The sequence below is a fragment of the Malaclemys terrapin genome, chromosome 7, assembly GCF_027887155.1.
Source record: "Malaclemys terrapin pileata isolate rMalTer1 chromosome 7, rMalTer1.hap1, whole genome shotgun sequence".
NCBI lineage: Eukaryota > Metazoa > Chordata > Testudines > Emydidae > Malaclemys > Malaclemys terrapin.
In genome coordinates this window covers 102,808,912-102,881,000 of record NC_071511.1, presented here as the reverse complement: position 1 = coordinate 102,881,000, position 72,089 = coordinate 102,808,912, and the positions used below count along the sequence as shown (strand labels likewise).

Below are 72,089 nucleotides of genomic sequence, written 5' to 3'. Positions count from 1 at the left end.
GATGTTCAACCTTCTCCTCAAGATTGACATTCACTAAGACTCCATTCACATATCCCTCCCATTCTCCTGCTGGCTGCTCTTGTGGAACTCTGCTTGGATGGATTCAACAGCAGAGGGTGCAAACAAAATTTAATAGTAACTCTCAGGCTTGGTCTACACTAAACCCCCAAATCGAACTAAGGTACGCAACTTCAGCTACGTGAATAACGTAGCTGAAGTTCGAAGTACCTTAGTTCGAACTTACCTCGGTCCACACGCGGCAGGCAGGCTCCCCCGTCGACTCCGCGGTACTCCTCTCACCGAGCTGGAGTACCGCAGTCGACGGCGAGCACTTCCGGGTTCGACTTATCGCGTCCAGACAAGACGCGATAAGTCGAACCCAGAAGTTCGATTGCCAGCCGCCTAACTAGCGGCTGGGTATAGACGTACCCTCAGAGTAATAAATTTTTAGGGACTTCCCTGTAAGCTTGGTGTGTGGATGTCCAATGCATGGTAAATCTCCTGAGGGATCTGGTAGGAAATGACACTGTAGAGACAGCACTTCCTCTTTTGCCCATCTGTGACCCTAAGAGCACCCTAATGCTAGATGGCTAGGGCCTCCCTCGTATGTAACAGTACATTTCTCACACTGTTGTTGTGATACAGGAGAACCTCAGAGTTACCAACACCTCGAATGGAGGTGGTTTGTAACTCTGAAATGTTCATAAGTCTGAACAAAATAGTATGGTTGATCTTTCAAAAGTTTACAACTGAATATTGACTTGAAACTTTACTATGCAAAAGAAAAATGCTGCTTTTAGCCATCTTAATTTAAATGAAACAAGCACAGAAACAGTTTCTTTACCTTGTAAAATATTTTTTTTAAACTTTGCCTTTATTCTTTTTTTAGTAGTTTACATTTAACATAGTACTGTATGTATTTGCCTTTTTTGTGTCTCTCTGTCGCTGCCTGACTGTATACTTCGGGTCGAAATGAGGTGTGTGGTTGACCAGTCAGTTTGTAACTCTGGTGTTCGTAACTCTGAAGTTCTACTATATTTATTTAAAAGGTGTCTTGTGGACATTCATATCACTGTGAAATGTTACAATGCTGTTTTTAAAACTATGAGTACTCTCTTATATTTTTCATAGTCTGTAAACAGACAAAGGAGACAAAACAGTTTCCCCCACCCCCAGACAAAGAAGAAAGGCAAACACCTCTGGCTCAACTGCAAATCAAGCCAGGTGTGACCAGAGACAAGGACAACTGGGCTACTCATTTGCAATGCAGATTCCATCAAGATCATTTGCATTGTAAATCAGAGGGGACTGCAAAATTAAGATGGCACAGGCTCCCTGGTGGACACAGAAAGCTGAGTCTCTAGGAGGGCTTCCTGACCCCGAAGACAAAGATAAACTTTGGAGACATAAGGAACTGCTGAAAGACTTTGGGGTGTCCATCAGCTGAGAGAACAAAGAAGCCAGCGCTTTGTATTTATGAAAGATGGATCCTGCTAAACAGGCTGGAAAATGCTGACAACTTGGTGTGAGTTAAAAAAACTGTTAGACAAAGCTATACTTTGCTAGAATTAAGTTTTAGACACTAGAGAGCATGATGTTTTTGTTAGTAACCCTTTCATATCTCTTTCACTCTTGCTTGAAATCACTTAAACCTATACTCTTTCTTAAGAAACATATTCTTAGTTTTACTACACACCATCTGTGTTTGGGTAATACGGTGGTATTGGGTATAACTCCAGCTGATCTAACGAGCTGTTGTGTGTACTGGTTCTTTGGAGGGAGCGAACTCGGTGTTACCTCTGTGAATATCCAGTAAGAGGGAAATGGTTTTGGGAAGACTTGAACTGCAAGGGTTGTTGGGGTCACCCTGCAAGGAGTAACTGGGCTGGCCAGGGGAGACCATGGTGCTGTGAGCATGTTGCAGGTGTCAGGACTCTGAGCCAAAGCTGCATAGCACAGAGGCACCCAAGGTTACAGGGCAGGAGGTGACAGAATGCCTTACTGGCCTGTGTGAACCCCCAAAGCATTACACCATCGCTGGTATATTCAGCACAATAGCTAAAAATAGTAAGCAGGTACCTACTAAAAATCTGAATAAAATGTTCAGGGACTCTACTTTTCTTAGCTATCTTAATGAGAAATACCAGTGGAAAAGAGGAGATTAGGTATTATTTTTACTTTAAAAAGCATTCAGTTACTTCAGTAAACTGCTTTTTAGAGAGAATTTGAAAAATATGTTTGCAATCTCTATATTTTCAACCTGATGCTGGAAACATATTAGTTTGTACTCTGCTAGCATACCTCGGAAAAACTAAATCAATCTGCCTTTTTTATTTACATGCTTTATTCCTGAGAAATGTAATTGCGATTTTTATTAACTTTATGTTTTATGGATCTAATATTTAAGAACAAGTCTATCTTTTATGTCACAGTAAGAAGGTTAATATACTTACAGATTCTCCTGCAATACATCTTGGGCACGGCTGGGCAGTACCTTTGCTTCCATGATTTTGAAAAATCTAACAAAAACATACACAAAACTCTCAAAAAAAGCAATTATTTGCAATTTTATTATAAAATGTATTTTAAACATGTTCTACTAATAAATAGTTATTGTTGGTGATGTAAACATACCATTGAATTTGGCTTTTCCTTAGGAGTCTGAGGAATAAATTGTTCTGTGGTACCTTTCTGTTTAGAATCCAGCTCCATAGTCCAGTAATCCATAGCACATTCATTTAATTGGTGGCAAAAATCACTCTCATTTGGAACGGTCTCTAAACTCTTGCATACTCGTTTCTAAAAGAATAAAAAACAATATTTACCTGTCCTCATAAAACACAGTCCACTGCAATTAAAAAAAAAATACTGAAAACCTGTAACAGATAAAAATCTTGAGTTCAATTCTCAAATGTGCAAAATTTCCATAGCCCGATTATATTGAAGGGCTTTACAGAATAAGATGAGGATGGGTAAAAATTTCAAAAGCATCTAAGTCCCATTTTCAAAAATGACTTAGGCATTCCAGATCCTAAGTCCCATTGACTTTCAATGAGACTTAGGCTCCAGAATCTCTAAGTCACCTTTAAAAATAGGATTTAGGCTTCTAAATAACTTAGCTTTGAAAATTTCCACCAATATCTTTTTGAACCAACTTTGTTTATAGGAATAGCAACATTTTAATATGTGGTATCATGGTATAATATTCTACATTTTCCTCTTTGTACCCCAGTGTTGATCAGTGTTACATATTGGCCCACTAGCATAGATTGCTTTGCAGATCCCAATACTGTCTATTGACAGAGTCAATCTTCACAATGAATGTCAAGTGAAATATTCTTTCTCTCCCAGTAGCATAAGAACTTCATAGGCAGGAGATGACTTGGCAGCAAACTAACCAGGCTCCTGAAGCATGGAAACTAAATTTAAAATTTGAATATGTATAAAAAAATCCTGTTATGTAAAAATAAAATGGATCAATATGCCAGGAACCTCAGTGGAGAACAGTTGAAACAAGAAAACTACTGAGGAATAAAGCATATTTGTAAGGGAAGTAAATCAAAAAGTAAAATATGTATTGTACTAAGAAAGTGCATAATATAATAACATAGTCTGAGAAGTTCCTCTAAAGACAGGCTTCCCTCCACTGGGAAAACATCCTCTTCCCTTTTGTTGTTGTAGAATTTGTCCTTTATTAAAAGCTATGGTATACCAGTACAGCAACATAACTAACAAGATGTATGAGATGAAGGATAAAAGGAAAAAGTGATTTACTGCTATGCATCATAAGAAATTTGGCTTATCAAAAATAAATTCCAGGTATTGTTTTTTGGATTTAAGATACTTAATATCAGTGAGAGAAATTTAGCATACAGAGTAGTTGGCTGACAAAATCTTATACTGATGCCAAGACAACTTGAAGTTTCTAGAGAGGTTGGCTGCAGAGAAGGCTAAACTATACTCAAATTCTATGACAGCATAGCATCATCCCAGGGAAGAAGAATAATAAACCAATAAATCAATTCTGACTGTGGACAGAACCCAGTTAATGCAAGATCTATTAAGTTTACAATTAATAAGGCCCAACAGGTCAGTTGTTCAGAAAGCCTAGTTTCTACTAAGCAAGATTACATCAGAATGACCCTTTATTTACCAGGAATGGTAAACTCAATCTAATGATCACTTTATGCACTATATCCAATGTGGGTCCAGGGCTCAAGACAAGAAACACAAGTCACATTCGATCCTAAGAAAGACAGAAAAGAACAAATCAGTCATTATTCCTTGACTTTAGCAAAGCTTTTGATACGGTCTCCCACAGTATTCTTGCCGCCAAGTTAAAGAAGTATGGGCTGGATGAATGGACTGTAAGGTGGATAGAAAGCTGGCTAGATCGTCGGGCTCAACGGGTAGTGATCAATGGCTCCATGTCTAGTTGGCAGCCGGTTTCAAGCGGAGTGCCCCAAGGGTCGGTCCTGGGGCCGGTTTTGTTTAATATCTTTATGAATGATCTGGAGGATGGTGTGGACTGCACTCTCAGCAAGTTTGCAGATGACACTAAACTAGGAGGTGTGGTTGATACACTAGAGGGTAGGGATTGGATATAGAGGGACCTAGACAAATTAGAGGATTGGGCCAAAAAAAACCTGATGAGGTTCAACAAGGACAAGTGCAGAGTCCTGCACTTAGGACGGAAGAATCCCATGCACTGCTACAGACTAGGGACCGAATGGCTAGGTAGCAGTTCTGCAGAAAAGGACCTAGGGGTCACAGTGGACGAGAAGCGGGATATGAGTCAACAGTGTGCTTTTGTTGCCAAGAAGGCGAACGGCATTTTGGGCTGTATAAGTAGGGGCATTGCCAGCAGATCGAGGAACGTGATCGTTCCCCTTTATTCGACATTGGTGAGGCCTCATCTGGAATACTGTGTCCAGTTTTGGGCCCCACACTACAAGAAGGATGTGGAAAGATTGGAAAGAGTCCAACGGAGGGCAACAAAAATGATTAGGGGTCTGGAGCACATGACTTATGAGGAGAGGCTGAGGGAACTGGGATTGTTTAGTCTCCAGAAGAGAAGAATGAGGGGGGATTTGATAGCAGCCTTCAACTACCTGAAGGGGGGTTCCAAAGAGGATGGAGCTCGGCTGTTCTCAGTGGTGGCAGATGACAGAACAAGGAGCAATGGTCTCAAGTTGCAGTGCGGGAGGTCCAGGTTGGATATCAGGAAAAACTATTTCACTAGGAGGGTGGTGAAACACTGGAATGCGTTACCTAGGGAGGTGGTGGAGTCTCCTTCCTTGGAGGTTTTTAAGGCCCGGCTTGACAAAGCCCTGGCTGGGATGATTTAGTTGGGAATTGGTTCTGCTTTGAGCAGGGGGTTGGACTAGATGACCTCTTGAGGTCCCTTCCAACCCTGATATTCTATGATTCTATGATTCTATAGAGAAGATACACACCAACCTATCTTTTTAGGAGCAAAGTATGTGTGAGTGTTTGGAGGAGAAAGGGGAAGGTTTCCAGATAAATCTCTCTTCCCCTTGAGTACTGGTGAAGTTGCCACAAGTTTATTTCCTCTCTTTGTAGAATACACTGATCATGAAAGGGTGATACAGATGGTGCAAGAACTAATATGAAAAATTAACTGAGCTAAACACAATTGCAGATGGTTTTGAGAGACTGTCAACTGCTTTCTTATAATTTTAAATATATACACACACACACACCGAAAGATTTATAACATCTTCTTAGAAGCTTCAATGTCAAGTGCTTATTCCTATTGTCATTTGTTCTCTCTTTGCCAAACATTTTTCTCCTGTATATACTAATAACTACACTAGCAGTTGTTTTGTTTTATCTTTTGTTTATATATCTCAGCCTGTGTCCCAGCTGGATGACAGCAAGTATGTACAAAACAAACTCCCAACGTGCAGTCTTAGGACTGGTCCACACTAACCCCCCAGTTCGAACTAAGATACGCAACTTCAGCTACGTGAATAACGTAGCTGAAGTCGAAGTATCTTAGTTCGAACTACAAGGTACTTACCGCGGATCCATACGCGGCAGGCAGGCTCCCCCGTTGACTCCACGTACTCCTCTCGCGGAGCAGGAGTACTGGTGTCAACGGCGAGCACTTCCGGGATCGATTTATCGCGTCTAGACAAGACACGATAAATAGATCCCAGAAGATCGATTGCTTACCGCAAAAAATTAGAGCTCTATCTTAAGTCAAGCTCCTATAATATACAGGAAGAATTACCCAAACATAGAAAAGGGAACCATATAGACGAATAATGTGCAAAGGCGTGTGAGGGAGGCTAAGATGAGACAAGAGGGAGAGAAGAGAGGACACAAGGAATCTTCCCCCTGCACAGGAACCTAGCAACTAGCTTTTTGCACTTAGAGTAAAAAGAATGAAGAAGGCTAGTATCCGAAGTGGTGCTAGCCTTTCCAGAGAGGACAGCATTATGGCACCTTTCCTCCTCTGCAGCAGAACGCCCACCATGCCCTTTGAAAGGATGTCAGTGTCTGAGTTTCCTCTGGGCTCCCCAGGGTACTGACTGCCACAAGAATGATGCCTCCAGAAGATCCTGCTAGAACCGTGTAGATGCACACTACACCCTTTGTAGGCAGCAATTTAATAGCCACAGTCAGGCCCAAAGATTCCATGTTAGAAGGAACCTAAAAGGGAAGAGTTTCACTGTTTAAAAACAAAGTGTAGAGCTATGTACAATGCTCAGCAAATTATAAAACAAGACCAGTTTCCCAGCATTAATACTACTGGTAATCTTAAGGCTTTTACTATTAGTTTAAGTCTAAAACAGAAACTAGTTTCCACTTCCTTGGCTTATAGAACACCTGTGCTGCAATCATGAGTAGCTACTAATTTGCTCCTTTAGAGGAAAATTCTCCTTTTGGATTGTGACTAGTAATTTGCTCTCTAGATGCAAGGATCTCTCACAGGAAAGAGAGAGCAGAATAGGCAAGTTGGGATCTGGCATGTGGATCTGAAAGGATAATTTTATCTCCTCTCTGAAAAATGGTCTCTCTAATTTATTTGTCACTTCACATGGACAAACTACAATGCCCGAGCCAGGACAAGTCATTATCTGGCTGTGTAACCTCAAAAAGGAACAAAGAGAAGTTCTTTCTTTCTTATGCATTCTACTCACTTATAGTCAGACAGGGTTTGAAAGCAAGAGTTCACTAACAGACTTTTATTTTCTTACCTGTAAATGGTATTTCTCTGATGGACAAGGTTAGCCTCTAACTAGATAGGTTTTTGCTCATGTCACACTCAAACTGGCATGATCAACCAATGGAGTAAGAGCATATGAGCACCAACACAAGTTGTCCTGAGGCTCCTGTTAATTTCCCCAAAGTGAATGCCCTGGCACTCACTATAAAGAAAAATGCTTACAAGCTAGGAGGTGAGAGACACCTTCTTGGAATGAATTTGGTTAGAGAAATGAACTCATTCAAGCTTAAAACTTTTATTCTGAGAATGCAACAATAAACTCCTAACAGACTCTCCTCGTGAGACATTTCAGAAGTAGGACAGTAGCAAGTGAATATTGTTAGTATTGCCAACTGGTAATAAGGAAGAATACCAACTAAAGTGCAGCTATTTCTTCATCAATACCGTTTAGGTTGTGCCTACACTGCCACTTTCAGCGCTAAAACTTTTGTCATTCAGGGGTGTGAAACCCCTCTTCCCCAAGCAACAAAAGTTTTAGCGCTGAAAAGTGCCAGTATAGACAACGCTTTATCGCCAGGAGCCGATAAAGCTCATTCGGGGTGGGTTTTTCTATTGCCGGGAGAGCTCTCCCCTGGCAATAAAGCATTTACACCGCCCATGTCACAGCGCTGCCACGGCAGCGATGCCACATAGGCAGTCTAGACATACCCTTAGAAATAAGTAAAACTGTCTACAGACTGCCCTCACCCACTCAGAGAATAACTATACAGGATACAACATTCCCTTTTAAAACAGATGGGACATCACAAGCTGCAAAGCCAGAACAAATACTGAGGAAAGCTGTGTCAGTAGACGCATGTATGTCTGCCACATAAGGGCTAATAAATAATAGTATATATGTAGAACCACTTAATAGCATATCAGGTCTGTGCTGGCCATGGGCAACATGGCTGCAAGAAGTATATCATCCTATGGACATTTTCAGAGAGCATGTATCTAAATGGTCTGTGTGCCTGTTCAGTGTATGTTTTATTGAATGGAAGGTTTCGCACATCGAAATACGTTAGCACTGTGGAAGCAACTGTGTTCATGTACATCATAGTCATGTGTAGGTTAATACACTATGACTCTTGGCTTATGACAGATGTTAACCTGGGACTGGGGGATGTGCAGTCATTGGTTCCCATCCTGTGGGTTTAACAACCACTTCTGTAACACATACGGGATGGTTCATGGTTTGTGGGTGCAGCTGTGAATGATGGTTGAGTGGGGGTTGAGTAGTTACAAGTCTAGCCAATACTTGTATCAATTGTTCTCCCCAGGGTCTTGATTCATAAAGACGGCAAGCCTCAAAATGATATGAGCACTTATGTGGGGACATGTGCTAGTGAGGTAGCAGCTGGTAATTTGGAAGATGACTTTTGGTTTACAGCAGTGATACTCAGACTGAGGCTCGTGAGTTGCAAGTGGCTCTTTAATGTATCTCCTGTGGCTCTATGCAGGATTGATATTAAAACACTGTGTGAGTTAATTATTAACCAATTGGGATGCTTTTACTATGTTATTAACCACCAATTGTAGCTGATAAAATAATGTTTGGTCAGTCATTTTGCTGTGAGAATAATATATATATATATCTGAATTCACACTACTGTGGTCCTTTGGGAAATGCTGATTGCTAATTTGGCTCCTGAACCACTGAGGTCTGAGTATTACTGTTCTACAGTATGCCCTGTTGCATTCCTCCAACTGTAGGGTGCTATGTATCTGCATCAACATGCTTCGTCTGGGTGGCAAACTATGTCCTTTTTCTTAACTGCTAAAGATTATCCTCTCATGTTTAGGCTGATGAGCAGTCATGGATCCTGATATTCATTTGCAATACAAATTAACTTAGCTAACTATTCCTAACTTTCACTACCAAAAAGAAGAGGAGAATAAGAACCATAGCATGTTCCTCCCTCCACGAGAAGTGTTGTTTAAAGCAATATTACATGCTGGCTGCTTGGTAGGAATGTGCTACAGGTCGGCAAAATTTTGTATACTGCTCTAATACTAATAGCATGCCTTCCCAGTGATACATGGGTGCTTGACGTAACACATGGATTTCTAGTACAAGAGGCAATAATTGGTTATGATGTATCATTTCCATTGTGCAGTTGACTAGCATCCTGTGAGAACTATGGGACCTAATTGCCTAGTTGTCTTCATGGCTGACCTGTGTGCTGCCCTCCCATTCTACAGGGCTCAGGTGGTTTATTTGCTGGATATTTATGAGCTAGTGTTATGGGCAACATATGGGCTCTAGGAAGGCGCTATGAGCCACTATTTTGATTCAACTGGTACAGTTTTCCCTGCTCCAGGCCCATGTCTTGGGTGATTTACAATCAATATTAAATGGTGCAATGTCTACTTGGCTCAGTCAGGATTACAGAGGGAGGGACGGCCAGTTCTTAACCAACATCTAGGTCTGGTGATTTATTGATAGCTTTTTACTTTTTTGGATTCACCACAGAATGGTTATCAATGTTCATGAATATCCCTTAGCGGAGTTGTGTGATACCGACTGCTGCCTGTGACTGCACACGCTGGGACATGAGCAGAGGTTCAGAACTCCTCCAATCAGCAAATATCAGTTTGTTAGCCCTGTTTCTCTCCTTAATGATGATTTTCTCACAGTGAGCCTATTATGTTGCTGTTGGACTTGGGATCATAATGACTTAGATAATTTTTGCCTCCAGCTTCATTTTATGTTTGCTTCTTCATTGAATAGGTTCCACTAACCTGAAGTGGTGGATGGGTAGCCTGTATGGTCATGACAGATTTTACCAGTTTTCTTATTGAAAAGGTCAGCAAGATCTTGCATATATAGAGGAAATGTACTTTCTAACTATGAAAATAATTAAGCACTGGAACAGGCTTTCAAGGGCGGTTGTGGAATCTTCATCATTAGGTGTTCGTCCAACCAAACCATCAGTGTACTTGTGGAAGTAAACACGCAATTCTATTTCAATTTTAACTTTAATTTTGCTAACAACAAATAAATACTTCAATACTTTAGCTAGGGCTAAATTCTGCATGAAAGCATTGGTGTGGAAGGTTATGCAGGGTTGGGCCTCTAGAGAGTTCAGTAATATTTCAGTACTAACGCTAGGGGGCCAACAGCCAAAACTCCAGCCAAATAAACTCAAATTACAATAGTTAATGGCATATAGTTCAGAAAGTTCACCGCTTATTATCCTTCTAACCTAAGACACTACATTTTTAATTGTTAGTAACTTCTTAGTTTACACAAAACCTATCCAAAGCCTATTACATTTGGAGGAAAGCCTCAAATTAACCTTACTGGATCACTCAAACCGTATAGTGCTTTTACTTAAACAATGAAAAACTTCATTTACAACAAAATGAATAAGACTTTTCCATTGTTCCTCCTGCAAGTGTCTTGAGAGCAAAATATCCACAATCCTTTAATCATATCAATATCTACTCAAGGTTAAGCAACAACTAACAATTAGAACATGACTGTATTATAACACAAATACTCATTTAATTTCTAGAGAACATACCCATTACTGTACATGTACTATCACAAAAACTTTCTTTGTTGGGCTTTTCTTGAGTTAAGGACTCAAACCTGCAGTTTTTACACAGACAAATTGCTTCTTGTTGATTTGTGCTCCAATCCTGCAAATATGCAGATATGGAATTTGATCACATGAAGCTATGTGAGTAAAGTTAAAAGCACAAGTGTCTGTGGGACTAGAGCTGTAACTATGAAATTTGCTTCAGCAAAGATTGCAAGAATGGGCACAACATATAGTTAATATTGGATATAGCAACTTAAACTACATGCAGCATCTTCAGTAGGGTCATCCCTCAGTGGCTGGCAAGGGCCAAATGTATGCCAAAGGCCCAACACAACGGATCAAAACTTGCAGGAAACTTAAAAGTCCATGGTGGACTAATCCCTTTAGTGTAAGTAACTCGTTTTCGTAGCTAAAAGAGGTCAATATCATTATCCACATTTTACAGCTGGGGAAACTGAGTCAGGGTAGGGGAAGTGATTTGCCCAAGGGGAAGCTGATACATCTGACACCACTACCTTTCATCAATAAAAGTGAGGGGGGCTTCCAATCTGCGTGGATGCCGGCGAGCTCTCTGGAAAGGACAAGGAGGGACAGTGCCCAGCACAACTGGGAGTAGTGTAAACGGAAGGGGGGAAGTGCGGGGTTTGCAGCTACTAGGAGCTTACAGCGCTAGCTCAGTCTCTGGGGCTCCAGGCAGGAGTTAGCGGCTACAAGCGCCGCTCGGGAATCTGCCGGGTAGCAGCAGAGCGCTGCGGGCCTGGCAACGTGCCCGCGGAGCCAGGAGTGCTCCGCAGTCGCGCCGGGGACACGGCCCGCCGCCGGAAACCGCGGAGCCCTCGGCGCGGTGGCGACTCGTACGCACCGCCCTACTCCCTCCGGGTGCGGAACTTACGCGCTCCGGTTCTCCCGGCTCCTGCGGGAGCAGCGCCCCCCGCCGCCGCCGCGTGTGCAGCGCCAGCAGCTCCATGCGGCCCAGCGCCAGCCGCTGGTCTCCCTAGCCCGGCGCTCGGTCCGCAGCCAGTGCGCAAAACCCCGGTCTAGCGCGCGGTCTAGGCCCGGGCCGGCAGCGAGTCCCCCTGGGGCGGGCGGCTGGGCGGAGACAGGGCGGGTCGGCCCCGCCTCCCGGGCTAGGGGAACGTCTCGGTGCAGAACGAGCACAGGCACAGGCCGTGCACAGACAACCAGCTGGTCAAGCACAGGCGCTGGGACACCGCTATGCACGTACACGGACGGACAAACAAACACACTGCAACCCACAGCAGCTGCCCCGCTAGGCAGTATAGTCCTTGCTTTCCGGGGCAGGCTGTGCAGGGGAAACCATTATAAGTTTTTCACTCAACCCTTCTCCAAAACATTTTCTTCTCAAAGTGCATTGCCATTGAACGAATGTGTGTGTGTGTGTGTATGTGTGTATATGCCTGTGACCTAGCTCCACGGCCACCGGCATCAGCGATATAAAGTTACTTTTAAAATAACCTGAGAAATACTTTCTTGCTTTGTTAAATTACACAAGTGTTGTCCAAGACTGCATTTCTGTAACATGTACCAGTATAGCAACAGGCTGTTGAAGTGCCACTAGCTACCAGCATTTTAACCACGATGTTGAGGGGGGTCTACACTACTGTCCCTGCTGCTGCTATGTCTGGTGGAGCTGCAACATGATTTGGGACTCATGCTGTTGTAGTATTTTTTCCAGATACTGCCCTGTTTCCCTCCTCCCGTGTTAACCCGCAACCTGGAACCTCCCATTCCCTTCCAGCCTGCCATGTGTATCTGACTGTCCCATCTGCACAGGAGGGATACAATCCACACCTGAGAGGGGGACCTTCCACATTCTGATCAGGAGGTATGATGTGGCCTGTTAACATTAATTCTCTCCTTACTGAGATTTCTTTAAAAAGAGGAATATTTAGGAATTTGCATTATGTAGTTAAAGCACGGCAAAAAACTTGGTGAATATTACAAAAATAAAATGATAAACCTTGGAGCTTGGGACAGAGAACAAAAGACTTTTTAGTCAGAAATCACGGTGAAAGCAGCCTATGCTGTCTCCTAGGACTTTAACCTTCAGCGTATGCCTTGTATTTTATAACACACAAGGTTGTTACAGCACTGTGTAACCTCTAAGCTTATGTTACGGTGAATGCAGCTTCTTATTTTATCCTAAAAGAATTGAGATCTGTAGTTTTACTTTACCAAGAGTTCAACAGCATGCATGTTTTACCAAGAATCATAGTTCTGATCTGGTGACATTTCATCTCCTACTGTATGTTTGTTTGTTTTTCTTCCTGAAAGGAGGTGATATAGTGTTGTTTTGAATGTAAGCACTTCAAACTGATCTGCTGAACCCTGAAACTAAAGTCTAATGGGAGTCTTTCCATTGACTTAAATGGAAGAAGCATCAGGCCCATTGTTCTTTTATTTTCAAAATCATTGGTGTTCCTACAACTCAAAATGCTTTTGTTTCAGTGAGCCTTTTCACAGTTGGTTTGTAATGTAGGCCTGGCCTTTTAGGCATTATTAAAATATAGAACAAGTAGAGGTATTTCATTTTTAAAAGTACATTTTAACGCACATATCAATATTAATACACATCTGCATTATGCCCTATATGATACAAAACAAGTTAAAGTGGCAAAATCCTTGGCAACAACTCCATGTTCTTACATATAATTATGTGTTTGCTTATAGTAATGAATTACAATGGACACAAATCAGCAAAAATTATCTACTTTGTCACCTCATATACATGAAATCCAATTTGTTCCCATTGAAGTCAAAGGGAGTTTTCACATTGTCTTCAGAGATAGGAGGATTGGGCACTGAAGTAGACCCAGCTTACTGTGCCAGAACAGATACTCCCAGTTAGGCTAATTAAGGAGCAGGACTGCACCTGAGGCTATAAAGGGTCAGAGAGAGACACAATGAGAAGGGACTGGCTAAGAGAGAGAAAACTGCAGGCAGTAGCACAGGCGTGGGCAAACTATGGCCCACAGGCCACATCTGGCCCATCAGACCTTTTAATATGGCCCTCGAGTTCCTGTCGGGGAGCGGGGTAAGGGGCTTGCCCTGTGCCGTGCGGCTCCCAGAAGCACCAGAATGTCCCCTCTCCGGCTCCTACACGTAGGGGCAGCCAGGAGGCTCCGCGCGCTGTCCCCGCCCCAAGCACAAGCTCTGCAGCTCCCACTGGCCAGGAACCATGGCCAATGGGAGCTGTGGGAGTGGCGCCTGCAGACAGGGCAGCATGCAGAGCCACCTGGAGCCTGCACCCCTGACCTCCTCCCGCACTCCAACCCCTTGCCTCAGCCCTGATACCCCTCCTGCCCTCCGAACCCCTCGGCCCCAGCCCGGAGCACCCTCCTACACCTCAAACCCTTCATTCCCAGCCACACCCCAGAGCCTGCACCCCCAGCCAGAGCCCTCACCACTCCACACACACCCCAATCCCCTGCCCCAGCCCGGAGCCCCCTCCTGCACTCTGAACCCCTCAGCCCTAGCTCGGAGCCCCCTCCCCCACACCCCGACCTTGTGTCCTAGCCCAGAGCCCCCTCCTGCACCCCAAACCTCTTATTTCTGGCCTCACCCTCGAACCCACACCTCCAGCCCAGAGCCCGTATCCCCTCCCACACCCCAACCTCCTGCCTCAGCCCAGAGCCCCCTCCCATACTCCAAACCCCTCTGCTTCACCTCCAGCCTGCAGCCCCCTCCCACACCCTGAACCTCTCATTTCTGGCCCCACCCTGGAACCCACACCTCCAGCCCCGAGCCCGTATCCCCTCCCACACCCCAACCCCAGCCTCAGCCCAGAGCCCCCTCCCATACTCCAAACCCCTCTGCTCCACCTCCAGCCTGCAGCCCCCTCCCGCACCCCGAACCTCTCATTTCTGGCCCCACCCCAGAGCCCGCACCCCCAGCCGGGGCCCTCACTCCCCCCACCCCAACCCCCAATTTTGTGAGCATTCGTGGCCCGCCATACAATTTCCATACCCAGATGTGGCCCTCAGGCCAAAAAGTTTGCCCTCTACTGCAGTAGCAGGACTGCCAAAGTCCCCTGAGAGAGGAGGCAGTGAGAGCCCAAAATGTAAAGGGTGAGCTGAGGAACTGGTTTGTTTAAGTTTGGACAATAAGACTGCCTAAAAGAGACTGTGGGTATGGCAGCAAGTCCTTAGCAAGCTGGGGAGTAACCCTGTCTTGTGACACACTTCCCCTCCCAGGGGACTCTGGCAGTCCTGAACTCCTGCTTTCAGCAGTTTACTAGCTTGCTTCCTCTTTCAGCCAATTCCCCCTCACTGGTGCTATGTCTGTACTAGAAATGCTACAGTGACATATACTTACAGTGACGGAAGGGATTCTTCTGTTGCTGTAATAAATCCACCTCTCCAAATGGTGGTAACTAGAATTCTTCTGTCAACCTAGTGCTGTCTATGCTGCGGCTTAGGTCAGCTTAACTCTGTCTCCAAGGGGTGTGAAATTTTCACATCCCCGAGTGACATAGCTAAGGCCTTGGCTACACTCACGGATTCACAGTGCTGCCGCGGCAGCGCTGTGAAGCGCGAGTGTAATCGCGCCGCCAGCGCTGCGAGAGCTCTCTCGCAGCGCTGCAAGTACTCCACCTCTCCGAGGGGAATAGCTTGCAGTGCTGCGAGCGAGCATGCAGCACTGCAGGCACTGATTACACTGGCGCTTTACAGCGCTGCACTTGCTGCGCTCAGGGGGGGTGTTTTTTCACACCCCTGAGCGCAGCAAGTGCAGCGCTGTGAATTGCCAGTGTAGCCAAGGCCTAAGTTTCAGGTGTAGACTAGCTCTGGGTCTCTCTCTGACCTTTTATAGCCCCAGGTACAGCCTGCCCCCTTAACTGACACAACTGGGAGCACTTGTTCTGGCAAAGGTTGTTGGATCTACCTCAGTTTCAGGGGCCAGCCACCCTGTGACAGGCCTAGTGTGATCATTTTTTATTCGTAACAAAAAGAACTATAAGTATATATGTGGTTTAATTTAGCCTAACTTTAAGAGCCTTCCTTAACCCAGTACAAGTAAGGGAATTAAAGGCTGAACCTGAAATTTCATTGCAGGGTCTTCAAATACTGTGTGATCTTATATACTATACCATAAATTCTGCAGTAGCTTGGAACAATACATTGAATTAAGGATGGAGTTTCAGGCTTCACTTTGAATTTTCTTGCTTTTGAAGGCATTAAGTCAAGCTGGAAATGTTATTTGAAAAGGTTTTGTGTGTGTGGTTTAATGTAAATGGTAGTCTAATTTCTGTGCCTTTAAGCTCTGGTAATGCTGTAACATAAAAGAACAAAATCCATGTGGAAGTATGACTGATGCTGCATTAGTCTGTGGGTTGAAAATAAAAAGGATTATAAATGATTCACTAGGTGTAGAAAATAAGGTAAGAAGACTTATTGGGGGAAAAAAGTAAAAAGGTTTGTTCTGTTTATGCACAGCCTAAAGAAGGCACATAAAAGATATATGACCATCCACCTTGTTTTTATTTGTAAGGTGTATTTTATTGGCTTATTTTTATCACTAGCAGTAAATGTTTAGTTATCTAGTTACAATGAGACCAAGGTTGTTTCAATCATTAAACAAAACTAAGTCTATAATTACCTATTTTCTAAAGCTAGGAGTAAACTCCAACTTCCACATAATGTTAATGGAAAGATTATTGTAAAATTATTCATGTTAATGGTGAGATAAAACAGCAAAGGAAGGGAGTAAAGTCCAGCTTTCTATTGTGCTTCTGTGTAATTACAGAATGCATCACTGAATAGGAAGGAAAATGTTTAGTCTGCTTTCTATTTTTTGAGAACAAGTTTGCCCATCTCCAGTGGGGACATATTTAAATAGGAAGTGTATCCCAGGTGGTACAAAATTGAGCACTAAAGGAAATGACCACAATTTTCAAATCTGGGGGCCTCAAGCCAGGTATCTAAACCCATAGTTAGGCATACAAATAGAACCATTTGGCATTTAGAGGTTTTTAACACCCACAGTTCCCAGCAACATCACTTCCCTTTTTTTGTTGCATGTTAAATATGTGCTGTCACCTGTCATTTTGATATGAAGTACTATGTAGCTGCCTGGCTTTGATCAATAGTAGTGTGTGGCTAAAGTCCTTGTGTGGTTTTCAACACACGGATTTCACTGACAATCTGAGAGCATGCTGCAGTAGTTATTCCTATAACTGTTTTTTGAGTATTTTTGTGCATTTCAGCCTCTTCCATGCTTTTTGATGCACAAGGAGCACATATAACCCACAAGCAGCGATATAATTTTTATTAAAAAATAAAAAGTCATCCAACTGTACAACCAGTTTTAGATTTGTTTTTAATGCACTAGTGTATGGGAATACCCAAGATCCCTCCTCAAAAGCCCTTGAATTGTGGTAACCTTCTCCCTACTCTGAAGTGTTACGGTTGTAACCACTTTCAAAGTATGTCAATGTTGACAATGGCCAAAGGAAATTGCTCAAAAATAGTGTGAGACATTAGTTTCTCCAGTGACTGAGTGTTATTCCTCAGCAATTCTCCAAGATCCTGGCAGCCTTGAGAATAACGGACCTAATAACAAATTTTAACTCATATAACCCTTATTTGGCAGCACTATAGACTGCCAGGGCAGCTTATCTATAACAAGATTAGTAATTATATGGTACTTGACAAACTTCCAGTTAATAATCACAACAGCCTTATGAGACAGGTAAGTGACAATTATTATTCCCACTTTAAAGATGGAGAAAATGGGAAAAAGAAGTTAAGTCCAAGTCCCTACAAGAAGCAGTTATCACAGCCAGGACTGTCTGACTCCCAGTCCTGTGCCTAAACTACCAGGTCATATGTATCTAATCTTGATAGAAAGAAGTGATGGTTTTGTGATTAAGGCACTGGACTGGGAATTAGGAGATCAGAGTTTGATTTTACATTCTGTGTGATTTTGAGCAAGTCTTTTAACCTCTCCGTGCCTCAGTCTCCTCATCTGTAAAATGGGGATAATATTACTCTCACAATAGACTTGTGAGATTAAGCACATACATTCTCATATTATGGTACAGAAAAATCTTTAAATGAAATCTGAGGTGAACAATTTCAAACCTGGGTGCTTAAAATAGGCTCCTAAATAAGTGTCCTGATTTTCAAAGGTGCTGAGCACTCAAACTCTAATGAAGGCTATGGGAACTCACCACCTATGAAAACAATCAGCCCAATTATTTAGGTACCTATCTTTAGGCATCCATTTTAGAAAATGTTGGTCTAATTTCCCATTAATGAGAGCTCACAGGACAAAATACTGACTGACTCATCAGACAAAACTGGTGTTGAAGTCAATGGAAGGTTTGACTGTGAAAAGAATTGTGAAAAGTTCAACATGTGGTTCCTGTTGCAGTAAGGTCAACAGCTATTAAATAATGACAATAAAAATGTGATTGCTGAAAGTTTAAGTTTTAAAAATAATATTGTCTCCTTCAAGTATTGACAGCATAGATCCCTACTCTGAGCTATGCCAAAGGTCTAAGCACCTATATTAGAACTTCTAGAAATCATGGACTGACCATTTGTTGTGAAGTTATATAAGGAGATATGCCTGCCCCCCAATTCTTCTTAGACCCCAGGCTCCTTCTTCCTTTTTTCCCCCCTTGCAGCCACTTCTATTATTATTCAGTGGGGCAGCCACCTCATCCCTTTAGATGTTGTGCTTCATGGTCCATTTATACACAACAGAATTGTCTGCTGGGGATGCAGATCATTTGGTGGATGGAGAACAAGAACCGCTACAATGTTGTTGTTCTTCTTTTACTGATGCTAATATGAGATTTTCTTTGATCTTGCTACTCTATGACTTCAGAAGCTTTCAAGACCTTCTAAGAAGGGTGGTGGAAAATCTGGATATCCAAATTTTGGTACTTCAGGAAAAGACCTATCAGTTGATAGCCTATTGATAATTAATCATTGCAACAATTTACCCAGGGTCATGGTGAATTCTGCACCACTGACAAGTTTTAAATCAAGATTGGGAAATATTACCTCTGTTTGTTGACTAGATTCTCCTACCATTGTAGCACCTTCTAGAGATGGAGAGAGAGAGAATATCAAAGCCTTAGTTTCCGAATGGGAAAAAATACTTCATAGTGGTGTATTTCACTCATGACACTGCAGTCAACTCAGTTGTAACAGTTACAATGCACTCTCAATTTTGACAGAAGAACTCCACCCTGTCTTTTGAGGTCAAGGTTAAAACAGAGGAAATGCTATTTGAAAGCCCAAACCTGTTCATTGTTAAAATAGAAGACACTCTTGAGATAATGGACATGTGCGCCTCCTTTCAGTCCTTGAGCCTTTTGCATATCCTCTTGAAGAGGAAATCCACTCCATTCGGGTGTAAGAGAGGTAGTCCTTTCCCCAGCAATGCAGAGGGTCTGTATCAACAGCTTCTTAAGAAATAGCCTTTCTCCAAACAGAATAGCAATCATGGAAAAGTCAAAGCCCTCATCTTTCACTTTATCCAGAGCATCTTCTAATGAGTAGTAAATTTGATGTGATATCAGTGAGACTACCTGTAAATCGAGAGGATGTCCACTACTCCATATTGCCTTATGGAAATAGTCTCTCCTTCATTATGGCATGGAGTAGAGCTGCTTTTTAACAAGTAAGACCTACAAAATATTCACAAAGAATATGTTCTTTAATTCCATTCCTTGATTCCATTTCCCCACTCTTTTTCAGGGATTCTTCTCATGAGGAATTGCTAATGGAAGAAGTAGTTTCTTTCTTCCAATTACACACTCCATAAGAAGTCCCTCAACAACACAAAGCATGTATTTTCTTATTTATCATTCCAAAGAAATAAGCCAGACATCGTTCCACAATGGAGTTAAGAAAACAGAAGAGGTACATGAAAAGCTTCAAGTTCTGTATGATAACTTTAGTTTGTTTTATCTCTTCCCTAAGTCCACAAGATTGGTTTGTGGGTCTCAGTTCAAAGGTGCTTATTTCCACATTTCTTTCACACCAAGCCATTGAAAAATACTTGAGGTTCTGCATGAACAATGACCAATTCTACAGCAGAATACTCCCTTTTGGCCTTTCAGCAGCTCCAAGAGTCTTCACAGAATGCCTGCCAACCCATAAGTCCAGATTCTCAGCCGAGAGCTGTACCCTTTGAATCACCCAGGCAGTGCAAGATGGTCTGATTCTGGCTCAAGTGGTGTAGAACTCCTCACTGCCATAAAGCTTGCAGAGGTGGCTCCTGCACTAGCTATCCCTCTCCCCACCATATGGAGTGTGTTGGGGAGAAAAGGGACATTATAGGAACAGAAACGGGGAGTGGCAGAGTGGAGCTCAGTTATGTCTATCATCCACTGACTCCATTAGCAACTCTCTGTGTAAGTTAGAGCAGTCCATTGGCTGTTTTTTTCTTCTTGTTGGGGCCAACACACTCTGGTTCTCTGAGTCAGGGAGGTGTAACTAGCTGCCTGTCTCTGCTCTGCTCAGTTAAACTCTGTGGCAGGAGAAAATTTGGCCTGTCAAGTCATCCATGTGTACCCTACTTTAGTAATTACCTTTTAAGAGCTTGCTTTCTCTCTACAAGGGATCTAGTTGGGCCTACGGACAGTGTGTGTTCTATTCTGTTCTTTGAACCAGAGGCTAAACCACAAAAATATCCAAGGACTTTTAAAAAAAAATTAGTATTTGACATGCATTACAGAAAAATAATCCTAAATCTGGGCATTTCAGTTTGCAGAACATCTGAACATAGTTACTTTCAGAGTATGAATCAAACCCAAATCCATTCCCATCCATCAGCTTTATTTAATTATTTTGAAATCACTCTCCATTACTGCCCCCCAGAACTTAACTTACATTTCCCCCATTTATATTCATATATTTATAACAATCGGATATCCAATGAGAAACAGACATTTTTGTGATATATCTTACCCATCTAAATGTGTCAACACATAGCAGAGGATCCCTTTTTAGAGGGTGCAAGATTTGGTCAATGTCAGCTGCATTAAAAAGGCGCCTAGTCTGGTTTACAAATTGTAAAGAGAGGCTTAAACAATAACTATTTGAAAATATTCAATCAATAGTAATTTCTTGCCATGCGTGGATATTCTACTAGACAAAAAAAAGTTTGCTTTGCAAAAGGATTGTGATAAGAATTGCATCTTTTTGAAGTACAGTAGAAAATTTCAGAAACTACCTGCAGTTTTTATGCATCAACCACAGAGGATGTCAGTGCTGTAAAATGAATAACACATTAATTGCCTAGTATTGAGAGGACTGTTTGCCTCAAATATAAATGGAAACACTGCAATTGTAGATTTAAAGTGTTCAGTAGCACATGTAGAGGATATATAACTTATAAACAATTTAAATATTGATAGATGTGAACATGGTACAGTACATCATAGGAGCAAAGAAGTTAGAAATGGAAGAGATCCATTAAATCATTAAGGCCATACCCCTGCAAGTATAGTATGTAGTCCTTTCAACAGAGGACATGTTGTGTATTTAACCAAAACAAGTACTCTCCCCCCCAATCAGTAGTTAAAGCTTATGCTGCATCATGACAGAAATAACAAGGACATGTGATAATGGTTCTAGCCAGCCGCTCAGGTGCCATTAGGGAATAATGCACCAGTAAAGCTCAGAGTAACAATATCGGTGTATAACAAAAAAAAATCTATATTTTTATATCAGTGCCCTTACTAGTATGGATGGCTATTTCATATCTGTGTATAGACTTTTCTTTTTTAATCCATTAAACAGATGTTAATTTCCTTTGGTAGAAAAAGAACACGGCAGATATTTTGGTCAGAGTCTCAGGCAGGCACTAATTCTAAATAATACTTCTAATAAAGTAACACTCCAGAAGGGCTATAGATTTACATCAGTCTTCAGAGGCTGCTGATGCCACCTACAGACTATCAGCTATTTCTACAGCTTCTAAACTCATATAAAGACCTTTGCCTCTGAGGATTATTCTGACACTGACTCAGAGGACTGTGCTCTTTTTGCCTTTAAACAAAATACGCTGTATCCAGAAAGCATTTGCTTTCTCACATTGGGATGTTTTGTGCACTTCTGAGGAACTGAAGGATTTACAACAGTTCTGGAGTTAAAGAAATGGCCTGATGAATTTGTCACATGACATATGTTTTAATGTAAGTTTAACCTCTGTCTTTATTAAGCACTGCTCTGTCTCTGATCTTTGTATCACTATGTTCCCTATCTCTGACAACCCACATCATTTTCTTCATCATTGCACACTTGTTTCCTAGTCCACATCCCTCCATCTAACCTTTCCATGGCCTCCAATCCATCGATTTTGATGACTTCCCTGCCTCCTCTTCCTAAAACTATTCTCCATCTCCTTCATTGGTTCAGTCATTGAATTCCTGTTCTTTAATCTCTCCACTACCCTTAACTCCTTCCACCACAAAATCTGTTGCAATAATCTACATCTGCTTCCTCTACTGCATTGCTGAATGCTTGTGGAGAAACTTCCATGATCATGTGGACTTCCTCGATTTACAAATTTGTTCTCTCTTCATTTAGAGCCTGATACTAAACCCATTGACAAGAGTGGGCTTTGGATCAGGACCTAGTTCTGCCATTTTCTTGGTCAAGCAGCACTACTTTTGAAAACCTCATGAATCATATACCCACAATCTCAGGACCTGTTTGCCACCTTCGACTTCTTCCTATAACTCTTCCCTCTTGTGTTTCACAGAACCAATGGACTTTGAGAGGTCATCTAGTCCACTGTGCTGAGGCAGGATCCAATACACCTAGACCATCCCTGACAGTTGTTTGTCTAACCTGTTTTTAAAAACCTCCAGTGATGGGAATTCCACAACCTGCTTTGGAAGACTATTCCAGTGCTTAACTATCCTTATAATTAGAAAGTATATTTTCCACTGCATGTGCAAGATCTTGCTGATCTTTTCAGTACAATTGACAAGATCTGTCATGACCTCTATCCTCCTTCTCTTCCATTGTACTTTGTTATATAAGGCCTTTCCTATTAAGAATCATTGAGGTAGCCACTCAAGGAGAAACTATAGAAATAGTGGATGCAATGCAGGTAACCACCCAGAGTGTTGTTAGGAGATATTGTGAGGTTAATGGCCCAGTCTCACTTTTGGAGGCAGATGGCCAAAATGGAGGAGCATGGAGCTAATGGGATATTCTAGGTTCCAAACACAGAGGCTGGAGACTGGAAGAATGCAGTTGGAGTGAGCAAACAGAAGGAGTCTCTGTGGGTCTCTGGAGAGAAAAGGCAAAAAGGTAGATGTTTCTTAGGAGAAGGGCTGGAGTGCCTTATCTAGGATTTCTGCAAAAGAGGACTGTCTGTGTGCAGTTTGTTCCTGATGCTGTTCAAGGAAATAGGACTGGTGTACATTTTCGTAAAAAATAAATAAATTGCACTAAGAAAATACCTTGAGTACATCTCACTGATATCCCATACAAATGGAAACCATCCAGCAAAGCTCTGAATTTTGGTTACCACTCAGCCAAAGGGGCAACAACCGTTTCCTTCTCTTCACTTACTAATTTTGAGGTTTATGACCTGCTCTCCTCTGATCTATCAACCTGTCTCAGTTACCCTGTTTCCTGTTGTCTCATGATCTCCTTTGCACTTACTCTCACTCCCTCCTTCAACTTTTCCTTAACCTCTCTCTTCTAGCTCTTTGCCTTCACAATACAAGCATGCTGTGTTCTCTCCCAAACTCAAAAACCACCTATGACCCGTCTTGCCTTTTCAGCCACTTCAGTTATTTACTTCCCTCATCTCTAACCTTGTCAGATACTCCACCTACAACTGTTTCTTTGAGTTCTTCTTTTCTATTCGCATCTGTGATCCCCTCCAATCTGGCTTCTACCCTCTCCACTCCACTAAAACTGCTGTCATCAAGATTGCTAACAACTGCAGCATGGCTAAACCTCAGAACCTCTACTTGATTCTCATCCTTTTTTATTTCTCCACTGCTTTTGACACTGTCAGTCATATTTTCCTCCTATGTATTGTCCTCCCTTTCTCGTTCTTGGCTCTGATGACTTTGTCCTCTCCTATTTTTCTCATACTTCTCTGATCATTCCTTCTGTACCTTCTTCTTTGGTGGGTTCTCCTACTCAGCCCTCCCACTTTCCAGGGTGATCTCATAGGGATCCATCCTTGGCCCACTCCTCTTATCTCTCTCCACATCCTTTCCGACTCATCCACTCATCTACCTAATCCACCCATGGCTTCAGTTGCCAATTTTATGCCATTGACTTAGGGCATGGCTACACTTGCGAGTTAGAATGCATTAAAGCAGCCCTGTGCGCTCTAACTCACAACGTGTCCACACTGGCAAGGCACGTAGAGCGTCCGGACTCCGCGGCTAGAGTGCTCCTGGTACTCCACCTCAGCGAGTGGAATAATGTTTGATGCGCCCCTGCTGGAGTGCCGCAGCGCCAGTGTGGACACCCTGGTCTGCTAATGCGCTCTGATTAGCCTCCAGAAGTGTCCCATAATGCCTGTTCTAGCCACTTTGGTCATCACTTTGAACTCTACTGCCCTGCCCTCAGGTGACCAACCGTCAGACCTGCCCTTTAAATTCTCTGGGAATTTTGAAAATCCCCTTCCTGTTTGCTCATGGAGTGCTCTCAGCGAATCTTTCCAGGTGGCCATGCCTCCACGCGCCAGGCGATCTCCAGTATGGAGCAATGGCAAGGTGCTGGACCCCATCAGTGTTTGGGGGAAGGAAGTGTCCAGTCACAGCTGCGGTCCAGTCGTAGGAATTACGATACCTCTGGGCAGATATCAAGGGACATGATGGAAAGGGGCCATGACTGGGACGCACTGCAGTGCAGGGTTAAAGTGAAGGAGCTGCGAAATGCCTTCCGCAAAGCCCGCGAGGCAAACCACTGCTCCGGTGGTGCCCCCGCAACCTGCCATTTCTACAAAGAGCTGCATGCAATACTTGGGGGCGACCCCACCTCCACTCCGAGGACCACCATGGACACTTAAGAGCCGAGTTCAACAAGGCAGGAGGAGGAGGAGGAAAGTGAGAGCGAGGGTGCTGAGAAGGAGGAAGACCTAGATGCATGCAGCCAGGAGCTGTTCTCAAGCCAGGAGGAAGGTAGCCAGTTGCGGCGGCTGGTGCTTGGGGAAGGACAAACACCAGAGGAGGTTCCCGGTAAGCGGCTTTTATTTTGGGAAGGAAGTTATTCGGTGTGGGCTCTTGGGGTGAGGAGGGTTAGGGCTGCATGCATGCCTAGATGCGGAATAGGGCGTTGATGTGCTTTCTCACATTGCGTTAATTGGCCTCAGTGTTCTCTTCAAAGATCTCATCCAGAAGCTGGGCAATGCTCTTGCGCAGGTTTCTTGGTAGAGCCACTGTGGTCCTTGTCCCAGTCAGGCTAACATGTCTGTGCCACTGTGCCGTGAGGGGTGGGGGGACCATTGCTGCACACAGGCAAGCTGCATATGGGCCAGGGTGGAAGCCGCATTGTAGTAGAAGATCCTCCCTTGCTTCCCAGGTCACCCTCAGCAGCGAGATATCTTCCAGGATGAACTCCTGTGGAAAATGTGGGGACAGTGTTCAGAATAGGGGTCCTCTTCAACTGTTGGCTCTCCCCAAGGCACAGAAACCCAGAGGACAGTACAGCCGTGAAACAATCAGTCCCCCTTGACCCTGTGCTTACTCACCATTTTGGGGCTCCCGTGGGTTATGTGGGCTCGCTTTGGGATGGGAAAATTATGCTTTTGTGTAGACTGTGCTTGCCCTTAAGTATAGGGGAATCATTGCTCTGTCTGGTGTGAACAATGCTGCCTCTGTTAAGTGTTGCATTTTGCCTTTACAGATGCAACCTTGAGCTCTCAGGCGTCTGTGTTATCACCAGCCGAAAGACTGCAAAGAATTAGGAAGAGGCCACGTAAAGCAAAGAAGACATGCTGCATGAAGTAATGCAGCAGTCACTTAACGAGAATCTAAAAGGAGTGGAGGGAGAGTGAAAGGAGGATCCGCCAGCAGAATGAGGCGCGCCAGCACAAAAGCGCGGGGTTCCGGCAGCAAAGCACGGATCAGCTGGTAAGCTTCATGGAGCGCCAAGCGGACTCGATCCAGGCGCTCCTAGCCATGCAGGCGGAGGACTAGTGCGCCTGCCCCCCATTGCAGCCCTTGTCCCCAAACTCTTTCCCTTGTGCCCCCATGTCACCTCCAACCCACTTTCCCCAACATCCGGGTTCTTATTGCCACCAGCTGCCTCCAACACCTGTAGCTTCACCACCCAGCCCTGAAAACTACAACCCTTATCCACTGCACTCAACCCACATCATTATAGCCATCCTGAAGTACAGCACTCATTGCACAGCACTCCAGAGAGGAAGGCTGAGTGTGAGAATAGGACATACGCAAGTCTGTGATTGTACCGTTCCCCACCCCTCCGCCTTGCCCTTTCTGTTTCCCAGCAGTTGTGTTTCTTTTCAATAAATGAATTTTCTTTTCAATAAATGGATTTTTTGGCTTTGAAAACATTCTTTATTATTCATAAAGTAAAAGATACCTTAGCCCAGGAAAGCAACGGGCACTGCAAGTCAGCGTAGCAAACACAGATTCCTACTAACATTGGAACCACTGCACTTCACTCCCATGCAGGGCACCAGACATTACTGGTGGCTTTCAGCCTCAAATTGCTCCCTCAAGGCATCCCTAATCCTTTCAGCCCTGTGCTGGGCCCCTCTAATAGCCCTGCTCTCTGGCTGTTCAAATTCAGCCTCCAGGTGTTGAACCTCCGAGTTCCATGCCTGAATGAATGTTTCACCCTTCCCTTCACAAATGTTATGGAAGGTACAGCACATGGATATAACCGTGGGGATGTTGTCATCGGCCAGATCCAGCTTCCCATACAGAGAGCGCCAGCGTCCCTTTAAACATCCAAAAGCACAGTCCGCAGTCATTCTGTACTGGCTCGGCCTGTTGTTGAACCACTCCTTGCTGCTGTTAAGGCTCCCTGTGTAGGGTTTCATGAGCCATGGCATTAAAGGGTAAGTGGGGTCTCTAAGGATCACAATGGGCATTTCGACTTCACCTATGGTGATCATCTCATCTGGGGAAAATGTCCCAGCTTGCAGCTTCCTCAACAGGCCAGTGTTCCGAAAGATGTGTGCGTCATGCACCTTTCTGGGCCAGCCTGCGTTAATGTCAATGAAACGCCCATGGTGATCCACAAACGCCTGGAGAACCATAGAGAAATACCCCTTCCGATTAATGTACTCAGAGGCTAGGTGGGCTAGTGCCAGAATTGGAATATGCATCCCATCTATCGCCCCTCCGCAGTTAGGGAAACCCATTTGTGCAAAGCCAGCCACAAGGTCATGCACGTTACCCAGAGTCATGGGTCTTCTGAGCAGGATGCGAATAATGGCCCTGCAAACTTGCATCAACACGATTCCAACGGTTGACTTTCCCACTCCAAACTAGTTAGCGACCGATCGGTAGCTGTCTGGAGTTGCCAGCTTCTAGATTGCAATAGCCACCCACTTCTCCACCGGCAGGGCAGCTCTCAATCTCGTGTCCTTGTGTCGCAGGATGGGGGCAAGCTCCTCACACAGTCCCATGAAAGTGGCTTTTCTCATCCGAAAGTCCTGCAGCCACTGCTCGTCATCCCAGACTTGCAGGACGATGTGATCCCACCACCTAGTGCTTGTTTCCTGGGTCCAAAAGCGGTGTTCCACTGTGGTGAGCATGTCCGTGAATGTCACAAGCAATCTCGTGTCGTATGCGTTACTCGAGTAGATATCATCATCGGAGTCCTCACTGTCAGTTTGGATCTTAAGGAATAACTTGACTGCCAAACGTGACGTGCTGGCGAGACTTGTCAGCATATTCCTCAGCCGTTCGGGCTCCATTCCCGCAGACTGAAAGGGAAGACAGAACGTGCAGTACAAAAACCATTGAAAGATGGAGCCAAATGTGGACGGAAGCACAGGGATTCCTGGGATGTGAACCGATGCATCACAGGGTGTTGGGACAGGACCTAGAATGCCCCGCCCTCCCTGTCCCCTTCCCACAAGCCACAGCACCAGAATGGGAAGAGGTGCTCTGTGGGATAGCTGCCCATAATGCACCGCTCCCAATGCCGCTGCAAGTGCTGCAAATGTGGCCGCGCCAGTGCGCTTGCAGCTGTCAGTGGGGACAGACTGCAGCGCTTTCCCTACTGCGCTCTACGAAGGCTGACTCCCCATTCCCATTGACATTAATAGGGTCAGGATTTCATCTGGTATGTCTAAAGCTGAAATCCTGCTTTCCCTTCCAGAATCTTCCCGCTCTTCTCTTTTTCTGTCAATGTGCACTGCAAAACCATTTCCCAGTCACCAAAACCCATGCTTCTATCCACACCCAAATATTCTCTTTGATACTTCCCTTTCTCTCACCTTGAACTTCCAGGCTGTGTCAAAATATGGCTTTCTTCCTCGATAGCCTCTGTCAACAAAGATTTCTTCACTCTGTTGACTTCTCCATTTTGACTGTTGCCATTGTCTTCTCCCTGGCCCCTCTGACATCCACATGGACCCCACCCCCAGTCCATTTATAATGTGCTTTCTAGGATTACCCTCTTTGCCCATCATCCCCATCATGTCACTAACCTCTCCCATCAGCACCATCTCTCCTTTTCCTCCTCCTCAAGTTCATTCCCCAGCACACTGGGGGAGTGCTCCCTGCTACCAACCTCTGTGTAGCATTGTGTGTACTGTTTCTGATCCTGGAGTCGCTGTGGAGAGGGGGCAGGACCATGGTCTCACCCCCATTTCTACCCATCTCTGCCTCTTTTGGGGTATCAAGTTACCTTTGGGAAGTAATGAGGGAACAGCCCATGGACTCCCCTGACTGCAATTCTGCCTGGAGGATCTTGCAAGAGGGGAAGGCTCCTTACATGCTCATCACCTCCTCATTGTGTATCCTATAAGGTCAAGACCCTAAGTCAAGGAAATAAAGTTGCCAATAAAAGTCAGCATTTTTTATAAAGAAGTACTCATTTGTCTTTGAAAGTGTGTACTCTTTTCGCCCTGTGATAGCTGATTACTATTTTGTAATGAGAGTGATCCAGGTTTGTACAGTTAGGTAGACTCACTAGTTCAGAAAATCAAGATGTCTTGTGTGTGTGTGTGTGTGTGTGTGTGTGTGTGTGTGTGAAAACGTTAACAAAAATAGTGTTTTTAATAGGTTTGTATAAATGAGATCCCAGATTAATGCTTAATAAACAGTGTTTTGGAGTAAGACCATGAATATGTTCCTATTAGTGGTGCATATAATTTACCAGAATTGGAACAGGAAGTAACATGATAGAGTTAAAAAAAAGTGGAGTTATGTAGGAGCCCTTCTTACATCTATATAGTTTAATTTTACATATTTTATCATACAAGTACTGAGAAATAATATTTCTATGTACAATATAACATTGTATCTGCCTTGAGTTATTGTTAACCATAACATTATGAATTTCTCCCAGGATTTTTATTTCTTCTCCTCTGTGAACTGGAATTACATATACCTCTGTCCATTGTGATGTCTTTGTCTGGGGTTGTGTCAGGGAAGTGGTTTCAAGACCTAATAGCCAAAGAAATACATTGTATTTACCTGATCCACATAAAAATGATGATTCCTTGCTGTGTATAAAACTAGGATTCTGTCTAATTGTGTTCATTTTTAATGGGAATTCCTAGCTTGAATATAATAAAATAAAACCTGTGTCTGTCAGGAATATGTTTCAGTGCTTCAAAGGGCACTATAATATCATTATTAGTAAATGTTTGCAATATACAATTCTTTGTAGACTTAGTTATTCATGCTCAGAGAAAAATTAGTAAAACAGTCCAGAGTAACTACCTATTTTAAGAGATTTTGCATCTTTAATTTTTTTATCTCTGAGTTTGATACTGACTCTGTAATTGGGTTCTGTGTGACTTGAGGGGAGTAGTAGATCAGCTGGGAACGATGGGAGGTTTGCCAGATTAATTTGGCCTGCTGCCTGTTGTTCAATCTGGAGCCATTGAAGTCCTGGGTTTCCCTGGGATCATGCTGCCAAACACTCCATATGGGATGCCCAGAAATATAGCCTAAGTTAGGGAGATTTAGTTCTCCCATGTCTCAATGGGCCTATACATTTTTAACAGCAATTCTTGTTTTTTGCCTACCAAATGAACCTTGAAAAGGTCTTGTGAAGCTTATTAAAGAATGAGGTTTTAAATTCTCTGAAACAGTTGTGGTTGACATAGGAGATTAGGGAGGATATTTATTTTGAGAAGCAACAGCCTTCCTATAACTGTTATGGGGAGATTCATTCCTAAAATTTAACAGCATGGGATTAATTTTCAGTTTTTGAATTAGGTTTAAGATCACTTTAGCCCTCAAATATTTATTCCATCTTGGGGGGATTTAAATTGGGCCACTATTTCAGGTTGAAATCTTCCACAGATTTGTTTAAATTCAGTATGTAAACTGAACACTAGCCAAATGATAGTTGTACTGGGGAATGAGGGACTTGATTGTATAGTAAACACCAAGAGTTCATTGGACTACAATGCCATTTTATAATCTCACTGCTAACTCATATTCATTTCAAGTACTTTGAAACATGTCATAGTTTCCACAAATGGCCCAATTACTAGATAAAATAGTTGTGGGGACAGAGAGTCTCTTTGTCAGGTTCCATTTGATTAAAAGGGAAAGACATATTTTACCATTAATAAACAGATTTGTTTGTTGGATGGTGTATTTTGGTCTTATAAAGGTCTTAATTGTGTCCCAGGCCACTCTACACAGTCGAATGCCCTTTTTTCCCCTTTAAAAAAAATCCATAAAAGAGCTGAAATCCTGACAGGAGAGTGGTGATTAGCCCGCTGATGTAGGGGAAAGGCACTTGAGTAAGTGTGTACATGCAATATTCCTTATAATTTTTTTTCCCCATTTTCATGAAACCCCATCTCCCTCCCTCCCACCATCTTTCCTCCCCATTTAAAAATAGCACACACCCCACCTATAATTTTAGAAAACAAACATATTGAGTTTTCGTTGCTTTACAGATCTAATGCTACAAAATAAAATATTAGGGAATAAATTAAAACAGAGTGGTGGTCTGATTACACAATCCACATCAGCCTAGTGTCCTGTGGTTGGTCAGAGGTAGAACAAACAGCGGTAGAGTCAGCATCTGTTATTCACTTACTCGGCTTGCTGGGCTCGGCAAGGGCATGTGGAGTACTTTGTTTATCTGAACAGAGAGGTCCATTTTATCCTCTTGAGAGATCTCAATGAAACTTTCATAGAGATACTGTGCAATCCTCTCCTGAAGATTTCTAGGGATGGCAGCCTTGTTTCTTTCACGGCAATTGGAGATTTCCCATACCACTCTACGATGAGTTTGCCTGGCACCATGTCAGTAAACAAGTTAGCAGTATATGGCCACAGGTGGCTTTGGGACACCAGTAGCAGCTGGGTCCTCTATGACTTTGTCATCCCCAGGAGTGAGATATCATCCAAAATCACCATTGCCTGTGAAAACAATGCCAGTATTTATTAGACTTTTTTTATGCCCATACCCAGGGAGTGGCACCCAATGTTTATAGCTTTCATGGAACAGAACACCCCCATTCCTCCCCACTAGGCCATACTCAACATGATTTGAGCTGCAGAGTGGTGCTGTAGTGAGGTGCTCCAAAGCTAAAGTGTCAATAAGCATTTTCTATTTATGGGAATAATGTACGGGAGTTTTGAGACTTATCTTTCCTTGATTGTTGTGATTGTAAAGCTAATGGTGCATCTGTATATTTTAATCAACAGCTTCTGGCATGATGGTCTTGTTGGGTGCCCTCTCCATGCCTGCTCAACATCTGACCCTGATCAGGAGGAGAAATAAGAGATTTAGGGAGGATATGTTCTGCAAGATCCTCCAATTCTTTACAGCTTCAGACTATAAGTGCAGTGCTTGGAGAGCCCATCTGAACATGACCATGGAGAAGGACCAAGAATGGAGAGAATGGTTGCTGCAGGAGAGGCAAAAGGACCGAGACGCATCAGGAAATACGCCAGGACATAATGGCTTTGCTCAGGGAATAAACTCAAATGTTGCAGAGTATTATTGACATACATGCCCAAACTCAGCAAACTTTCCAGTCCTTGGAGAATTCCATGGTTGCACTCCCTATTTCCCCCAACATTCCACATGGGGCACCATGATGTACCTCCTTACCCCTACCTTTCCATGTTGGACAACAGAGAATAATACCTGCACGTGTACCGATTTGAAAAAAACACAGGTTGGTGTATATGTAATCTACTATACGGTTGTAGCTTTTATATACATGGTCATAAATGTTCACTATTTACTTCCATTTTCAGTTAGGATTTTATAATTTACTCTGTATAGTGTTGGTAAAAGTTTTTTAACCTTGTATATGTTTGTTTGCCCTTTCATTTTATTTCCCGTTTATTTGCACATAATCAAGTTCTGTTTTTGGATACACTGAGCATCTATATTAGTTTGCAGCAAGCATTACCGAATTCATAGGTGGAAGTAAAGATCCACGCATATTTATGACTCTACACCAAGCATTACAGAATTCGTAGTGGGAGGCAAAAACCCACGCATACTTAATCGACAGTACTCCTGTGGCTGACTCTTACAATGGTCATTTAAGACCTACCTCAGCAGCAAAGCTCCTCAGCCCTCGTGTATGGCTGTTCAATTTCATCAGACAGCTGGTCCACCTTGCCCCTCTGCCCTGGAAACAGCTTTTCCCCTTCGTTTCATGTATATGATCCAGTACACCACAAGCAGCTATAACCTTGGGGATATTTTTCTCACTGAGAGCCAATCTAGTGAGTAACACTGCCAGCATCCCTTCAGTCTACCAAAAGCACATTGAGTAGTCGTTCTGCACCTGATGAGCCAGTAGTTGAATCTTTCCTTGGCACCATCAAGGTGACCAGCGTACAGCTGCATGAGCCAAGGGAGCAAGGAGCAGGCTGCATCCCCCAGAATCACTATTGGCATTTCAACATCACCAATGGTAATCTGCTGACTGTGGAAGAATGTTCCTGCTTGCAGCTTTTTGAAAAGTCCTGTATTTCTTAAAGATGCAAGCATCATTCACCTGCCCTGAGTGGCCCACCTCCATATGAGTGAAGTGTCCCCAGTGAACAATACACTTGCATAACCTTGGAAAGTATCCCTTTCTGCTGATGTACTCAGTGGCAAGGTGGGCTGGTGCCAGAATAGGGGTATGTGTGCCATCTATCACTGCACTGCAGTCAAGGAGCCCCTTGCTGCAAATCTAGCCACTATTTCTTGCACATTGCCAAGAGTCACAGTCCTGCATAGCAGGAGATGTGTCATGGCCTTACGCACTTGGATAACAATCCATGGATTTTCCAACTCCAAACTGATAGTCCAGTGGCCAATAACAATCTGCCATTGCAAGCTTCCAGAGTGATTGCCATTTGCTTCTCCACTGTCCATACAGTTCTCATTTTGGTGCCTCTGTGCTGCAGGTTTGCATACAGCTCCAGAAATGTGGCTGTGAAACCTGAGGCATTAAAATAATGTAATTATTGGAAATATTCTACACAACTTCATGTAGACCGGTGGATCAATTCATTCTCAACATATATTTGAGAGATCTTATGACCTCAAGCAGGACAAGTGGGAATCTTTCCCCAACATCTGGAATCTGAGAGGTGAATATTTCCCTGTATAGAAGGATCCCGTATGTACCGTACATGACAGAGTCTTACTTCTTCGGATGGTAGATTGAGATGTATGTTTTGGAGAGAGCGGGAGAAATGATGACAATGAGGGGCGGGGAATAGTGCTGGATCATAGAAGAGTAGGACAGAAAGGGGCCTCAATAGGTAATTTAGTCCAGTTCCCTGCCCTAGACCATTCCTGACTGGTGTTTAGCTAACCTGTTCTTAAAGAAAACCTCCAATGATGGAGATTCCACGACCTTCCTCAGCAATTTGTTCCAGTGCTTAACCACCCTGACCGTTAAGAAGTTTTTTTCTAATGTCCAACAGCATTGGCCTGCTAAACCCAGGGGTGTGAGTTCAATCCTTGAGGGGGCCATTTAGGGATCTGGGGCAAAAATCTGTCTGGGATTGGGCCTACTTTGAGCAGGGGGGTGGACTAGATGACCTCCTGAGGTCCCTTCCAACCCTGATATTCTATGATAATGAACCTAAACCTTCCTTGAAATTTAAGCCCATTGCTTCTTGTTCTACCCTCAAATGTTACAGAGAATAATTTTTCACCCTCCTCTTTATAAGAACCTTTTACGTATTTGAAAACTGTCATCGTGTCCCCTCTCAGTCTTCTCTTCTCCAAACTAAAGAAACCCTATTTTTTAATCTTCCCTCATAGGTCATGTTTTCTAGCCCTTCAATCATTCCGGTTCCTCTCCTCCGGACTTTCCCCAATTTGTCCACATCCTGCCTGAACCGCGGCGACCAGAACCGGACACAATAGTCCCGCTCTCCTGGCCAGCTCTGACCCAGGCTGGGTGATGGCACGTTTCGTGCTGGGCAAACCCTATGCGCGCTCCGCTTTCGCTTTGTAAAAATCAACAGCGTCACCGTTCCCGCGAGAAAACTGCTGACCTGCACCTCCCCCCACCCGCGCCGCCAGCCCGGCCCGGCCCCGCGGCCGATCGCCCCGCCCCGCCCCGCCCCGTCCCGGGACAGCCGCGCTCCGGGCCTCCCTCCCCCACGGGAACGGCGGCACGTTCCGCGCATGCGCAGAGGAAGTGGGGTCGCCTAGCGGAGCATGCGCGGAGGCAGAGAGGGTTCGCTCTGAGGGAGGGCGGATCGCTCTGCTGACCGGTTGCACGTGCCCCGCCTGGCCGCAGCGCCGGCGACAGACTAGTTCCAGCCATGGCTGCGCTGGCCGAGGTGGGCTCCGCCGGGCACTTCCGGGAGCTGCTGCAGCAGAAGGGCAAGTACGTGCGGCTGGCGCCGGCTCCGAGCGGTAGCGTCAGGCCCCAGGGGCCCGGCCCGGGGAGGCAGCGGCTTTGTCATCGGGGAGTCGGAGCCAGGCTGTGGGGAAGGAGGGGGCGGGTGTTGTTCCCTGGGGGAGGCGCGTTCTTTGTGCGGGGGAGGCCTGCCCGGGCCCACGGGGTCACTGACTCCCCCCGGAGGAGGGGGTCCACTAACCGCCCGCTGTTGCCGCCTTCTCCCCTGGGGGCGTCATTAATCCCCGCCCATTACTAATCCCCCCCCTCCATTTCCTTGCCCTGCCCCCTTGGGACATCCACCCCAGCCTAATGCATTGGCCTGGGCATTGGGATACTTGGTTTGCCCTTCCTGGCTCTGCTTGTGAATTTGGGCAAAACACTTAATCCCACAGTGCTTTTTAGGCCTGGTCTACACTAGTAATTTACACTGGTATAGTTACATCTCTCAGGGGTTTGAAAAAAATCAACACCGTCCTAATCCCTGGTGTAGACAGCACTAGATCGACAGAAAAATTCTTCTGTTGATGTAGGCCTTCTTCTGTCTGCATTAGACCTTACAGTAGCACAGCTGTACTGATACAGCTGTGCTGCTGTAAGATCTCCTGTGTAGCAGCTCTATGCTGACAGGAAAGCATCTCCCACTGACAGTGCTGTGCAAACCGGCGTGTCTGCTGGTGTAATTTATGTTGCTGAGAGGGGTGGCTTTTTTACACTCCTGAGCAACAGAAATTATACTGACAAAAGTGCTAGGGTAGATATCGCCTTAACTACTGCCTCTCAGAGAGGTGGATTACCTATGCTGATGTCAGAACCTCTCCTGTTGGTGTAGGTCAGGGGTCTCAAACTCAAATGACCACGAGGGCCACATGAGGACTAGTACACTGGCCTGAGGACTGCATTTACTGACACCTCCCCCCTGCTGCCCTCTACTCCGCCCCTGCCCCGCCTCTTCCCACCCCTTCTATGCCCCCATTCCAACCCCTTCCTTGAAATCCCCACCCCAACTCTGCCCCCTGCCTGCCCCCAGGGGGTGCAGGAGGGGTGTGGTGGGGCCCAGGGCAGGAGGGGTGCTGGATGTGGCGGGGTTCAGGGCAGGGGTCTCGGGGCAGGGGGTCGGGGTGCAGCAGGGGTCTCGGGGCAGGGGGTCGTGGTGCAGCAGGGGTCTTGGGGCAGTGGGTTGGGGTGCAGTGGGGGCTCAGGGAAGTGGGTCGGGGTGCAGCAGGGGATTGGGGTGCAGAAGGGGTGTGGAGTGCGGCAGAGGGTTCGGCTGCAGGAGGGGTTTGGGAGGCAGGCTCTGGCCCGACACATGCTGGGGGCAGGGCAGGCTCCCTGCCTGCCTGCTCTGCCCCGGCGCCGCTCTGGGAAACCGACGGAACCTGGGGAAGGAGGGATGTGTGTGGCTGTTGCTTCAGGCACCGCCCTCAGCAGCTCCCATTGGCTGGGAACGGAACCGTGGCTGCACTGTTTTAAGAGTAGACATATCCTAAGGCTTGGCCTACTCTAGGAAATTAGGTTGGTATAAATGTGTCGCTCAGGGATGTGAAAAATCCACACCCCTGAGCTATGCAGTTAAATTTACCTAACCCTCTGTGAAGACCGCTCTCAGAGAGCTGGATTATCTATGCCACCAGGATAATCCCTCCCATCAGTGTAGGTAGCATCTTCACTGAAATACTGCAGTCACCCACGAAAGCTTATGCTCCAATACTTCTGTTAGTCTATAAGGTGCCACAGGACTCTTTGTCGCTTTTTACAGATCCAGACTAACACGGCTACCCCTCTGATACTTGAGTGGTGTAGTTGTGCTGCTTCAGCGTTTTAAGTGTAGACAAGCCCTTAGTTTGCACATCTGTAAAAGGGTCATAATGCTTGCATTCTATTTAAAGGACAGTGTCAACTCAGTCAAATTTCAACCTTATTTCCTTACATTAATAATACTTTTTGATTACTACATTGAAATAATTTAGAAATCCAGTTTACACTTTTATTTTTGAAGGTTTTTTTCTAACTTTCTTAGATTGGACAAGGAAAATCAGTGAAGTCAGTTTCACTTTTATGTTCCCAGTGCTGCAATGTTTGTAGAGTCCTGCAAATCGGCGGATATCTGCTTTATATCCGTAGACATCCACATCTGTGGATCATTTTGCAGATCGGATGCGGATACAGATTTTGTATCCATGCAGGGCTCTAAATGTTTGTACTGCTGACATTGCAAGGGAATGATCTTGTGTTTAACAACAACCGATTTCAAGTTTGCTTTTTTTTTTCTAATGGAAGCATTTCTATCTTTTTGTTTCTGTAAAAAAAAAATAAAAATTAAAGAATCTAAACTTTGGGGCAAATTAAATTTTTCTAGTGCTGTGCTAATTTTTGTACAGTTGTATGAGATTTTTAGATTGAAGACATGAGAAATGTGAAAGTGCTGTTCTATTAAAGATTAAAATTAATCTTAAAATAGGGATGTATACTTTCACACAGTGAACAGGAATGGTACAACTGCGTTGGTGTTTCACAACCCCAAATAGGTTTTTTCTACATCTCAACGCTATGTGAAAACTTTAAAACTTGAGTTTTCAATGAACACTTTAAACTCAATACTGGCAGCATATTTACATGTATATTAACAGATTTTTTTCAAGAGCACAAACCTGGAAGATGGCTTTTATGAGCAGACCTCTGTCTCTGTGTGAAGAAAAAGTCAGCCTGTGTGAATAAGCTTGCAGGATTGATGCCTAGCAGTGTGTCTTGTTCTGTACAAAATAGAAGAAAACATGGAACTGGATCCATAAAAGGACTTATGTGCCTAACTGCCACATTAGGCGCCAGAATCCATCATTTAGATCCTTAGGCCCCTGCTCAGCTGTTGTCTAGCCCTGTAAGTGCTTAAATTCCCTAGGCATCTAAATTTTTACTGGTGCAAAGTGCAAAGCTGTCTAAATCTTGATGCCAACTAACTTTTGCCAAAGCCTTGGTATGATTCAAAACTAGGTGTTCCCCCCCCACCATTGGAGCACAATCTGGGACACGTGCTCAGAGCATGGTTGATTTTCATGGGGGGAGGGATAGCTCAGTGGTTTGAACATTGGCCTGCTAAACCCAGGGTTGTGAGTTCAATCTTTGAGGGGGCCACTTAGGGATCTGGGGTAAAATCAGTACTTGGTCCTGCTAGTGAAGGTCCCTTCCAGTTCTAGGAGATGGGATATCTCCATTAATTTATTTATTTATTTTATAATTTAGAAGACAGCCAAGGAAGAAGCAGTGTCCACCTTCGATCCAATAGCTGAGTAGTTAATGCATTCACGTGGGAGACCCAAGTTCAAATCCTTGCTCCAAATCAGGCGGTGTGGGAAATTAAACTTGTTTCCTACATTTGGTCTGTGCTCTAGGCACTGGGGTAATGGATGTTTCTCCCCCTTAGGCATTAGACGTAGCAGGACTGAGCATACATCTCCTTTGTGTTTACCCAGTGATCCCCTCTCTGTGGAGCTTATAGCTTAAACAAACAGGCAATTTGCTAGAGAAGTTTACAGCAGAATTCTGACAAAACTTAAGGATTAATAGAAATATTTCCCTAGCCTAAAAAAAATGTTTTTATAAAACAAATACCTGTCAGTTCTTACAGAGCAGGGGTTCTCAAACTGGGCATCATGATCCCTCAGGGGGTTACGAGGTAATTACATGGGGGTTGCGAGCTGTCAACCTCCACCCCAAACCCCACTTCACCTCCAGCATTTATAATAGTGTTAAATATTAAAAAAAAGTGTTTTTAATTTATAAGGGGGGGGTCTCACTCAAAGGCTTGCTGTATGAAAGGGGTCACCAGTTCAAAAGTTTGAGAACTACTGTTATAGAATAACTATACAGGAGATCTTACAGTGGCACAGCTGTGTCGGTACATCTGTGCCACTGTAAGGTCTCTAGTGTAGACATAGCCTTGTACCGCTAATTCAGTTACTTTTTGAACAGTTACTGATTGAACAAAACAACACATTTTGGAAAATGTTGATTTCACAAAAGGTTGAAAAGATAAATATTCTAATGAAACTGATTAAATGGTTATTTGATTATAAATATTTATATTTACTGGCAAGTTATATTATGGAATAACCACAAACTTCATAATATGTTTATGGAAAAGTTTTAATTAAATCTTTGTTTTCAGAGTGGATTTGTATGATGATATAACAAGAATTAAGCAGTCCTATAAATCTCCTTCTTAATTCTAGTTTTGACTAAATGATATGTTAAAATGGTGACACTATGTGCTGAAAAAAAATTGTGCTATGTTAGAAAGTGACTTTGAATATTTATAATTTAAAGATTGTTTACACTGTAGCACAGTACAATGATAAACACAAACGTAAATAGCATCATAATGGAAGATGGAGCCATCACCTTTAGAACTGCCTATTTGGAGAACGTTGTGTCATCACTTTCTGTACTGGTTCTGGAATATATGGAACAAAATCCAAATATTTTATGTTCTGCAGTTCTTTTGCAAGCATAACTCCCTCGAATCCCCTCCTTTACTTAAGAGGGAGCTGTAACTGCAGTATTTGGCCTTAAGTGAATACCCCAAAAGTTTTGTAGACAATACATGGTGTATATATCTATATTTTTCTCTGGACTCAATTAAAGTAACAGCTGTGATATAAAATAGACAAAACCAAGACCAAGAATATTAAAACAGTACTGGAGGTCATCCCCATAAAGCATCCCTCGTTGCAGGCTTTTTTTTTCCATAGCAAGGGAAAGGAAGTTATGAAGGACACACATGTTGTATATTAAAAAAAAAAGTTTCCTGGTTATCTCTGGATGACAGTAGAGTCAAATATGTACTGTCTTGAGTCCAGTGTGCACTTTGTATCTGGAGTCATGATGCACTTTCAGGCAGTTGACCCTCTTGATTTCCCCAATGTTTTGAGTTACTCTATCTTGCTATTCTCTCAGGCTTGTCTAAAAAGTTTAGTAACTGAAAGGCAGATTAATTGCAACTCTGTTTAAAACAAAAATAAAATATGAGGGGGGTAAGCATTCTGTTTTCACAATGTTTTCATTAAGTGCACATTAAATTAAAACCAATTGCAATATTAATAACATGGTTGAGGATAATCTTGTCAAATAATTACTGTTCCATTCAAAGGGGCTAGAATTACTCAGCCATGTGGTTCTTACTCCTGTACGGCTCACAAGGTGACACTCATCTGATAAGATGTACCCCTACCATACTGATTAATTTAAATTGGACATGTGGGAAATTCTGCTTGGCAGCTCAGGAATGAGAGAATTCTCTGCTGTGCTTCAGTAGTGGGAAAGAAAGTGTATCAAATTATTAAATAGCATTTTGGGCTTAATACATTGTTTAGTATCTAGCTGTATTGCTATATACATCTTTTTTCCCCTTTGATTTTTATTTATTTTTTTTCACACTGAATTGAAGGACTTCATTTTCCCCTTACAGTTTTGCAGATCAAGATCCACCACATGTGTTTCAGGGATTTCTTACGGTGTCCAATCAAGCATAGGATTGTCGTTGCAAATACAGACTGGAACAACTGCATTGTAAATTGAATTTCTGGAAACCAAATTCTAATAATTTAATTGATCAGAACACTTTATGCTGCTCCATAACTAATATAGTGGTAGCATAGAAACTTGAAGTCAAGTTTCTCCTATATTTAATCTTTTTTTGGTAATGCTTTTGGTGTAAAGTCATGGAAGTAGTGATTATGGCTTTCTCATCTTCTTAGTGTTTGTATACACCTGAGAGTAGCAGGTATTGGAAAGGAAACCTACCTTTCCTTGGCTTTAAGTGTTAGTACTTATACTCATTATTTGGGCCCTGATCCTGTGCTGAAACTGCATGATCTGCATTGACTCCAGTAGAGTCCTGTGTGGGCTCGGGTCATTCCACATCATTGTGTCTTTTTTTCCTAGCTCATAGAGGTCCTGGTCTATGACTAGAGCTCATAGGCGCTATGGTAATATAAATAATAATTGTCAGTCTAGGGCTGGGGGATTGAACAGCTTTGAGTATAATGTATGGGATTTGCAATGTGATGTTTTATATTAAATTCCTTAACGAGTTAGTATTTTGTCTATTTCAAAATAAAATTATAAATTGTTGTACAGCTTTCAATGGCATAATGTTTGGTATGTCTTGTGATTTTTATACATTTAGAGTATTATTAAGAACTTATTGTCATTTCAGATATATCACAGACATCTTAATGTTTTTCAGCTTTGATGTCAGTAGTATTTCTCAGAAATCCATATTATGGGAGAAGTCCTTTATCTTGGGTAGAATTACACAGCCTTCGCTAAAGAAGTTGGAATTTATATTCCTGATTAGTTGTCCTGTCCAGCTATATTAATCTTCCTTAACAATTCACTTATTCTGCTGAAAATAGTTTAAGAAAGCTAACAGTAAAGCATAGGAATAACGATACTGTCTCTGACAGTGATCTGCACTGGATGTTTTTGGGGAAGGTGTAAGAAACCTTGTTGTGGACAACTATTGAATAACTGGCCCACAGACAAAGTTTCTTCCTAGTTCTCATTAGTTAGAAGTTAGTTTATGCCCTGAAACATGAGGGTTTATATCCCTTTTTTAAAAATTTCCTGGCTGAGATAACTCTGAATGTTCTCATTATCCATGTAAATGCCCACTTTTTTTAAACCTACAGTTCTTGGGCCCAATGTCTGGTGGCTTTGAGTCCAAAGGGTAGCTTTGTGTTGGGGAGGGTGCGGGGTTCAGTTTTGCATCTTTTGTTATCTTGTATACTCCTCATCTCCCTTCTTATTTGTTGACCCCTCTAAACTTAATTCTTTTACCTTGGGTTATTTCACCCCAGGGAGAATTGAAGGGGGGCAGGAATAATCTATGCTGGGAAAAGCACAGTTTAGCCAATAAAAGGTGCATTTGCAGTAGGAATTCTTTGCTGATGTGATATACCTATACTGATAAAGGGCTCCTAGAGTAGACCTGGCCTCCCAGACAGAAAGAAGAGAAATATTAATGAGGGAAGTGGGTCACGTAGAGCCCTTGACATATGTGGGTGGAGAACTGGGGACCTTGGCATGGGGAAGGGAGTACATAGAGCCCCTTGTATGAGGGCAATCAGAATTCCTATAATGGGTGAGATGAAGAATGGAGGATTCTGATATGGGAGCACACAGAACTGGTGAGGAAGGCCAATTGGGGGCCCTTGCTGTGGGAGGAATAGGTATGGGGGAGAATGGGGCCCTGGTATGGGGGTGGGGGAAATGGGAGCCATAGAGATTCCTTGGCAGGGTGGAATGGGGGTACATACAGAGCCCCTGGCATATGCAGAAAGAGTGTGAGAGCCTGCTTTGGTGAGAGGACGGAATGGAGAGCACACAGGACCCTTTGCATGGGGGAAATGTAGGGGACTCTGTTATGGGAAAGGGAGGGGATATACATAGAGCCTCTGGAATGAAGGGATGTGTGGGGGCATTGCAGGAGAGTCGGAAGGTGGCACACAGGGAGTTTGTGGAGGAGAACGGGAGGGATGCAATGAACTTGGCTTACAGAAGAAACAAAGTGTGTTGTGTGTTTTCCAGATTATTTGTTAAACCCAAATGTTTTGTCACTAATCGTTAGTGCCTTCAGTGCCTTTTTGGCTGAGCTTGCGAGGCTTGACAATCCATCCACTTGATGGTATTTTCTCTTTTTTGGATGTAACACGATAACTTTTAACTCCATGTATAGACATGCTCATTCTGGAATAAGAGTCCATCTGTAGACAAGCCCTTAGCTCTGCTTATCCTTGTAATACAGTTTTAAATTGTTGACATCCTAAAAGAAAGAGAAAAGGAGAATAAGAATGGTGGGGAGGAATGCTGAGATATGGGAGAATGCAAGGGCACACAGAGCCCCTGGCATGGGAAGAGCGGGGGGAGGGGGGCTGCAACGAGTCCCTGAAATAGAGGGGGATCGGCGGGTGGCACACAGAGCTTGTAGGGGATAATGAAGGGATGCAAGGAGCCCCTGGTGTGTGCAATAAGCTCAGCCAACAGAGGCAACAAAGTGTGTGACCCCCCTAGTGAGTAATTGAGGTCTTTCTGCCTGCTTCAGTTGTTGCTCATTCTTTGTATGTGATGCTGCATTCTGCTAGAATCAGGTTTGGTAGCAAAATGTCAAGCTCCTTGTAACTCGGTTGTGATTTTATTCTTTCTTCTTTTTATGTTGCATATCTTATCAGTGGTATTTGTTTTTCAGCAAACATCTCTAACCACCATTCTTCTAAAAACATTAAAAATTGGGCAAGGTTTTCTAACTTTAATGCTTTTTTCCCATCTCTATGCTTTCTGTGCTCTTAGTGTGGGTTTTTTTTTTGTGAGTTGTGATAACCTTAGAGAGGATAACTTAGTTATTTACTATGAGTTCATCTTATATGAGTTATTTTCCTTTTTTCTGTATCCAAAGAAGTACTACTCTTTCTATCTTCTTTCTATCCTACAATGTATATTAATTCATTTAATATTTCATTGTTCCATTATAACTAACCATGCTTTTCGTAGTCAGTTATTCTTCAAAATAGCATTTTTAAAAAATCATCTCTTTCTATTAACCTATATCTGTGTTTTGTTTTGTCATAGGTCTCTTGTAGTTGTCCATTTTTGGGCACCATGGGCTCCTCAGTGCATTCAGATGAATGATGTCATGGCTGAGTTAGCTAAGGAACACTCACAAGTTACATTTGTGAAGGTAAGTCTTCATGTCCAGATAGTAAAGGCCATTTTAAAGATAGTAATGCAAACTACAGTCAAACACTAGGGGACCATTTCTACATAAAACGAACTTCAGAAATAGATTTTTTTTCTCTGGCGACTTCTGTGGGGTGGAAGCCGAAGCTTTCATGCTGATTTGAATCCTAATGAGTTCAACTTCAAAAGTCAGTGCCAGAAAGTGCATAAATTGAACTGTGGGTGAAGTTCATGGTGTATTGCTGGTTTAAATAACAAGTTAGTTGCATCTTCTTGCATTTAAAAATGCAGTATATTGGCACTTTAATAGGATGTTACTTCACCTAGTAAATAGGTTTTTAAGTTTGTCTGTGTACTTGATGTGACTTGCAGTGACACACCAAGCAAGTACCGTAATTAGTTGTGTAATAGCCTGATCTCTTTAATCCCAGGGATCTGGGATTAAGGTAGCAATACTGCTCTTTTAAGATTTGCTAGAGCTTTGATTTGTTTCAGTGACACTGCTGGTTAGGCAAGTAGATTTTCCTCTGGATTCATTTAGATACTCTAGTTGCTCTTCCAACCATTATTAAGGGTTTGCAGAAAGATAAATTTAAGTCTGTGTGATGTTGTCATTCTAAGTATGGCATGTTGAACAGCAGTAAGTAAATGAGACACAGTATTTTTGTGAATTCATCTGCATATCCCAGGAATAGAATCACTGTGGAAAAAAAAATTAATGCACTAGATCTGCATGCCATTCATTTTAAAACAACTTTCTCTTGTTAATGAGACATTTTTGTGATTATGAGGGCAGGGAGTAATGGAACAACCAGCTGCGTGTGTGTGTGTTTTAATTTGATTTCTTACAGCCTTTATGTTTTGTGTGTTTTTAATGACTCATCTCACAGTTTGGCATTTCCTTTTGTAAAGCAGAAAGATAGATCTGTTTTTAATTGTATTAATTTACAAAGCTATTTTAATTAGAGTATCCTAAAACGTCAATTTTCAAAATATTATACGTTGTTTTTGTTGTTTTACTAATGCTGCTGAAGTTTATGGTAGGCCAAATTTTTTTTTGAAGTCTCAGCTGTCACTTGATTGTGCACCTTTAATGAATATTTATTTTGCCATGTGGGGCACGGTTCATTGGACAGTACATCACAAAATAAAATTACAACACCTGTCTTGTAAATACATCCCGACTACAATACGCAAGATGAGTCTGTTAAAGAAAACAAGCTATAAGCAGATTTGAATAAGTCTTTTGACTCAGTAGTTTGGACTCTGACTGTACTAATTTAATATTTTGGGTTTATAATTAAAAGCATAGAACTTTGTCACATGTTCTGGAATAGCCACGCAATCGAACTTCAGATCATTCAATAACAATTTAACTAACCTACCAAGTTAATTTTAAGTACCTAATCAGGAATGTGGGTTCCTAATTGTGGACTGCCTTGTAAGTCACATCATCAGTTTTAAAATCCATTGTTTATAACAAGTCTAACTTCTTCAAAATCTTAAGCAGCCTTTTTAAATGTGATTAAAAATTGACTGCAGTATTTAAACACAAGTTTATATTAATTTTTTAAAGATGACCACAGAATAGATCTTAATTTTAACCAAGTCGCGAGGTTTAAAATGTGACTCGTGTTCTCTGTATCTTAAAACAGCCTGAAATTTGGTGGATGGACCAATAACAAATTCAGTTTTATAAAATAAGTTATGTGTGAATTAACTTCATTAAAGTGCAACAAAAGCATCAAAGTAGCTAAGAAATGAGCCACCAAAAGAAAAAGGAATAAAAGTTCAGTACCATGTAACAATGATTCAGCCATTTGCAGGAGATCAGAAAATAAAAATATATTGACAGATTTTGTTTCTCAGTTAATTCTTGTACAGATTTGTCTATGTGGTTGGAGTAGGGATAGAAGACTCAAAATTAAAGGTCACAGTCTGGTGCTGCTTGGCCAAATACAAGATAAACCAGGTGAGGGAGATACTGTAAAGATCTGTTGTGTGCATCAAACAATCTTATGATTCAATCAAAAACTGCAGGTAGAACCTAAAGGAGCTTATTTAAAGACCAGTCTCAAAAATCTCTGTGTGATAGCCTGGCAGAATGCCAGTCATGGCTTATTCTTTAGGCTATGGTTCATAAAGTTAAGCTGTAGTTCCATTCCCTTCACACATTTTTCCGAAATCTTTAGAAGTAGGTTTGAGAGAGGGAAATTTTGAATGTCTACTTGATGACGATGCTCACATCGCTGAGTGCATAATGACTGCTTGTTTTGGTGAAGGATCAAACCTGACAAGAATTAACTTGAGAGCAAGAGAAAGTTAAGGGGCCTGATCCAAAGTCCACTGAAGACTCCCATTGATTTCAATGGGCTTTGGATTAGGCCCATGTTGAGAGAGAAAATCCATGATCATTCTCTGTGACCTTCATTTCTTTGATTGCCTACAGCAGGAGAGGGAAAACTTTTTTCTATTGGGCCATTGACCCACAAAAAAAAAATCAGTCATGGGCCACACACAGCCCCGTGTTGGTGGGGAGGCTCGGGGCTTCCCCTAGGCTCCAGATTGGGAAATGAGGGGTTCAGGGTGCAGGAGGGGGCTCTAAGCTGAGGCAGGGGGTTTAGGTGCAGGAGGGGGTGAGGGCTCTGGCTGGGGATGAGGCGTATGGGTTGCAGGAGGGGGCTCCTGGCTGGGGCCAAGGGGTTTGGAGTGTGGGAGCGGGCTCAGGACTGGGGTAAGGGGTTGGAGTGTGGGAGGGTGTGGGAGGAGGTTGGGGTATGGATGTGGGTGCAGGGTCTGGGAGGGAGTTAGGGTTTGGGAGGGGGTTCGGGATGCGGGCTCTGGCCAGGCGGTGCTTACCTCAGGCGGCTCCCAGTTGGCGACGCACTGGAGCTAAGGCAGTCTCCCTGCCTGCCCTGGCTCCATGCTGTTCCTGGAAGCGGTTGGCATGACTGTCTGATCCGGCCCCTAGGTGGAGGCGCAGCCAGGCGGGTCTGCATGGTTACGCGTTGCCTGCAGCTACAGCTCCCACTGGCTGCAGTTCCCAGCTAATGGGAGCTGCGGAGGCGGCGCACGGAGCTTCCCTGATCACACCTGCGCCTAGGGGCCGCAGGGACATGCCAGTTGCTTCCGGGAGCTGTGCAGAGCTGACCAGGCTTTTAACGGCCTGCTTTGCCCCGCAGTGGGGCGATCCAGCGCTTGCGGCTGCAGCCCCGTGGAGGGATGCAAAGGCTCGAGGCTTCCAGCCCGCGGCACAGAGACTTGCCGGGGGCTGAATAAACTTAGGCAGTGGGCCAGAGGTTCCCCACCCCTAGCCTACGGGATGTTGAGCAGATGTAAAATTATTTCCCTTGCATCCAAAATTGTAACAAGATTAAAAGCCTTATGGGTGTAACAAACCAAAACCTACTTTTACAAATAACACTAAAAAGTTCAAAGCACTATATATAGCCAGAAACTGAATAGCCAATGATGACTTTTTCTAAAAATGTTAATTTTCTGAACAAGAAATCGGCAACCCTGAATGGTTTTCCAATTGCTGTTGATAAAGCCCCAGTATAGTTTGCAGAAAGAGTTGGCAAGGCTTTGTGCACCTGTAAATGGGATCACAGGTTTCTATTTACTATTCCTTGAAATGCATTTATATTCACTATTTTACCACCTTATTTATACCTTTGTTTTTCCACTTAATGTCTGCAGCGCTAACAGGAAATCAACATTTATTACAATAAACAAACAAAAAACAACTTTTGTCACTGAAGTCAGCAGCTGAGACAGAATACAAACATTGGACATGGTTAATAAAAAGATTTATATTTGTCTGGTAAAAAATTATCTTCTAGAATTCCAAAATATGCATTTTAATGATGACCAAGCTTCTGGACCAATAGTCTAACAAGCTTTCTACTTAGAATCCAGGAGCCTTGCAAGAGTTAAAAGTAAAATTTAGCAGACATCAATAGTTTATTGAAGAAATACTCCTTTTTGCTTCATAATTTGCAGAAGGCTGCAAATGTCAGTCATGATGTACTGCCTCTTGAAATTAGTCAATAGAGCAAACAGCAAGAATTGCTGTGGGCAGAAAATAAGCACTGTAATCATGACATAACTGGGGTCAATGATTTATGGATTTCAATATAGTAGTAGCTGCATATGATTGAAAATTTACTAGGTCACTAGTGCACCAAAAATTTTATTCACAGCCTCTAGGCATCTTTTGAAATGTGCAACAAAATAAAAACCCCTGAACCTGTTTTGACACTGTGCAGGCTCAGTGGATGACATGCCAGCCCACTGAGTCTCATTTAAATGCAAATGTCTCTCAAACTTTTGCATCAAACTCCTTTTTAAACATATAAAATGCTGAGAAGAACATTATAAAAAGGATTGACATGCACAATCAAAACTTCAAAGAAAATTATGAAAATAAAACCATGTTTTCTCTGACTTTTAAGCTGGAAGCTGAAGCTGTGCCTGAAGTATCTGAAAAATACGAAATTAGCTCTGTTCCAACATTCTTGTTTTTTAAGGTAAGAGAAAATGGATTGCATATCACTCACATGAATGTCTGTGTTCAGCAGTTCAGTACTAGTAAATGTTCATTCTACTCTTTTTTTAGTACTAAAAAAGAGCAGAACTCCCTTTTCTTAATGTAGAAGCTGCTAACAGTCTGTGTGTCTCCATATGTGGTTTTTTTGTTTTCGTTTTTTTACCGAGGGCACAAGAATAGCCAGTTCACAGAAATGATTATGGAACCCAATTTTAATATTTCAGAACCTCCTTGAATTCATAGATGGCTTTACAATACCTGAGATACATAAGACTTTTCTCTTGTATTGTGTTAGGCATGGTCTAGTGAGGTTTCCTGATTCATTCACTTTTCTGTTTGAATTATTCAGTGTAATGCTTGTGAAGAATTAACAGGTGATTATGCAGTAGAAATAGTGCATTTGGTTCTGTTTGTTAATCATTTTTGTTTATTTATAACAAGTTTTAAGAAGTCTATTTGGTACAGACAAAAAGGGTCAGTATTCTAACCCATTCTGCCTGCTTATCTGAAAACCTATAATATGTAGTGATGGAATACATTAAAACTTCCAATTTTTAGTAGTTTAAAAGACTGCTTTTAGTTAATGCTTCTTAACTGAGCTACTCTCTTGGCTTATTTAGAATTCTCAGAAAATTGACAGATTAGATGGTGCCCATGCCCCAGAGCTGACCAAAAAAGTCCAGCGCCATGCATCTAGCAGCACTATTTCAGCTGGCCCTAATGATAATGCAAAAGAGGACCTCAACGTGCGTCTAAAGAAATTGACCAATGCTGCACCCTGCATGGTGTTTATAAAAGGATCTCCCCAGGAGCCTTGTTGTGGTAAGGACTTCTTGAAATTTTATTTAATGTAACAGGGCTTGTTTATGTAGGGATTGGTTGCAGGATTTATTTATAGGCTTGTTTGTAGTATGTATCATTAAAGCAGAGGTCCCCAGGCTTTTTTGGGGTCATGGCCCCTTTACCCTTGTCCGTGACACCCTCCCCAAACCCCGGACAGTGGCTCCGGTGGGGGTGGGGGGTGTGGAAGGGAGTAAGGGGGCCAAGGTTGGGGCTGCAGTTGCGGGCTGAGGCTGGGATCGGGGCTGGGAGTGGAGCCCCAACTGGAGGTGGGGCTGGAGCAGAGCTGGGGGTGGAGCAGGTCTGGGTTGTGCTCCCTCCCCATCCCCCACGGGAACTGTCCTCGGTCCCGCCATGCCTCCTCCAACTGTCCTCTGCACCCCTCTGCCCCCCTGAAGGGCACACCCCCACAGTTTAATACAGGGACCACTGCATTAAAGTATCTGAGCACATCAAAACACTAATTTATTTTCACAATCCCCCCATGAAGTTACAGTATTGCCTCCTCAGCCGCCCTGGAACCTGCATGGGACAAAATAAAAGCGTCTTTTACAGATGCCTTTCCTCTGTTTGGGTTGGGTCTGGGGAGCGGAGGCGCGGCTGTGGCCAGCCCCAGGCTCCTCCGGGCCAAGGGAGGCTTGGCTCAGGGCTTCAGTCAGCCCATCCGGGGCTCCTCTGGGCGGGGAGAAGGGCTTGTGGCGCTGACTGCGGGTTGGGAGGGGTCTCAAGGCTCTGGCCGGCTGTGGGGAGGGCATAGGGGGAAGGGACAGAGCTGTGGAATAGCCTTCCCTGAGGAGGCTCTGCCCATGGTAAAACACTTTGTTTAGAGGGGATTTATTTAAATCAAAATGATTTAAGTAATTGATTTTAATTACGATTTAAATCAGCAAGCAGGAAACTGTGATTGAAATAATTTATTTTAATTTTGATTTGCATTTGTATTTTTTAGTTCTTGTCCTAATGCAAGTTTGAGACTCATTGTTTGGTAACCATTTAAAACATGTTGATTTACAGCTAAATATATCCTTTATGCTAAATTTGGTGCTTCTTTTTGCTGATAAGAGGATACACTAATTTATACGTATTTATTTAAACAGTTATATAGTGTAACTTACATTTATTCAGATTCTTAATTTTTACAGTTTTAGTATGGTAGGAAATGGTGAATGATGCATTTATTATTTACTGGATGGTAAAGGTTTTACTAGTGATTTTGCTTGCTCTGTTTGGAGAGACATTCAGGATCAATTAAAAATGCACAAATAGCATTTTCAAGTTTTTTTTAGTTAAAAACAAAGTATCAGCATACAATTAAAAAGCTTACCAAAACACATTTTGCATTTAAAACTGATTGATTTATTAAACAAAGGAAGTATCTGTAGTTAGTATATTGAACTGTTTGTTTCTGATCACTATGCTTTTCAAGGTTTTAGAACTAGTAGGTCTCATCCTCTCCGACCTCATTTTTCGCCTGTAGATCAGAGGAAGAAAACCAGCTGTTCTGCCCCACCTTCTCCTCCCGTTTTTTTTCCCCCCCCAAACCCGGTTGATTCCTAAACTTTGAATGAGCTAGTCATTGAACTGAAGTAGTTGAATAAACTTGAGGGGGGGAAATAAATTCTCGGTACCTGCAGAAGAGGTTACCGCTGTCAAAAACCAGTTTAGCACTTCAACACACTTTGGTTCCAGGTGATTAGGCAGTGACTTCCACCAGTGCAGTGATTTGACTTTCTTCAAAAAGTGGCAGCAAACGTAGTGTTAAAATCATTTTAATTAAAATAAAATAATATTAATAGATTATAGTAAATTCAGACCTTAACCTAGGTTATCGTAAAATATAAATTTAATTTTCAATAGTTTTTTAATTTAACTCCTCTCTAATTTAAATAAAATCATGTATAAATATATCACGAATTTAAAAATCACTTTTTATCCAGCCTGACTTTGATACAATTCCTCAAAATTATAATTTAAAAATTAAATTGGTTTGGTTAAGAACACATGTGGATTTAAAACTGGGTAACTGACTGGAAACAAAGGGCCATAAGTAACAATGCAACAGGGAAGAGTCAGTGTTTGAGAGAGGTTTCTAATGAGGTACCAAAGTGATGACCATACTTATTTGCTATATTCTTTAGTGACCAGGATAAGAGTGTATTCATGAGATTCACGAAAGAAGCCAAACTGAGAAGAGTTGAGTAAATAGTAAAAATGGAGGAAAAAGTATGGAAGGACCTAGAGAAACTGAACATGGCAAGAACATTAAAAAAAAAAAAACATTAAATAGGCGCAAGCTTCAGTACTACACTGGGGTAAAAGAGAGGGAGAGGAAGGTGAAAGCTATTCAAAACACACAAGTTCAGTGGGAGGAAGTAAGAGTGCAAATGATGAAGTGAGGGGTGGTAGTGATTTGAGTTTGCAATATGTATGACTACAAAAAAGGGTATTTTGGGCTGCAAACACAGGCGTCATGTCCTGGGGCAAGAAGGTATTAGGACTTCTTGCTATAGTTGTGGTGTAATAGCTGGAATAGTACTTTCATTTCTGGTCACCATGGGTCTGATCCAAAGCCTTCAGTGAACTTTGGAACAGGCCTGATGTTGACAGATTGGAGGGATTTAGGAAAAGAGAAACGCAACTGACCAAGAGCCTTTTGAAGAAGGATTTTAAAGAGCTAAATATGTATATCTTGCCTAAGCAATGACTTGTGGATGGGGGAGGGAAGGAAGTCTACATGTATTCTGAAGATTAACCCGAGGAGTTGAGTGCAGTAAATGGGAGTGATGAGATGGAATTAAAATAATTTAATCTGAATAGGAGGAAGAACTTTTTGCCAATGAAATGTATTGGGCTGTGAAACAATCTTAAAAGGAAAGTAATGGTGAAAGTACCATTGTTTGGGATTTTAAAAAGACCAGACAAAACACTACATAATGTACTATAAGGAACAGTCCTGCATTGGCAGGGAGAGACTCCATGGTTTAATAAAGCTGTTTTCAGATTGTGTCTGTGGATCACTTGGTTGTATGTGGAGAGCTGGTTGATCACATGCCATTGGCTCCACCTCCAACAGCTAATTGTATTAAAAGAAAATAATTAAAAAGTCACTTTTACATATAAACAACTGTTGTGCTGTGGGAATGTTACAGGATTATGAATGGGAGATGAAGTGGTCTGTAGGATCCTGTAAATGGGGGGAGAGATGATTCATGCAATAGGAATATCTGATCTGATGTCTTTTTCCTTATTAACTCCTATAATGCTGCTACATTTTAATTAGATTAATAAGTCCCACAAGATCATTATGGCAGGGATGCTGGAACAATTTTTATAGGGCGGGTGCTGAGCCATTGAACAAAACTGTAAACCCAGTATATAATGGAAACCACTTCAAGCCAGCATCTCTAGTTCCAGCACCTATGGGTTAAGGTAGAAATGGTTTAACAAGTAACAAACTAAAACTAAACATTCACCCCCCCCCCTCCCCACACACACACGTTAACTGTACAACTATGTGTGCACCTTAAAATCTTATGTGAACAAAACAAGCCCATTCATAAATATTTGCACACTCCTCATACATATTTCATATGCAATAAAAAATTGAGATGGTTGTAAGCACCTGTGTCTTTATCCCAAATAGCATTTTATTTCTTAATAATCTTATTTCTATCACTCATAAATTTCTTGCCTTGGCTATAATATGTGGTTTTTGCTTTGCAAAATATTTGTAATACAGTTTGTTTTCCCCCAGTATGTTACAGTGAATGGGAGATGGAGTGGATTGATTTAAATCAGTGATTTATATCATAGATTTTAAACGTGATTTAAATCAGCAAGAAAAAAACCTTGATTTAAATAAATGATTTTAATTTTGTTTTGAATTTGTACTTGTTATTTTCTACAAGAAAAGTTTATTCTCATCTGTTAGTAACCATTAAAACGTTGATCCGCAACCAACTGTAGCCTTTACAGTAAATTTGGTCCTTTTTTGCTGACCAGAGCATCTACTATATCTGTTGACATTTATTTAAGCAACTATATAGCTTAACATATGTATTCAGATTCTTAGTTTTTACATTTTTCATTGTTAGAAAATGGCGAATGACACATTTCTTATGTCATTTAGTTAACTAATAAACTACTTAAAAGTGCTGTTTGTATATTTAATTACATTTCAAATTCCATCCCAGTGGAGTTCTATATAAAAGTACCTTAAATGTGCTGGATGCAGAAAAACAAAATAAGTTTATCCATACATTTCTTAATCAAAGAAACTATTATCTTAGTGTATTGAACTTGATTGTTTCTGATCACCACGTTGTTCCAAATTTAGGACTAGAAAGTGTCATCTGCTTACACCTCCTTTTTTATTCATAGCTTGAAAGAGGAAACCAAGCTTTCCTGCTTTCTCGGCTCCCAATCTGTTTCCCAACTTCGTATGAACTAGTCATTGGACTGAACTAGTTGAATAAATTGAAATGAAAAAAATATTCTTTTACCTGCAGAGGAAGCTACTGCTGTCAGAAGCTAGTATAGCACTTCAATGAACTCTTGGTTCCAGGTGCTTAGGCACTGACTTCCACCAGTTCTGTGGTTTGACTTCCTTTAAAACATTATTTTAAACTTCCTTTAAAACACTGGCACACAGACGCCAAAAACTGGATTGTCCGAGGAAAACGTGGATGGGTGGCAACCCTAGTTTAGGTCTTAACATAGGTTGTCATAATTTCAAATTTAACTTTAAATAGTCTTTTTTATAGAGAAAAATGTATTTAATTTAAATACATTTTTTAAATTCACTCTGATGGGAGAATATAGATTAGAACTGTTTTATTTTAAAAACACAATCTCAGTTTTTTAGTGTTTGTATTTCATTTGCATATACTCAGTATGCCAGTGAAATGTCTTAGTTTTCATAATTATAGTGTCGGAGACAGTTACTACTATAGTGTAGGTTAAGTAAAAGTTTTCACTTTGACCCTTCTGCTTTGACAACATCCTGAAACTTTAAAACCTTTATAAGAACATCCCTTGTATCAAAACAGCTTGAAGGTAGGCATGAGCTTTTGCAAATCACACACTGAGCTTTTAAAAGGTTATATCTGTACATGTATGTGAGGCTAATTTTAACAACGTGATCATAGAACATCAGGGTTGGAAGGGACCTCAGAAGGTCATCTAGTCCAACCCCCTGCTCAAAGCAGGACCAATCCCCAACTAAATCATCCCAGCCAGGGTTTCGTCAAGCCTGACCTTAAAAACCTCTATGGAAGGAGATTCCACCACCTCTCTAGGTAACCCATTCCAGTGCTTCACCACCCTCCTAGTGAAAAAGTTTTTCCTAATATCCAACCTAATCCTCCCCCACTGCAACTTGAGACCATTACTCCTTGTTCTGTCATCTGGTACCACTGAGAACAGTTTAGATTCCATCCTATTTAGAACCTCCTTTCAGCTAGTTGAAAGCAGCTATCAAATCCCCTCTTATTCTTCTCTTCTGCAGACTAAACAATCCCAGTTCCCTCAGCCTCTCCTCATAAGTCATGTGCTCCAGTCCCCCAATCATTTTTGTTGCCCTCCGCTGGACTTTTTCCAATTTTTCCACATTCTTCTTGTAGTGTGGGACCTAAAACTGGACACAGTACACCAGATGAGGCCTCAACAATGTCGAGTAGAGGGGAATGATCACGTCCCTCAATCTGCTGGCAATGCCCCTACTTATACAGACCAAAATTCCATTAGCCTTCTTAGTTCCCTCATTCAGTAAGGGGCCCACAGTTTTCTTGACTTTCTTCTTGTTGCTAACATACCTGAAGAAATCCTTCTTGTTACTCTTAACATCCCTTGCTAGCTGCAACTCCGAGTGTGATTTGGCCTTCCTGATTTCACTCCTGCATGCCTGAGCAATATTTTTATACTCCTCCCTGGTCATTTGTCCAATCTTCCACTTCTTGTAAACTTCTTTTTTGTGTTTTAAGATCAGCAAGGATTTCACTGTTAAGCCAAGCTGGTCGTCTGCCATATTTACTATTCTTTCTACACATCAGGATGGTTTGTTCCTGCAACCTCAATAAGGATTCTTTAAAATACAGCCAGCTCTCTTGGACTCCTTTCCCCCTTATGTTATTCTCCCAGGGGATCCTGCCCATCAGTTCCCTGAGGGAGTCAAAGTCTGTTTTTCTGAAATCCAGGGTCCGTATTCTGCTGCTGTCCTTTCTTCCTTGTGTCGGGATCCTGAACTCAACCATCTCATGGTCACTGCCTTCCAGGTTCCCATCCACTTTTGCTTCCCCTACTAATTCTTCCCTGTTTGTGAGCAGCAGGTCAAGAAGAGCTCTGCCCCTAGTTGGTTCCTCCAGCACTTGCACCAGGAAATTGTCCCCTACACTTTCCAAAAGCTTCCTGGATTGTGTGTGCACTGCTGTATTGCTCTCCCAGCAGATATCAGGGTGATTGAAGTCTCCCATGAGAATCGGGGCCTGCGATCTAGTAACTTGTTAGTTGCTGGAAGAAAGCCTTGTCCACCTCATCCCCCTGGTCTAGTGGTCGATAGCAGACTCCCACCACATCATCACCTTTGTTGCTCACACTTCTAAACTTAATCTAGAGACTCTCAGGTTTTTCTGCAGTTTCATACCGGAGCTCTGAGTAGTCATACTGCTCTCTTACATACAGTGCAACTCCCCCACCTTTTCTCCCCTGCCTGTCCTTCCTGAACAGTTTATAGACATCCATGACAGTACTCCAGTCATGTGAGTTATCCCACCAAGTCTCTGTTATTCCAATCACATTATAGTTCCTTGACCGTGCCAGGACTTCCAGTTCTCCCTGCTTGTTTCCAAAGCTTCTTGCATTTGTGTATAGGCACGTAAGATAACTTGCTGATCATCCCGCTTTCTCAGTATGAGACAGGAGTCCTCCCCTCTTGCGCTCTCCTGCTCGTGCGTAATGAAGTGTACTGAATGTGTATGTGGGCTGAGGCGGAGGTTCAGCGGAAATCCATTATTTCACAGAGGGGACTCAACTAAGTTTAAACATAAGAGATTAAGTGAACATTGAGAGTGCATGGTTAAGTGCTCGGAAAAGCCGAAATCAAGATTACACACAGAGTTTTGGCTCTTTGGTGCATGTGCATAAAAGAATCTCTAATTATACAACCATGCACTGTAATATTGTACAATATTTTTCAAACTTGCACAGATTTTGTACTATATACTACTGTCACACATTCTATGAAAAATACACAGTGAGCTCTGTTTACTTACATAGTACATATTTATGTATTAAAATCAAGATTATCAGTGAAAATTTGCAGTTGTATATAGGATTGCCTGCGTTTGTAACTAAGATTGAAGAGAAGTTAATTTAGTAGTTAGTCCAATTCAGCAGATAAGATACTTAAGATAGAATGTGGTGTTGGTTGGTGATAAAAATCTATAGTATGCTGGTGTTGGCAGAGTTATTAAAATATGCATACCTTTTAATGAGAAGAGAGCTTACCATATTAAAAAGGCTAAATTGTCAAAGATCAAACTGATTTGTTTTGACAATGGCATTAGATAAGTAAAAAGAATGTAAAAGAATTACAAGATGTTCCATGTGGTTATCTAAGGATGAATATAGTTGTGAACAATAACTATTTTGAGAGAGACAACAGATTTGAAATGATAGATGAGTGCACTTGGCGACTGGTGTGGAACCCTCTCCTGTGGTGGGATATGGAATCTTTTTTTGTAGTTAATCATTACTTCACTGAGAGAGTCAACTTCAATATGGTGTTGAGTGAAGTCTGTTCCCTTGGCCATGTGTTCACTGGCGGTTGTATCGTGTTGCTACACGTGTAAATCTTGTTTCAGGAGATTTTTGGGCTGCGACTACATTGGTTTGCTTGTTTCATTGGTATTACAATTTTATTTATTCTCATTAACAGTATAAAGTATATAGTGGCATTTATGGCTGTCTGGATATACTTACATTTTGTTCACACTTTAATTCTTTGTTTACATGTATGGCGTTTTTTCAGACATTCAACCTAAATCTTTTGTTATGAAAGTAAAGCTGTATTGGTACTTTTTCCCTAAGCATAACATTTCCATTCTGCTACTTTAACCCTTAAAAATGAAACACAACCAGTCTTATCTTTCTAGTCTGCATAATTGCCTATAGCTAAAATGAAGCTTTTTCTCAGCCTTGTTCAATAGAAATGAGTTAATATATTGACAACAGAATAACCATCAGCAATCACCCATTAGCTGTTTACTAATGAACTCCCAGATGAATGAGAAATTTCAGAGTCCATGTTTTTACTTCAGGCTGTACCTGAACTTAACACTTAGATGTCATACATATACATATCAGTACCTCATCTCAACAAATTGCAGATCATGCAAACTGCAGAAAACTGTAGTGCAAATCCATATTTAAAAAATTAATAAGTGATCTTGCAAGTTGAAATCAAATAATAGTTATTTGTATGTGACAGTCTGGTTATTTTTATTTAAGAATTCCTTTTGTTCCGTTTATTAAAGAAATGTAAAAAAAAAGTCCAAATAGTGAAAATGTTCAAAATCTACTTTTCAGTTTTAGTAATCTAGAATGATGGTGGTGGTTATGACAGAAGATTTTTCAAAATGATCTCTAGCTAGTCCCTTTTATAGTGTAAAAATGGTTTATTATGCATAAGGAACGTTAAGTTTTGTGTACAGTATTGTAAAAAGTTAATGCATGTGTGAAGACTGGGATACATTCATTATTGTATATTTTCTTAGAACAAAGAAATTATGAAAAGAAACATTTTTTGTAAAACAGACTACATAATAGGGTGTTTTAAATCCCATATTTTATAAATCTAATGTCCAGGACTTAATGTGCTAATGAGAAAGTATCAGAAGAAAAGTACAAGACTTCATAGTACCTAATAAGTGTCACAAGTACAATAAAATATGTACTCTTGTGAATGTAAATACTTAAAAAACACAGCCAGAAAAAGGCCATTTTAAAAGTCAAACTACTGCCACCCAATAGGCATCCCGTGCTCTTTAGTCAGTCAGTTTCAACTAATTCAAACTATTGGTGTTTGGGGGAGACAGGCAGTAGCTGGAGGGAGAAAACAAGAAGAGCTGCAGGAACGTAAAGTATGTGTGTGAGGGGAAGAGAATGGGAAGCAGAAGATGTGGAGGAGGGCAAAGAGTATCTTTTCTTTTGGATGCAGAAGGAAGGAGGAGGACTAGACAAGTCAGAGACTAGGGAAATAGATTTCTTTGAGGTTTAATCATAAGATGTTCCACCAAAATGTAAAAAGCAACAGAGGGTCCTGTGGCACCTTTGAGACTAACAGAAGTACTGGGAGCATAAGCTTTCGTGGGTAAGAGCTTTTCGTGTTCTTACCCACGAAAGCTTATGCTCCCAGTACTTCTGTTAGTCTCAAAGGTGCCACAGGACCCTCTGTTGCTTTTTACAGATTCAGACTAACACGGCTACCCCTCTGATGCTTGACACCAAAATGTAGTACACTAAAGTTACTGAATGTAATTGTTTATGCAGGCAGACTTCAGACATACGTACTGTCTAGATACTTAGGCTTAATAATCGCAATAATAAAACCATTTTTATTCATTGTCTTTTTTTGTTTTATCATGTTAATATTCTCAAATAAGAAAAAGAACACTAGAACCTTGTAGGGAGCGGTTATTGTCTGAATGATCTGTAGTACATTTTTTAATCAAATAAATTTTCATATAGCCACGAGAGCATTTTATTTAAAAATAGATATAATTTAAATTAATCACCGCCTAACTGATATCCTCTTTATATCCAGGTTTCAGCAGACAAATGGTGGAGATTCTTAACAAACATAACATTATGTTTAGCAGTTTTGATATTTTTTCTGATGAAGAAGTACGTCAAGGACTGAAAACATACTCTAATTGGCCTACTTATCCACAGTTGTATGTAGCTGGAGAGCTTATAGGTGGACTGGATATTGTTAAGGTTAGAAATTGAGAAATCTGCATCTTTTTTATATTTTGCATGTTTTTAAAAGTGTGTGTGTGTATGTATATGTGTATATATATGTGTGTATATATATATATATATATATATATATATATAATGTATAAAACCATCTCTTTCTAAATCTGAACACCTATTTTTCAGGAACTGGAGGCTTCTGGAGAACTGGACACAATCTGTCCCAAGGCACACAAATTGGAAGACAAGTATGATGCATTATATCTTTATTTTAGCAGCGTGTTATAGTTTAGAGGCAACATCCATATTCTGACTCTCAGAAATACATCAACACTTAAAGTAAATTACTGTAATGCTGCAATCTTTCATTTGAAGTAATTGAATCTTTTAGTTACCTCTTCAATTGTAGATCACATGGGTGATGGTATATAGAAGTAAACATTTGGGTATGCTGTTTTGATGGGATTTACTTAGACTACAAGTTTTATTACATTTAAAATCGGACACAGTCTCCTCCTGTCTCCTTTCTTGAATAACAACTAGTTTTTTAAGAAAGGAAACATAGGTAAATCCTTTTATAGAAAATGTTGTATCTCTACAAGTAACTTTTTTAAAAATTTTTGAATCTGATTGGGTATAGATTTGATTACTATGGTGTCAGTACAGTATAATTATGTAGCCTCACTCCCCACTCTTCAGTTCCAACTGTTGTCTCCTTTGACATTATGTGCTTTTTAGTGATGCATTGTGGGTTTTTAATCTCCCAAGGCAGACCTAATATCTAGAAGCCAGTCTGGCCTCTTGAGTCTTCCCATTTCAGCACATGCTCTGTTTAAATTTGGCTGCTCCACTAAGCCCAGCCTGGTAACCAAACCAATCATAAGCTCTAAATATGTGAAGCATCTTCCTATTTTATAGCAATAGCTAGCAAGTAGTGGGAATTCGTTTCTCATCTTATGTATCACATCATTAAGACAGGAAAGAGGAAGCTAAATTATCAAGTTACATCTATTCTCTGAAGGCAAATATTGATGCACACATACCTACTCATAGTCTGATGCTGGTGATACTGGGTATCTATAAAGCTCTGGAAGTGTCTGATCCCAACTGTCAAAGAAGCATTGGTAAACCACGCTTGGGAAATAGCATATAATGCAAACTACAATAGAACCTCAGAGTTATGAACATCTCAGGAATGTAGGTTGTTCGTAACTCTGAAATGTTTGTAATGCTGAACAAAACGTTATGGTTGTTCTTTCAAAAGTTTAAAACTGAACATTGACTTAATTCAGCTGTGAAACTTTACTATGCAGAAGAAAAATGCTGCTTTTAACTATCTTAATTTAAATAAAAGAAGCACAGAAACACTTTCTTGTAAAATCTTTTTTAAATTTTCCCTTTATTTTTATTTTTTTTAGTAGTTTAACACAGTACTGTACTGTATTTGCTTTTTTCGTCTCTGCTGTTGCCTGATTGCATACTTCTGGTTCCAAATGAGACGTGTGCTTGACTGGTCAGTTCGTAACTTCGGTTTTCATAACTCTGAAGTTCTACTGTATTATAATAAAGCACTGGTAGGCTGCACAGTTAAATACTTACAAATCAGAACATGCAAAAGTTAGATGAGAGCATACCCTTTAATTTACTCTTTGTGCTTAATACTCATATTATTCAAATAATATGATAACGCAATATGGTTTTTTTTCAAGTTTTAGTTACTCATTTTGGCCTTGATTCTGCAGTCAAATATATTCAGATATAGCATTATGCTGTATTATAGTGTCTGACCCCTCCAGATCTGATTACAGGATAAGGGCTATATTTTGTACTACTGTGTGTGTGTGTGTATATATATATATGTAGAAGTACTTGAAAATATTGGTAGGAAAATACACAGTAACATAAACTTCAGTAGACTACAGAAACAATAATAAAATAATGTGATAATGAACAGCACTATGTTTTGTCATGGGTAAGGGTAATAAACACTGAAATATTTCAGTAATACCAGGACAAACCCTTGCTTATGAGCTCTTAAATGTCTGCACAGAGCTAACAGACCTTTTATTTTTAATCTTAAAAAAAAAAAAACCCAAACACCTCTTTACAGCAAACTACATGGAACTCAAACTATCTTGAGGATAAAGAGCTTAACCTGCATTTTTGGGATTTGAACCATTAGCTCCAAGGAGACTCAATATTTGAAACCTAATGTTTCGACTACTGAGCGAGCCATCCCCTCTAGCAAAACTGACTGGTTCCATTGGGTGATGAGTTATACCTTCTGAGTCACTTTCTTTTTAAATGGGATTTTTTCGGCAAGAGGTGCTTTTGCTGGTCTTCTCCTTCCCCCGTGCCAACTTGCAAGCTCTGAAATTAATTCCTAATTTGTACCGTCCAATTAATGCTTTGTTTTCTGCTTTGGTTAGCCTTTGAAGCAAAAACAATTAGTTTCTTTTCTCCATTAGTCATAATATGAGATGTCACTTCTTCCATCTCTGAAAAGGATGCTTATACAGGATCTAAATATGTTTTAATGAAGTCAAGATAAGTCAAGTTAAGATTGGTTCAGGTGGATGCCTCAGTAAAGAAGCAACGAGAGCTGTAAGACAAGGATTTGAAATCTTCATTCATTCTGATACTTTAACTCTGGCAAAATGGCAATTGTCCATTCACTGTGCAGGACAGTCATAGAACTCCTATTCATAGAGCTAGGCTAGAAGTTCTAGATCCACTCCAATCTTTGTCTCATTACATTATTGTACTCATCTTGAAACAGTTGAGTTTGTTGCCCAGCTTAATTTTCAGCTTTCCATAGCTGTCTTCCAGCTTCCCAGTTTTCCTTTGAAAACCAAAGCGTATTTTTACAGCACTGTAATTAAACTTCTTTTACATTTTGCACTTGTGAATCTCTGGCCAATTAACTTCTGTGGTCAACGCAGAAGGGAAAGTCACTCAACAGAACAGTGGCAACCTAGGTGTTTGACCGTGCTACTCTTTCTCTTTGCTAAACGTGACCTATAATGAAATTCTACCCCTTTAGAGGATCAGAGAGCTGCAGCTGGCTCCCTACGGTCCTTACTCTCCACTCATTCAAGCAAAGAATTAAACCTAATGGGAAATTAAAAAAAAATAAAATGGAGCATATTTTCTACAACCTGGCAGGTCTTTTAGAAGTTCATAAAATTTGATGCCCTATTTTATCAGATGTTGTGGGACTTTAATGTTCTGTATATGACCCGTCAAAATTCCTGATGGAGAATTTGGGGAAAGAGGTTGTTATGAACCTGTAAAAATGTTATGGAACAGTAAATTCTTAGCAAGCAAGCAACCAAAAATATTAAAATACCATCTCAACTGAAATGGGTTTGACTATTGGATGTCAGTCATAACTTTTCGTAGAGTACTAGCAAAGACTTTATCTAATGATGTATGAGAAGAAGATGAATCACTAATAGCTAGGTTCTGCATTTGAAATATTGTGTATAGATTACATATCTGTAACTGTGCAGTGTTACGTTCTGGGACCAACACTGCTACTATAGAGACAAGCTAGGTTCAGTAATATCTTTTATTGGGTCAACTTCTGTTGGTGAGAGACAAGCTTTTGAGCTTACACAAAGCTCTTCTTCAGGTCTTCCAAAGAGAGCATTATTGTGTAAATTCGAAAGCTTGTCTGTCTCACCAACAGAAGTTGGCCCAGTAAAAGTATTACCTCACCCACCTTGTCTTTCTGATACCTGTGATTAGATACACAGATATCTGGATATTGTATTAAAAATATCTCCAATTCAATATGGAATTTTCCCCTTAAGTTTGCTGCATCTAGGTGTGTTCAGTTTAATCTGGAAAAAATAATTGTTGCTTTAAAAGTAATATGGTTTACAGTGGCTTAGGGAGAGAATGAAATAGAATGGAATATAAATAAATTCAGTTGTTTATAATGCAGCTTTAAATGTATCTACTAAACCTATAAATTATCTTCCTATCTTATATGTATGTTACTGAAGAAGTAGATCAAAAGTATGGTTAATAATTGAACTGAGATTTCATACAATTTTTTCCTCTATTTTAGACTTAAAGTCCTGACAAACAAAGCTTCTGTGATGCTGTTTATGAAAGGAAACAAGCAGGTAAAGATCTCCAAAATGGTTTCATTGTAATTTCTTTTGATGCTCACATCTGCAGGGAAGGGACCGTTAAACCTCTCTTCTTTTTGGCAACTGAAATTGGAGTGATATCAGGAAGTTATCTGTCTGACTTGCTTCTACAGACCGTGCAAAGCAATCTATAATTTATCTGACAGTTATCAGTACCTCAGCTGAGCACATTGCTGTGGTGATGCAATCATCTCACTAAAACTTTAGTTACATTCATCAGCTTCATCTACATCATTTATACTGTTCGTATTTGAATTGTCTCCCCCTTTTGGTTTTAGTCTAAAATTGCTCTATGAAGTTAAACTTGGCAGAGCAAATGTAATGTAGCTGTTAAAAGGTGATTGCGGAAGGAGGACAGCAGAGCGAGTGCACATCAAGAAGGGTTATTTCTTAGAAATAAAACAGATTAATTGGGTTGTGATATGAGAATCTGGAAGCTGGAATTTTCTTGGCTTAAGAACTTTAAAACTTCACAAAACTTGAAAGATAGTGTTGTAGTCTAATAAGTCTTTCTCTCATTTTAGATGGCAAAATGTGGATTCAGCAAGCAAATTATAGAAATCCTAAACAGCACTGGGTATGTAGCTATAATTTAAGAGATCAGCTTTGTAATGAATAAAAGTGCAGTGTTTATAAGTAAACTTAAAAGGTGGAAAAACACCAGGTAGCAATAGTAAATTGAATCATTCTAATGGAGAATGGCTTTTTCTCTCACCTAAAAATGTATTTATAAACATTTAAAGGAGGTATCTTATTAATGCCCTAAAAATAGAAGGCTTTAGTGGAAAGAGAAACGGATAGAGGGAGATGCCTGGTATGGTGACTGAGTTCACAGTACATTTAGTATAAGATTAACATCTGCCACTGGTGATTGCCAGAATGTGGGAGGCAGTTTAAGCACACTCAAAGGTCTGTTGAACAAGTTCTCTGTCTAATCATATTAGTGAATTATTCCTCCTGATTATTGCTGGACATGTAACTCGCTTGTTCTGCGTGAGACGTTGCATAATGCAAATAGTTGTTAGTTAATTCAAATCCATAATTGTTGCTGGCTATTTAGTTCAATAATCACTGGAGAGATGGAAAAGCAGCTGGCATTTGATAATTGTAATAAAAATGGAACTTGTATCCCTACTTAAAGTTATTTGGCTACTAAAAGAAATGCAGTGAGTACACTATATGTCACATACTTTCAAATGTAAATAATGAAAAGTAACTACTTAGCTTGGTGGTAGCTCAGCTAACTAACAGCAAGCACTGTGAATGTCCTTCTCATCCTCTCCTCTTTGCAATCTGATTGTTGACTACAAAAATCCTTGCAATTCTTCTAGAATTCCCTTTTGCCCACAATAAACATGGCTGCCTCAAATTCTGAGTGTCTTGCCATGCCTAATGTCTGATTTCCCATCTTCCCCTACAGCTCCTTGTCCCTTGAGAATTGCTTAACAGCTTCGCCCCTTGAATAATTCCATTTAAAAAAAATTATATTGTCTTATTTCTCTGGTTAGATGTGTGACTAGCAAGGGTAATCAACAATATTTATGGCCCTATGAATCAACTGAGAGCAGTAGCCAATCAGAATGGAGATTTGTAGAGTTCAGAAACACCTCATACAAATCCCTGCCTGTGTTTCAATGCCCATCAGCCAATCAGAGCATAAGAATTTGCCTACTGTCTGGTGTTTATGAAATAACTCTAGGAATTAACAACAAAATAAGTGTACCATTATGAATCAGTAACTTTGCCTGAGACCATTTCATGTCTGTATAATAGTTTATTTTGGTGTCTAAAACTTTTTCTATTCTTAAGCAGTGGGTTGATGAACCGAATGATTTTTAATATCTCACATATTTTGCACACTTAAAGCACATACTCAGTTTTTCTTGTGTAACGTGTCACTCTGTCTAGTCAGCACAAGTAGCCATTCAATGAAATTGGGTATTTTTTGGTCTATACTAACTTTTGATTTTAATGTAGATGCTAAAAAAGTTGTAGTATCCGTAAAATAAGTAGTTTGTCACTCGGAGTATTTAATGGGCAATTACCAGATGTCCCGCTTAAGTAGCTGACTTTCTGCAGTCTCTTGCTTGTAGATTATAAATAGAGATCTTGTGAGAGTCTCCTATATTATGGATGGTGGCTATCTGGTAGTTTGAAAACAAATAAATGTGTTATGTTTTTGTGGGTATTATGTTGCAAAAATTTATAATTCATTTTCATCTTTCTTTATAGAGTGGATTATGAGACATTTGACATATTAGAGGATGAAGAGGTAAGTCTGAGTCTTTATCTCGTCCCCTCCGCCCCACAGATGTCACTGTTATGTCTACTACACTACTAAAGCTGCCGTTAAGAGCCTTAAAGTTAAGATTATTTTCCTTAGGTGCGGCAAGGATTAAAAACATATTCAAACTGGCCAACATACCCTCAGTTGTACGTGAAAGGTGAACTTGTTGGTGGGCTGGATATTGTTAAGGTAAGCAGGTGGCGACTCCTGTTTAAAATGTAAATTGACTTTTCTAGTGTGAACTTCTAAAAAAATATTTTCTAACTGCCATATACATAAGCTCCTATGTAATGGCCTTAGATTTTAAAATGGAATGACTTGGTTGGTTTTACTATGACTACCATTATTTCAACATATGGTTGAAAGGAGCTTTTAAATCTCCAGCATGCTCACATACTCTGATATAGCAATGAAATGTATTTTCTTGACAGCAGTCAGCTACCTTTACTGTAAAGACCATTTTTACCCTGTGGGTGCATTGTTACAGGTTTCATTTGCTTTTTAGTTTTACTTTTGACATTGCTCTTCTCAAATAAGGTGGTGAGACATTTTTCCTAGCAAACTGTCTCATTCCTGAAAAAAAATAAGGTTTATTGTAGTATTTTGAACAGACCCCGAAGCAACAAAAATAGATCTGCATTTGTTACTGTGTTTTTTTATTTTTGTAACAGAGCAGGCAAAGTCTCCTAAACCCCTAATACTCCTGAGTTTATTCTTGTCTGAATGTTTTATAGCCAGTACACATTGTAACTCCTGGGAAGATATAATCGATACATCCCATTTAGCTCTGAAAATAATGTGATGTTACTTAAATTATATAGATGATTTTTTAAAATTTTATTTACTTACCACAATTTTGGGTTAACTCATACATTGATCAATAAGTATAATTTTGAGCATCAAAGAAGTTGGAATGTGTTATACTCACCAGTAATTTTTGAAAAGTAAACAGCTGTATTGGACTACCTGTTATTGAGAGCTTATTTTAGTGATGCATTCTACTGACATATGCATGTTACAGTAATTTGAAGATGTTATAAAATGACTGTGAATATGCACGAATATTCTGCTTGTAGATATTTTCCATATACAGCTAAGAAAAACAGAACATTTCACACTAACTGAACCAGATTGAATGACTTATAATTTGAACTAAAGTTAACTAACCAGACTAGGGAATACGTAAATTATAATTTACACCAGTTCATGGTTTTAAACTTTAACAAATTCTATTGATGGATCATGATTTTTTTTTATTTTCCTTTGTGTAGCATGTTGGGTGTCTTATGTTCTGTAAAACTTTTTTTAAATACAGAATTACAAAAATTAATTACTTGTGGTTGAGAGGGACCTCTAGTGGGTTATTTAGTCTATCTCCTCCTGAATAGTGGACAGTTTCACTTTTTTATCTGAAAATCATCCTTGTTGAATTTGTCAGCGGTAATTGCAAAATATACATGCCCCGAGTTACTATTCTATAATTTCTTTACAGGAACTAAAGGAAAATGGTGAATTGTTATCTATTCTGAAGGGAGAAAATTAATGCAAATGGACATGAATGCTAATGATGGGAACTGAAATACTGCAAGAAATGATTCATTTATTGATTACGTTGGAGCAATCAGCAATGGAGTGGGAGTAATTAAAAGCTTCTGACTTGCTCTTATACTTCACAAAGTCATGCTAGATCTATATGTTAAAGTAATTTTTCACCAAAAATACAAAATTGTATCGACATCTTCAATTAAAATGGAATGTTAAACATTTTTGTTTTCATTGCACTTTTTGTAAATATAAGTATATTCAGTTTACCTAGACAGTTTAGTTTAGTGTAAACTGTCCCCCACAATTCACCTATCTTATACATTTTAATCCTTTACAGTACTTAGTTTGTGGGCATATAACTCTCATTAGAAGAACATATGTTGTGACAGACAGCATACCTACTGTCTGTGTCTCTAATTGTTTTTTTAATGTCCAGTGAGCAAGAAAACCTTTATCCAGAGTACTACTATTAAGTCATTATTAATGAGCTTCAGTTGTACAGTATCTCCATTGTCTAAGCAGTTACAGCAATTGTTTGCTAACTTCCGATGTTCTTCAGCCTGGTTAATCCTGGTTTTTGCTTTAAACATATTTAAATTAAGATGGAGATTTAAGCCAGTACACTTGAAGTTAAGGCTATTCTGGTGTACCCTTGGTGGTGCTGCTGCTGTTAGAAAGGAATAAAGTAGCTACTTCCTTCCTATGAGATTTCTCAACATTTCATATTGTTCTTCTCTCTTAAGTCTCTGTACCTGGAGGACTCTTTATTTTCTTGTTTTAATCCTTGTTTGGAGACCTGTGGTCTCAATTCTTCCACTCAATGGCAAAAGACTTTCTTTCTTCAATCATAATTGAATGGACAGGGGAAAAAAGTCCAGGAAACTAACCTATGTGCCTAAGCACAGCTTTACCATTTAAATCAGAAGTACGGCCTTTAATGCTCAAAAATCATCTTGGAAAATAAAATCCTCTGTCCACTGGAAAAAATGCAGCAACGGCAATGCAAGAATCCTTAAAATTGATGAGGCAGATGCATCTCAGTGCTGACCTGAAAGGACCCCTTCCGTAAGTGAAAAAGTATTCAGTATCCAGATCAGTTCAATCCTTGTCAGATTTGCTGAAACTAACAAGGTTGTCTCTTGTGGTAGTTTGAATTTTGTGATGGCATCTAGGAATTGAAGTGAGACCACCAACTCATTTCACATAAGCCACCTAATGGTAATAAGATGGTATCTGGTAGCAACTTTCAGTCACTATCAACCTGGGCTGGATTTGATTTGATAACCTATAAGGTGGGGCAAATTTTGAGTCTAAACCACTTGGCAGCATTTTATGGGTTTACATTTTTATTGCTGCTTCTAAGTAGTATTTATTTACATTATTAAATCCTTAAAAATGATTGCTATTTAATTCTATCAAAATATGAATAGTATGGGAATTATTTTGACAATTTTAAAATATTGTTTATTTATGATTGAAAAATCAGTTTTATTCTCATAACAGGAAATCATGTCTCTGTCATGAAAACAAGCTTTAATTAATCTCTTAGGTATTTCTTGCTAGTAATCATTGCCTACCTCATTAAAGAAAATTATACCAAAATGTACTATCCCTGTGGTCAAATTAGGTTTTAGAAACTTTAACTAAACCAAGATTAAATACAAAATTCAATTTATTTTGCAGTGCTTTTAAAAATTAGTGTTTCCTTCAAAATTCAATACAGCAGAGTTTAACTAAACTGTGTACCTTATAATCTGCACAAAATATTGGTGGTCTTTGCCCATTTTTCTGCAAAGACTTAATAAGGGATGCATTGAATTTTCATATTAAGATTTCATCATTTTACAAAATGCTATGTTATTTTTACTAGTATAGAGTGAATTATTATTGAACTAAAACTAAAATGACAGGTGCGGAGGACCACGTGGCTGGGACAGAGATATCCCTTAGGGGGGGATCTATTAATGGAGATTCTCTATGTCCTAGTAAGGAGGAGAGGATGGAAGATGATAAAATACAGGTAGGATCTGATGAGAAACAGTCAAATGAAAAAAAGTCCCTTTCAGTTATATCATGCTAATAGCAGACAACTAAAAAGTGACAAGTTTTTAAAGTGCTTATATACCAATGCTAGGAGTCTAAATAATAAGATGGGTGAACTAGAGTGCCTCATATTAATGAGGGTATTGCTATAATAGGCATCACAAAACCTTGGTGGAATGAAGATAATCAATGGGACAGTAATACCAGGGTACAAAATATATTGGAAGGACAGAACAGGATGTGCTGCTGGAGGAGTGGCACTATATGTGAAAGAAAGCGTAAAATCAAATGAAGTAAAAATCTTAAATAGACCAAACTGTACCATAGAATCTCTATGGATAGTAATTTCATGCTCTAATGATAAGAATATAGCAGTAGGGATATATTACCACCACCTGACCAGGATGGTGATGGCGACTGTGAAATGCTCAGGGCGATTAGAGAGGCTTTTAAAATAAAAAAATCTCAATAATGGGAATTTCAGCTATCCCCATATTGACTGGGTACACGTCACCTCAGGACATTTTGCAGAGATAAAGTTTCTTGACACATTAAATGATTGGTTCTTGGAGCAGCTAGTCCTGGAACCCACAAGAGGAGAGGCAATTCTTGATTTAGTCATAAGTGGAGCACAGGGTACGGTCCAAGAGGTGAGTATAGCTGGACCGCTTGGTAATAGTGACCATAATATAATTAAATTTAACATCCCTGTGGTGGAGAAAACACCACAGCAGCCCAATACTGTAGAATTTAATTTCAGAAAAGGGGATTACACGAAAACAAGGAAGTTAGTGAAACAGAAATTAAAAGGTACAGCACAAAAAGTGAAATCCCTGCAATCTGCATGGAAACTTTTTAAAGGCACCATAATAGAGGTTCAACTTAAATGTATAGCCCAAATTAAAAAACGTAGTAAGAGAACCAAAAAAGTGCCACTGTGGCTAAAGAACAAAGTAAAAGAAGCAGTGAGAGGCAAAAAGGCATCCTTTAAAAAGTGGAAGTTAAATCCTAGTGAGGAAAATAGAAAGGAGCATAAACTCTGGCAAATGATATAAAATATATAATTAGGAAGGCCAAACAAGAATTTGAAGAACAGCTAGATAAAGACTCAAAGTAATAGCAAAATCTTTTTAAAGTACATCAGAAGCAGGAAACCTGCTAAACAATCAGTGGGGCCAGTGGTCGATCGAGATGCTAAAGGAGCCCTCAAGGACGATAAGGCCATTGCTGAGAAACTGCATGATTGAGGATGTGAGGGAGATTCCCAAACCTGAGCCATTCTTTGTGGGTGACAAATCTGAGGAACTGTCCCAGTTTGAAGTGTCATTAGAGGAGGTTTTGGAACAAATTGATAAACTAAACAGTAATAAGTCACCAGGACCAGATGGTATTCACCCAAGAGTTTTGAAGGAACTCAAATCAGCTTCTGTACCAAATGACTGGAGGATAGCTAATGTGATGCCAATTTTTAAAAAGGGCTCCAGAGGTGATCCTGGCAATTACAGGTCGATAAACCCGACTAGAACAAAATTGTCAGACACAGAGATGAACATAATTTGTTGGGAAAGAGTCGTCATAGTTTTTGTAAGGGAAATCATGCCTCACTAATCTACTAGAATTGTTTGAGGGGGTCAACAAGTATGTGGACAAGGGGAATCCAGTGGATATAGTGTACTTAGATTTTCAAAAAGCCTTTGCCAAGGTCCCTCACCAAAGGCTCTTAAGCAAAGTAAGCTGTCATGGGATAACAGGGAAGGTACTTTCATGGATTGGTAACTGGTTAAAAGATAGGAAACAAAGGTTAGGATAAATGGTCAGTTTTCAGAATGGAAAGAGTTAAATTGTGGTGTCCCCCAGGGATCTGTACTGGGCCCACGCCTATTCAACATATTCATAAACAATCTGGAAAATGGGATAAACAGTGAGGTGGCAAAATTTGCAGATGATACAAAACTACTCAAGATAGTTAAGTCCCAGGCAGACTGCAAAGAGCTACAAAAGGATCTCTCAAAACTGGGTGCCTGGGCAATGAAATGGCAGATGAAATTCAATGTTAAGTGCAAACTAATGCACAGTGGAAAAGATAATGCCATCTATACATATAAAATGATGGGGTCTAAATTAGCTGTTACCACTCAAGAAAGAGATCTTGGAGTCATTGTGGATACTTCTCTGAAAACATCCACTCAATGTGCAGTGGCAGTCAAAAAAGCGAACAATGTTGGGAATCATTAAGAAGGGATAGAAGATAAGACAGAAAATATCATATTGCCTCTATATAAATCCATGGTATGCCCAGATCTTGAATACTGTGTGCAGATGTGGTTGCCCCATCTCGAAAAAGATATATTGAAATTGGAAAAGGTTCAGAAGAGGGCAAAAAAATGATTAGGGGTATGGAACGGCTGCCATATGAGGAGAGATTAATAAGACAGACTTTTCAGCTTGGAAAAGAGATGACTAAGGGGGGATATGATAGAGGTCTGTAAAATTATGACTGGTCATAACACAAGAGCTTCTTCTCATAACACAAGAGCTAGGTGTCACCAAATGAAATTAATAGGGAGCAGGTTTAAAACAAAGTATTTCTTCACATGTATTTCGTCAACCTGTGAAACTCTTTGCCAGAGGATGTTGTGAAGGCCAAGACTATAACATGATTTAAAAAAGAACTAAAGTTCATGGAGGATAGGTCCATCAATGGCTATTCACCAGGATGGACAGGGATGGTGTCCCTAACCTCCGTTTGCCAGAATCTGGGAATGGGCGACAGGATGGATCACTTGATGACTACCTGTTCTGTTCCTCTGGGGCACATGGCATTGGCCATTGTCAGAAGACCGGATACTGGGCTAGAAGGACCTTTAGTCTGACCCAGTATGGCCATTCTTACATTCTAAAACTAACTGACAATTGACAAAATACATGAACAAAGCACATGACTCATTCTCCTTGCTTACTGATCACTTAATTGCTAATGTACAAAATTCAATGGGTCTCTCGAACACTATTTCAAATTTTAACCAAGTTTTGCTGTTTCTGGTATTTATTGCTTAAAAATAAAACGGTTTGCACTGAATTTTGGTAAATTCAAAAGAGCAGGCTTTTGCAGACAAAATAGAGTTTGATGGGTAAACATCTCAAAAATAGTTAATACCAGGAGTAAACTTAT

At 41.0% G+C, this 72,089-nt stretch overlaps 2 protein-coding genes across 2 annotated transcripts in view; one reads left to right on the top strand and one right to left on the bottom strand.

The window, feature by feature from the left end:
- C7H10orf143 (chromosome 7 C10orf143 homolog) overlaps positions 1-11,908 on the bottom strand; it is a 15,499-nt gene extending 3,591 nt beyond the window's left edge. Inside the window, exons 1-3 of the mRNA XM_054033844.1 lie at positions 11,678-11,908; positions 2,635-2,799; positions 2,454-2,519 (exon numbers count right to left, since the gene is read on the bottom strand). Coding sequence (XP_053889819.1) covers positions 2,454-2,519; positions 2,635-2,799; positions 11,678-11,752 — 306 coding nt within the window. The 5' untranslated portion in view covers positions 11,753-11,908. The remainder of the gene's footprint in view (positions 1-2,453; positions 2,520-2,634; positions 2,800-11,677) is intronic.
- A 22,711-nt stretch (positions 11,909-34,619) lies between these two features.
- On the top strand, positions 34,620-67,093 carry GLRX3 (glutaredoxin 3). Its single transcript, XM_054035184.1, has 11 exons — positions 34,620-34,776; positions 43,414-43,522; positions 47,976-48,050; positions 48,691-48,892; positions 58,731-58,903; positions 59,069-59,130; positions 62,958-63,015; positions 63,567-63,619; positions 65,275-65,314; positions 65,426-65,518; positions 66,822-67,093. Exons 1-11 carry the CDS (start codon positions 34,712-34,714, stop codon positions 66,870-66,872), a joined length of 981 nt encoding a protein of 326 aa, XP_053891159.1. The 5' UTR covers positions 34,620-34,711; the 3' UTR covers positions 66,873-67,093.
- Positions 67,094-72,089: the final 4,996 nt, after the last annotated feature.

What these genes read in the sequence shown, in the direction of transcription:
- GLRX3 (XM_054035184.1), top strand. Translation starts at nt 34,712, where the DNA reads ATGGCTGCGCTGGCCGAGGTGGGCTCCGCCGGGCACTTCCGGGAGCTG. An exon ending in GCACACAAATTGGAAGACAA is followed by an intron (nt 59,131 to 62,957) that starts GTATGATGCATT and finishes CCTCTATTTTAG; the next exon opens with ACTTAAAGTCCTGACAAACA. An exon ending in TTATGAAAGGAAACAAGCAG is followed by an intron (nt 63,016 to 63,566) that starts GTAAAGATCTCC and finishes CTCTCATTTTAG; the next exon opens with ATGGCAAAATGTGGATTCAG.